General features: G+C 41.5%; 1 protein-coding gene across 1 annotated transcript; it reads right to left on the reverse strand.

Annotated features, from left to right (window-relative positions):
- Positions 1-11421: 11421 nt before the first annotated feature.
- Positions 11422-49713, reverse strand: LOC111151220 (cytokine receptor like factor 3). The gene is made up of 8 exons (XM_022509016.1): positions 49545-49713; positions 37194-37401; positions 34437-34524; positions 33771-33948; positions 30249-30471; positions 29372-29504; positions 14188-14300; positions 11422-12882 (listed from the first exon to the last, which is right to left on the reverse strand). The coding sequence occupies exons 1-8, from the start codon at positions 49659-49661 to the stop codon at positions 12626-12628; spliced, it is 1317 nt and encodes a 438-aa protein (XP_022364724.1). The 5' UTR covers positions 49662-49713; the 3' UTR covers positions 11422-12625.
- Positions 49714-50576: the final 863 nt, after the last annotated feature.

Raw genomic sequence — 50576 nt, forward strand, 5'->3', positions numbered from 1 at the left:
GGGATATATAAGCTTTCTAATGGTGTCTTCAGAAATTTATAAAATGTAAATACTGATTTGATTGGTCTTTTAAGATGTGTTTAACTGTGAGGCTATTTAACTAATAGTGTGGGTGTGATTTGTCATCCAGTATTAAGTTCTTAGTCATTGATTTTTGTGTTAAGAAAAATAGGAAAGAGGGAAACTGCAGCTTTCATTACAGACTCCTTGATTGGTAAGCTCTCTCAATGATGAGTTACGGTAAACTCTGATCATGCCTCTGGTTAGTGAATCTCGAGCATTTCTCTCGGGCTTTAATTTGCTAAAGCTGTGCACATATGTAAAAAAAAAAATAGATTATTTTAGGGGAGATGTAGGTGTAGAATTATTGCTTATGTCATTTCTTAAGCAGTTATGCTCTTAATGCTTAAAAGAAGGCTAGCATTGTTTGCACAAAAAGTTGGTGATTCCCTCCCCCAAATAGTAATGAAATTACTTCTGTTGAGTAAACTTTTTATGTCATCTTATAATAAAAGCTGAAAAAATCCCTTTGTTTCTATTTATAAAAAAAAAAAAATGCTTTTCTATATGTACCCTTGGTAAGAGATTTTGAAGAAATCATGTAAGATGATAAAGCATTTGAATGGTACAGTAGATGTAAAAAAAAATTCAGTTTAAAAGAACGTTTGTTTTTACATTAAATGTTTATTTGAAATCAAATGATTTTGTACATAAAGTTCAATAATATAAAAGCTGTATTCTGTTTTGGTTTTGGTTTTGATTATTATGCATTGTTAATGTGTGTACTAAAATTTTCATTTGGCTAGGATAGTAAGGATCCAGAAAAAGTACACCCAACAGTCAGAGTTAATAAGAAATTAAGGGGGAAAAAAACGAACCCGTGCAAAAATCCTACTTTCAGTTCTAGTAACATCTGTTGCAAATGGCATGTTATTTATCGAAAAACATTTTTATAAGTTCAGAGTAATGTCAGTGTTAGTTAACCTGATAGTTAACAGCTATCCATCTCTGGTTGTGAATTTTTTCTTTTTAATGAAAAATAATTTATCTTGGCCCTCAGAAAGCTCATAAACTGGGACACAAACGAGAATTATAAAGTAAAATGATACAAAGTTATCTACAACATTCAGTGAGGTTAGTAGTCATTGAAGTTAACTCTGGAAGAGTTAGGGGAAGCTGAAGTTAACTCTGGAAGAGTTAGGGGAAGCTTTACAGAGGAGCTGACAGTGAGTTCTTCTTGCTTTATTTACTAGTCACCTGTACACATGCTGCTGTGTTCTTGGAGCTGAGTGCCTCTCTGTGCTTCCAGTGCTCGTTCTAGAGGTTTCTTCTGAGCAGTTGCTTTCTCATTACATTGCAAGGTCCATCTCAATGACCTTTGTACTGTCAAATGGTTTTAGGTGCTCAGCTACTTGGTGACGTGAACAGAGGGTTTTACAAGCTGTGCTGAGTTTGGATTCCAGGCAATAGGAAGTATTTGGAGATTTACAGCACAGATAGGGCACAAACCAACCTGTGTTTTTCGTGAGCCATGGCTCTAAGAACTGGGGAGAGGAGAGGCTCTGCAGAGGAAGAATCCACCACTCGGCGGCTACTGTAGTAGTAGGCCAGGTGAACCCTCCGACTACTGGAACACTACCTGTCCTGAAGTAAATGCCTGAAGTCCTCGGTCAGTGCAATTGCAGGACAGAGGAGTGACAAAGCAGGAAGGTTTCAGAAAGGAAGCAGCAGTCCTCCTGCAGCACAGAAAATGAGTTACGACGGCAATTTCAGCGTAGTGATGGGATAAGGATACCGGTTTAAAGTATCTAATACATGGGAAATGAGGTGGAGAGGCTTCACGCAGGAAGAGTGTGTGAAAATGGGGTCATACCAAGACGGGCAAAGTTAAGAATTTGGGGGAGAGTGGTTGGGACTGTTCCATGTTTGCAGAATACAGAAACCAAAAAGTTACCAGAAAAGGGAATGAGCAAGAACACAGATGGATTCGACTTGCTGTCAATAGGAAGTGGTTTCACTACTGGCCTATTAACAAGCACTCAAGACCCTTCTGGTGGCAAAATGGTACAATGTGGAGAGAGCAATCTGGTAGTTTCTATTAAAATCACAATGTAGGACGCCTGGGTGGCTCAGTTAAGTGTCTGCCTTTGGCTCAGGTCTTGGGTCCTGGGACTGAGCCCCACATCAGGCTCCCTGCTCAACAGGGAGACTGCTCCTCGCTCTCCCTCTGTGATTTCTCTTGCTCTCACTCTCAAATAAAAATCTTGAAAAAAACACAAAAAAAACAGTGCCTTAAGCCTTTGCTCTAACAATTCCATCTTTAGGTAGTCCTACAAGTAAACTAGAACACATGTAAAATGATAAATTGTCACCACTGTTGAAAACAGACTAGACACAAGTTATCAGTAGGGGACTGGGTACGTCATATGATCCATGTAAATGGGATACTATGCAGCAATAAAAAAGGATAAAGAAGTATTTTGTTTGTGTGTGTGAACCAATGTGGAACAAATGCCAAGATAAAAGGTACAGAACAGTTCCTAGTGTGCTTCAAATTTTTAACTGAAAAATTAATATGTGCCCATATTTGCTTTGGTTATAGCATGTGTCTAAAGGATACATAGAAACACTGCTTTTAGGGAAGATAATCTGGAGAAAAGAACAGATGAGAGGCAGGCTTTTCATTGCCATTTTTGAGACATTGCAATTTACTACCTTTTTTTAAAATTTTATAGTTCTTAAATTTAAAAATTAAATCCAGAAAATTTTAGAAAAGGGAGTTCAAGAAAGATGATGTTCGTACTAGGAAAAAGGCAGAAGCGTAAGTGTCTAGCACAGAGCTTGGAACATGGTAAATTTCTAGTAAGTAAAACAGGAAGTTCATTGTGAATAAGTTCCTAAAAATTCAATTTGTATTTTGTTAAAGTAACATAAATAGTAGGTCACCCCTAGAAAAGTGGAAATATATGAGGTTCTGTTAATTATGCCAAGTACCATATTAAAGCAGAGATCTTAGCATTAACGGTTCCTGGGTTGTTGTAAGAATTTAAGTACATGCATGCGCTCTGGTGTTCTCAGTGTGTACTCTATGGGTTGAGCCTCTGCTTTTGGCTCGGGTCATGATCTCAGGGTCCTGGGATCGAGTCCTGCATCAGGCTCTCTGCTCCACAGGGAGCCTGCTTCCCCTCCCCCTGCCTGCCTCTCTGCCTACTTGTGATCTCTGTCAAATAAAATCTTAAAAAAAAATGTCACATGGGATCACTCTGTAAAGCTCGTTCTAGGGAGCAGGGTTGATACCTCCTAGACTAGTGTATTTTATCTATTTTCCCATTTTTGATTACCATCCTATCCACGTGGCAAAGCTTTGTTCAACCAAGGGCCACACACAGGTGCACCGTCACATTTGTGTCTAAGCTACTCTACTTTTTCAGCACCCAAAGAGCTTCTATCTGCCCTTCTAGCATGTGGCCACAAGCAGCCATTCTTTCACTCATCTATTAAATGCACGCCAACACTTGTCACCAGCACTGGAAATGACAGGTTGAAGAAGACTCAGAACCTGTTTTAAGAATTCTCCCAGGGTCTCATGGGTCAAAACCAGAGTCATTTATTTCTTCCTTCTGTCCCTGAATAAACATCTATTTCTTTAGTAGATTCATTGCTTATAAATGCAAAGAAAGGCTGAAGTTACAAAGGCATCAGAAGAAAAGTTCTTTATCTTCTAACTTAAACTATGAGTCACCGAGTAAACTATCCAACTATAGCAGGGATCCAATAAAGCTTAGCCCCTTTCTTCTTCACAATCCAACTAAGATTTTCTTTTGAGTGGACTCTGTCTGTAGTATCCCTATTTCGCTTATCTGGGGGGTTGGTTCTTCTGTGAGGCTTCGTAGTAGGACCAGGGTTACCATGTAATTAGGCTTATGGAGACTTATTTATTCATTATTACTTACTAAGCACTTACTATGGTCTTTGCCTCCGCTAGGCATGATTATACAAAGGTGAGTAAGACAGACATTGTTCCTGTCCTCGTGAATCTTAAGTTCCAGAGAGGGGCACATTCAACTATCTTTTGATAAACCACTTTCGAAAGTATCTAATATCAAAGCAGTGTCCTGGGGGATAAAGGCTAGTGTGGACACTACCCTCGGTGCGGGAGAGCTGAGAGTGGATAGGCTTGGATTTGAACACCAACTGTGCGGCTTTTGCAGCTTCAAAATGCAGAAGGTTACTTAAATGGAGTTGGTTTCCTCAACCGTCAAATGAGATAAAAACGCCTCCTTCAAAAAGATACCCGGCACAGTAACCTGCTCTTGATTAACACCATCATGCCCTCTCCTACAACCATATGGTTTTGCCAACTTCAATCCTCCGCTCTCACCTCCAAAGACAATCACACGCTCCGGTAAGTTTCTTCTTCCACAGCTATTTTCAGAAGACGCAAAGGTCAGCCGAGATTGCATGGACCTAGTCTAATTCTGTGTAATGTAATTAATGTAAGATTAGTAAGTAGAAGCTGCATAGAAAGGTCAATTTTGCCTTAATCAATATTAAATTTCATGGGATTAAAACCATTTATGAGAGATTAGTCTTATTTTACTCAATAGGGTTTTTCTCTTTTAAACAGAAAACGACTGCCTTCGTTTGAAAGTATTTACTGGGTGGCTCTGTCATTGGAGTGTCTGACTTGATTTGGCTCAGGTTATGATCATTGGAGATCGAGCCCCATGTTGAGCTCCGTGCTAAGCATAGAGTCTGCTTGTCCCTGTCCTTCTGCTACCCCCCGGCCACCGATCGCACACACCCGCTCTCTCTCAAAGATCTAAAACAAATTTTAACTTTTAAAAAAAAATTTTTTAAATTTGTCAGAGAGAGACAGAGAGGGGGAACACAAGCAGGGGGAGTGGGAGAGGGAGAAGCAGGCTTCCCGCCAAGCAGAGAGCCTGATGCGGGGCTCGATTCCAGGATCCTGGGATCATGACCTGAGCCGAAGGCAGACACTTAACACCTGAGCCACCCAGGCGCCCCCCCAAATTTTTTTTAACTTTTTTTTTTTTAAAGATTTTATTTATTTATTTGACAGAGATCACAAGTAGGCAGAGAGAGGAGGAAGCAGGCTTCCCGCTGAACAGAGAGCCTGGTGTGGGGCTCCATCCCAGGACCCCGGGACCATGACCTGAGCCGAAGGCAGAGGCTTTCACCCACTGAGCCACCCAGGCGCCCCCATTTTTTTTTTCATTTTTTTTTTTCAAACACACACACACACACACACACACACACACAGGGCTCTGGAACTGTGAGAATCAATTTGTCCCATTTAAGCCACCCAAACTTTGGAAATTTGTGATGGAAGCCCTAGGAAACTACAACTACAGCAGAGACTGTCCTTACCCTGCCCTGTGCTGGCATAGGCCAAATGGGGAACCCAGACTTTCACACTCTCGAGGCTATACCAAGACATCCCAACACCTCTGCGAATGGCGTCAGAGAAGACCCAGCAGGCAACGCCGTCACCCACCAGGCAGCGATGAGGCCACCCACTTCCCAGGGTGAGGGAGGAGCTGTCCTGGACCTCTGCCCCCACCAGCAGTAACAGGATCACTCTCCCTCGCTCTGATATGAAGGCTCAGAAGAAACCAGTGGAGACTCCGGACTTTTACCACTACCTAGAGGAACGAGGCCACCCCCACTGCAGCATCCGCGGAGACCACACAAGGAACCGGAATGCCCATGCCACCAGTAACAAGGGCTCTCCTCTTGCTGTCCATGGAGGCCAAGGGGAAGCTACCCTCCCATCTCCTACGTGGCAGTAATGAGGCAGTGCCCATCCCCTCAATCTTTTCCCGTTGGACTGGTGTCAGAAAGCTAGCTGAAAGGCAAGGTTTAATTAGGATCCCATGTCTCAGAACATAACACAAAATGCCCACGTTTCAAAAGAAAATCACTTGTCATCCGAAGAATCAGAAAGATCTCAAACTGAATAAAGAAAGACAACAGATGCTAACACCAGGCTGACGATTTAAAAGCACCGTCTTTGAGCTCTCCAGAAAAACAGAAGCAATCAACGATTATAGAAGCTGAGAAGTGCCAAGATCTGCTGTCTGCATGCTAGGAGCCCAGGAGAGCAGGTGATGGGGTCCAAAGGCCCAAGAGCCAGAGGTGTAGATTCCAGTCCAGATATGAAGGCCCCAGAGCCAGGAGCCCTGAGGATGTCCTAGCTCAATGGGCAAAGAGCAAATTCAACCTTCCTCCGCCTTTTTGTTCTATTTAAGCCATCAACAGATTGGATGAGGCCCAACACACTGGGGAGAGCCACCTGCTCTCCTCAGTCCATCAATTCAGATGCTAATCTTTTCCAGAAACACCCTCACAGAACCACCAGGATGTTTTTGTTTTTTTTTAAAGATTTTATTTATTTGACAGACAGAGATCACAAGCAGGCAGAGAGGCAGACAGAGAGAGAAGGGGAAGCAGGCTCCCTGCCGTCCAGAGAGCCCGATGCGGGGCTCGATCCCAGGACCCCGGGATCATGACCTGAGTTGAAGGCCGAGGCTTTAACCCACTGAGCCACCCAGGCGGCCCCCAGGATGTTTTAATTAGCTATCTGAACATCCCTTGGCCCAGTGGAACGGACACGTAAGACTCCCCATTGCCAAAGCCATGATTAAAATGTTTCAACGAGCACTTACGAACACACTTGAAACAGATGAAAAATGAACAGGTTCAGCAGAGTATAAAGAGTCTGGCACAGAAAGAGGGTACGGAGACGGTCCAAATGGATGTTTTTGAACGGAAAAATACAATAACCAAAATAAATAATGAAAAGCTCAGTGGATGGGCCCAACAGTAGAAGGGATGTGACAGAGACCGGACTCGAGGGACTGGAAGTAGAACAACAGGAATTACCTAATTTGAATGACAGAGAAAAAAAACAACTTCAAACCAACAAAACCTCAGGAATCAGTGGGAATACACAAAAGATGTAAAATTTGTGTCACTGGAGTCCTAGAAGGAAAAAGAGGACAGGGCTGAAAAAAGTACTTGAAATAATGGCTAAAAACTTTCCAAATGTGGCACATTACATAAACCTAACATTCCAAGAAGCTGAAGAACCTATACAGGATAACCCTAAAGAAAGCCATACAAGGACACATCATAATTAAACTTCCAATAACTAAAGACAAAAAAATGCGTATATATTGAAAGCAACTACAGAAAAATGACACTTTATCTACAAGGAAAAACAATGAAAATGACAGCAGATTTTTCATCAGAGGCCATGGGAGGTCACGTAATACTTTCCAAGTATTGAAAGAATTGTTGGGGGTACATGGCGGGTTCTGTCAAGTGTCTGACTCTTTTTTGTTTTTAAAAGATTTTATTTATTTGATAGAGTGAGAGAGAGAGATCACAAATAGGCAGAGAGGCAGGCAGAGACAGAGGGAACCAGGCTCCTCACTGAGCAGAGAGCCCCGATGTGGGGCTCAATCCCAGGACCCTGAGATCATGACCTGAGCCAAAGGCAGAGGCTTTAACCCACTGAGCCACCCAGACGCCCAAGTGTCTGATTCTTGGTATCAGCTCAGGTCTGGATCTCAGGGTCATGAGTTTAAGCCCCCCCCCACCCAGCACACACACAAACACACAAACACACAAAAGAATTTTCAACCTTGAATCCTATGTTCAGTGAAACAACCTCCAGGAATAAAGGGAAAATCAAAACATTCTCATACAGAAGAAATCAAAGAGAATTTTTCACCAGCAGACTTATCATAAAAGAATGGCTAAAGGAAGTTCTTGAGATAGAAATAGTAACAGAAGGAAACTTGGAAGAGCATGAAGGAAAAAGGAACACAGTAAGCAGAAATATAGATAAATACAATAGGCATTGCTTCTCTTGAGTTTTCTGAAAGTTTTTTTTAATGGTCAAGGCAACATGGTCTAGTAAGGTTCTAAATGTATATAGAGAAAATATTTAAGAAAAAGATTTGCTGTAAATGGAGAAAGACAAAGAGATGTAAGGATTATTTCACTTGAACTGATGAAATGATGGTACCAATTAACTGGTAAGTTTTATACCCCTGCTCTCCGAAAGTGGAGTGTTCCTACAACACTTTTCATAAGCTCAAACGGGGTAAAGTGAACAATATCCCCTGCTTTCCGAAAGTTCACATTACGCGGCTTCAGTTTACCGAAGACCTACATTAGTACCTGTTTTCGCTAACGCAAAGAAATCCAAACAGGACTTTCCTGATTATTAAAAAAGCCACGACCATACTAATGTAGATGTAGATATAGCTCCACATAGATCTGTATAAACACACATACACAATACACATATGTAATATATATAATACACATATATTAATGTATATATATATACGAATATACATGTGTGTTTATTATGTATATATGTACGTTATATATACATATTTTTAATACCTAAAACAATTACTGAAGAAGCTACACAGAGAGACACTCAAAAACACTACAGATAAATCAAAATGGAATTCCAAAATATGTTGAAGCAACCCATGAGAAGGCAGTAAAAAGAAAGGCATGGGCGCCTGGGTGACTCAGGGGTTAAGCCTCTGCCTTCAGCTCAGGTAATGATCTCAGGGTCTCCAGATAAAGCCTTGCATCAGCATTGGGCTTCCTGCTCAACAGGGAGCCTCCCCCCGCCTTGTGTTCCCTCTCTCAAATAAATAAATAAAATCTGAAAAAAAAAAAAAAACAAAAGAAAAAAAAAAAAACCCAGAGAGGACAGAAAACAAAAAAGAAAAATGGCCAACTTAAGCCCTAACATATCAATAATAAAATTAAAAGTAAATGGTCTAAATAGACCAAATAAAACTTGGAGATTCACAGAATAAATTAAAAACAAAACAAAAAAACCCCATGACTCAGCTATATGCTATCTACAAGAAACGAACTCCACATATATTAACATAGAAAAGTTGAAAGCACAGGATGGAAAATACGTATCATGCAAACATTAATTAGAGGAAAGGAGAGGTTAGATTATTATCAGATAAAATGGACCTTGGAGGAAAGAAAAATACCAGAGACAGAGAAGGACATTATGATAAAACAGTCAATTCTCCAAAAAGATACAGCAATCCTAAGTGTGTATTCATAAGACAAAGGCGCTACAAAAGATATAAGTCAAAAACTGAACGAACTAAAAGGAGAAACAGAGGAATGACTGAAGTTACAACTGGTGACTTTGACACTCCCCTCTCGAGAACCAATAGAGCAACTAGACAGAAAGCCAGCAAAGATATAGTAGAACTCTACAAGATCAAAACATTCTACACATTAATAGTAGAATATGCAAGTCTTTCCCCCCCCCCTTAAGATTTATTTATTTATTTATTTGACAGAGATCACAAGTACACAGAGAGTCAGGCAGAGAGAGAGGGGGAAGCAGGCTCCCCACTGAGCAGAGAGCCCGACGTGGGGCTCGATCCCAGGACCCTGAGATCATGACCTGAGCCGAAAGCAGAGGCTTAACCCACTGAGCCACCCAGGCGCCCAGTTTGTCAGTTGCAAAACAAACACGCCATTCGACTTCTCCGCAGCCCTCAGCCCCTCACCAAGACCTCACATACCACGCCTCTCGCCACGACACACGCAGCTCTCACCTCCACCAGAACGCTAAGTTCCTTCCCTTCTGCTCCAGGTGCCAGTGCTGGGCTTCACAAATTTCCGCTCACCTTTTGAGATGGACTTTGCTCCCTGAGATCTTCAGGCAGACAGTCAGCCTTTCCTTTCTCAGCGCCATTCCAGCACCTGCCACCTTGGATCCCGTTGGTGATTCTTATCTATCCCTGAGCCTTTCCCCTTAGTGTCCACTCTTCCTGGGAGCACAACGGTTACGAGCAGGGGCCGCAGAGTGCATCAGGTCTGGGCTAGGATCCCGACTAGACTAGTTACTGGTCCTGACCTTAGATAAATTAGTTCACATCTCTTGAACCTAAGTTTTATTGTCTGTAGGGTGAAACAACGGTAATAACAGGATAGTAAGGAGCACATGTGGATTAAATGATATAATAAATGTATTTTGAAAATTTAGCATTTGTGCCTGGCACAGAGTAGGAGCTCAATAAATGTCAATTCTTATAGTTGTTATAATTATCATCACCTAAACTCTCTCGTCCTTCCAAGCAACACAACGGATTTGCAATACAGGGTTCCTTCTCTGTTTAAAGAAAATGAGTTGGCTTTGAACAGAATTGTAAGTTCACAGTTCAAGGGCAGGGGCACCTGCTGCCTCAGTCAGTGGAGCACGAGACTCTTGATCTTGGGGCTTGTGGGTTCAAGCCCCATGTTGTGTGTAGACATCGCTTAAAAATAAAAATCTTCAAAAAAGAAAGCAATATTTAAATTATTTTCAGAGGTCAAAATATTACAATCCACACCCATCTAGAATTAAGTTAGGTTTTAGTCATTTCTGTGAAAAGGCAGATGCTATACATATAAACTTAAGACATGACTCTCCTGTGGAGGATAAGAAAAAAATGACATTCAGTAAATATTTGACAAATGAAGGGAACGAGATGAAGATGTTCTGGAGAAAATAATCCATCTGCATTCATTCAACCCAACATTTACTGTACACACGTTATGTGTCAGGCACTATGTTCGGTATCAGATACACAGAATATAAGTATAAGTAACTTGTCACAAGTTACAACGATACCCGTATTAAAATGACCGGAGAAAGGAGCGCCTGGGTGGCTCAGTTGGTTATGCATCTGACTTAAGGTCATGATCTCAGGGTTCTGGGATCAAGGCCCCCATCAGGTTCTGTACTCAGTGGGAAGTGTTCTTCTCCCTCTGCCCCCCCCCACAGTTTGTGTTTTCTCGCTGTCTCTCTCTCTCTCTCTAAGTCTTTATTGGACAGAGAGAAACCACATGAGTGAGCACCAAGAGGGGGAGGAGAAGGAGAGGGAGAAGCAGGCTTCCTGCCAATCAGGGAGCCCAACGTGGGGCTCGATCCCAGGACCCTGAGATCATGACCTGAGCCCAAAGGCAGATGCTTAACTGACTGAGCCACCCAGGCACCCCAATGAAAAAAAAATCTTTAAAAAACAAACAAGCAAACAAACAAACAAAAAACAGGGGCACCTGGATGGCTCAGTGGGTTAACCATCTGCCTTCTGCTCAGGTCATGATCCCAGGGTCCCGGGACTGAGCCCCACATGAGGCTCTCTGCTCAGCGGGGAGCCTGCTTCCCTTCTCTCTGCCTGCCTCTCTGCCTACTTGTGATCTCTGTCCGTCAAATAAATAAATAAAATCTTTAAAAAAAACAACAAACAAAAACAGAGACACCAGAAATCCTTTTCTCCCTTTACCTAAAAGATTTAAATTGAATTCATCAAATCTCACAGAAGAAAAAACACACACATTTAACTTTTAGTTTTTTATTTTGTTTCAGACAGCTGGGTGAGGCATCTACATTCTAGCACATCTTAACAATCACTAGACAAATGAAAGACGGCTGACTTATATATAAAAAGGCAAGGGGGAAAGGTCATGATTGTCTAACAGGGAATCTGAATCCCCAAATAAATTATCTTACAAAAATATCAAACTTGCTTTTCCACATTTGTACTGTTAAAAATGAAGGAAAAAAATTCACATTAAAAAAAATCTGTAGGCTGGTATAGCGAGTTAAGATAATCATTTTTACATACTAAGTAGGTCCTTCAAATAAATATCTTAAACAAATTTTAAGTCTTTCAAAAAAAATAGGTCAAGTATTTATCTTATATCTGTTTGGTCCACTAAAAGACCGTTTATAAAACTGACATTAAACTGGACTGTAGCTCATACCCTACGGGTAGTAACATACACATCGCTGAGGCTGGCTATGCACATGTGCACGTTACATATATGTGAACGGCTACTGCTGTAATTACATACCACTCTCATGAGTAGTTCTACCCTGTAAAAATCCTCTAGTCTAGCATGAATCGAACTGTACTGAGAGAAAAAAGAAAATACTCTGCCTATTGTAGACATTTGCTCTGTAATTTTTAACGCAAGAATTATCACACTTTTGGGACTATAAAGATTACTGAACGTGAGATAAAATTCAATACTGCTTACAAATACCTGAATATGGAGAACATATTCACCACTCATGCGGAGAGCACACAAGTGATCATAAGTTACAGAATTCCAGCTTCTGGCTGCTCTAGTCCTACTCTTTGATCCTAAAGTGTTACATGGTCTGGGATCCTTAAAAAAGAAATTTAATAAGATAATGTTACATTAAGTTTTTCTGTTTTAACAATCAACTTTTTAAGAAGTACACAGTGGAAGGGTGTCGGGCTTCCTGTATCTCCTCATACTTTAAAAGCCAATTTCATTTTTATCATGATGCTGATATTTCAATTAACACTATGCTACAAGACTGACTGCACTACAATTTTGTCCACAATAGTCAAATCTCTTACCGCTAAAATACTCCAAAATAAATCCAGTCAACAATTTCCATTTCCAATGGCTTAAATGAGAGATGAATCTAACAATTTTTTTTGGAACCAATTACAATTAAACTCCGCTGACGACAGCTACATTTAAAACCCTGCAAAACCAAAACCAATCACCCAAAAATCTAGAATACCAACACTTTCCAACCAGGATAGAAAAACGAGCAACCAAAATAAAGAGAACCACAAGACTGCTCAAGTAACCAATCAAAAACCACCTCTCTGTTATTTGAGCTAATAGTTACTCGAAGCTTGAAGTTTCCTCCTTCGTTATTATTGGTGGATCCTAGAGTTACAGCTTCAATGTCAAATGTGACAGTGGACCCAGAAGTAACTGCTGGCAACTGATTAGTCATTTCTTTTCCATTTACAAAAACTGCACCTAAAATGTTAAAGTAAAGAGTCATTTACATGTGAGCGATAATGAAGAATGGAAATGGATTCTAGATTACCGATAACACAGGTAATTTCCCAACTCAGATCAAGAAAACATTTTAGAATGCCAACTGGTCAAAGAGAATGCATTTCAACATGTTAATTAACCCCCATCCCCGTGGCAGGAGAGAAAGTTAAAGCTTTAATCATATTTTAGAATTCTGATCCAGGGTTCTACTCTTCTAGAACGGAGACCGAGTTTCCCACATGGATGGCATCAAAAGAAACTTGACTCCATTACAAAATTATATCCTGTGGAATAGCAATATTGTTGCACATGAAATAAACAAGAATCTTGTTCTACCTACTGCTTGACCCACACCACAACATATTAACACATCTGGAGAGGGGATTTCAAAAGTGTGATTACTGTAGGGGTGCCCGGGTGGCTTCATTAGTTAAGTGTCTGCTTTCAGCTCAGGTCATAACAGGGTTCTGGGATCGAGCCCCAAGTTGGGCTCCTGCTCAGCGGGGAGTCTGCTTCTCTCTCTCCCTCTTCCCTTTTCCTTCTCCTTCTTTCTTTCGCAAATGAATAAATAAAATCTTTTCAAAAACAAAATTAAAAAAATAAATAAATAAATGTGTGATGACTATAGAGTAAGGGGCCAAAGAACCCTAGCGAGATATAACAAATTAAGTAAACTCTCTCTTCAGTTCACCAATTGTTGTTGAATTCAGATGACCTATGCACACGGAATCCAGACATAGATTGCCTAGTGCAAATCCCAACTCAGTCACCTCTGAGCTATGGGAGTTTAAGCGAGTCACTCAACCTCTCTGTGGCTTGGTTTTCATCACCTATAAAATGGGTAGAATACTACTTCCCGGGGCGCCTGGGTGGCTCAGTGGGTTAAGCCTCTGCCTTCGGCTCAGGTCATGATCTCAGGGTCGTGGGATCGAGCCCCGCATCGGGCTCTCTGCTCAGCAGTGAGCCTGCTTCCTCTTCTCTCTGCCTGCCTCTCTGCCTACTTGTGATCTCTCTCTGTCAAATAAATAAATAAAATCTTAAAAAAAAAAAAAAGGAAAAAAAAGAATACTACTTCCCACCTTGACAAATTGTTAAAAGGAGTAAATGATTTATTCTTTGTAAAGGGAAGAGAGTAATGCCTGGCACATAGTAGCCATACAGGTATGTCATAAAGACTTAAACTTTCTCATCTCCTGCTACAGATGTGTGGTGGCTGGGACAGATTCACATCTTACTCCAGCAAGTCACATACTTTGAAGAGAATAGCAGTCGTGCGTCTCTTACCATTTGTACTGATGCACACGGCTTGGTCCCGCTGCAGAGAGTCGTATCCATTCTGTTTTTCTGCACACACTCCTATACTGTCTCTTCTGTCTGGCTGCCCCACGGTTTCAACTCTGGAAATGAGGTAGAGAGAGATCATTAATCATCTTCTTCTTTTTTTTTTTTTTAATATATCTAACAGTCACTAGGGTTAAAAAGAGCAATCTCATCAAACTTGCTCTTAATAATACCCAACGACAATTTAGCAGTTCCTAAATTCCAGGCATTGATCTAAAAATTTTTTATCTATATCAAACATCTCATTGAATTCCCCTAATAGCCCATGAGGTAGGTGCTCTTATTACCATACCCATTTTATCCATGAGAAAAAACAAGATTAAAAAGAGGCTAAGTAACCTGACCCTGTTCACCTGGCTGAGTGCTGGACCCAAGACAGGAATTCAGGCATTCTGACTGTAGATGCCATGGTAGCTATTCACAGCTATGACAGCTCATTCCCATTTTTATGTTCTGGCTCTAGACACACAGAAACTTGTCATACTTGCCATAGTAAGACATGTGACTGTTACTGTCTGACATCACACCTAAACCTTCAAAGTGAGAGTCTATGCAGTGGTTTGATTACTGTTTATCAACCATTAAAAGCCTCTAAAAATAGACATAACTTTTAAAAAGTAAATAAAATAGTTACTAACACATTTTGCTTGCCTAACATCATATGTGGAAGGTTCAAGCATTTCTTTTTGTGTTTTAGTCTCAAAATACATCCTTATGCACTCTAGAAATAGGAAACTTACATATAAAGTCAACCTGTATCTCTACTACCAGATGCATCTTTCCCTCCGTTCCAGAAAGCCAGATTTTGCTAGTATAGAAAAAGAAAAATTAGCAAGGAACAGAATGTAGCTGTACCAAGGGAAGATGTGATTATTTATACTTGTTATGTCCTGAAAATGTCTTTTGTTACAAAGTGGTAAACATGTAGGATCAAAATAAATATGTGGGCAGGTTTCTGAAGTCATTTCACTTAGTTCTAACCAGCAATCTTAAGAAGTACGGAGAAGAGGAGACTGATGTCAGCAAGATGGCAGACTCCTAAGTCCCAGTCCTCCTTCTACCACAGAAACACTGCTTTAACAATGATACACAGACCAAAAAACCTTTATGAGATTTCCAGAATCTAGTTAAGAGGCTGCAGTCCCTCAACGGACCACAAGCTGAAAACAGCTGCAGTGAAATGGCTAAGAAGAAAAATTTCACTTTCCCAAGTCAGTCCTTCTCCGAAGCTACACAGCTCAGTGCCTGGCAAGAACACCCGGGCTTCTGGACTTTTCCTTTGGGATAGAGAGAGAGAGGAGTGGAGCGTGCATCCAACATTCCAGCTCTTTGTAAAGTTGCCTGAAGGACTGATTTCTGTTGCGCCTCATTTAGAGCACGGACAGAACAAGCACAGTACGGTTGCCTGAATGCTGCTAAGACCAAAGAAATGAGAGGAGTGGCATCTAATAGCCAGTACATTTTGGATGTGACTCAGAGCAGGTGCATAACTTGAGGCTTCTCTCCCTGGGAGGAAGAGAGAACTGAATGTGCTTCTGAGCTAGCTTTTCACAGGGATGCTCAAAGGAATGCTATCTGTCTCATTGGATGTGGGCACTGATGGGGAGCTGGCAAACTCTGGATGCCTGGTGGCCACTGAGTACAAGAGAAAACAGGGCTGCTTGCTGCTGTACATCAGAGAACAACCAGTGCCACAAACAGGCACCAGAGGGAGCAAGAGATACGAGCTTCTGAAAGACCCAGGAAGCTCTCTGGTTGAGAAATTGTACACGCTAGCACAGGGAAGTCACATCCTCCCAAAAGAGGTGTCAGAGGCTCCCAGCATCTCTAGCTGAATTCATCTGCGAGGGTCTTTTCCAGCATAAAACCAGGTCAAAAACGGGGAGAGGTGGATGTTTTCTCCTATGTATAGATCCCAACACAAAACTGTAAGACATTTGGAGAAACAGGAACACATGGGACAAATAAAAAACTAAAGGTGCCCCCAGAATGTTCATTTAAAGAAATAACAGTTGAGGGGCGCCTGGGTGGTTCAGTGGGTTAAGCCTCTGCCTTTGGCTCAGGTCATGGTCTCAGGGTCCTGGGATCGAGCCCCGCATCGGACTCTCTGCTCAGCGGGGAGCCTGCTTCCCCACCTCTTTCTGCCTGCCTCTCTGCCTACTTGTGATCTCTCTCTCTGTCAAATAAATAATAAAATCTTTAAAGAAATAACAACTGAAAATATGGAGCAGGAAATGGACATTATTTATTTATTTATTTATTTATTTAATTTTTAAAGATATTTTATTTATTTGACAGAGAGCTAGAGAGAGAGCACAAGAAAGCAGAGCAGCAGGGAGAGGGGGAGAGAGAGAAGCAGGTTCTCCGCTGAGCAGGGAGCCTGATGCGGAGCTCGATCCCAGGACCCTGGAATCATGACCCGAGCCGAAGGCAGCTGCTTAACCAACTGAGCCACCCGGGCGCCCCGGAAATGGACATTTAGATTCAAGAAGCCTAACAGACACCAAATAGGATAAACCCAAGAAATCACAGTGAAACACATTATAATCAAACCGTCCAAACTAAAAGACAGAATTTTTAAAGTAGTAGGAGAAAAGTGACTCATCATGTACAAGGAAGCTCACATAAGACTAACAGTGGGGGGACCTGGTGGTTTAGTCAGTTAAGTGTCAGACTCTTGACTGATTTCGGCTCAGGTCATGATCTCAGGGTCATGAGATCAAGCTCCAGTCGGGCTCCACACTCAGTGGGGAGTCCGCTTGTCCCTCTCCCTTACCCTCTGCCCCTCCCCCTGCTCTCTCTCAAATAAATAAATAGCAGTAAAAAAGAAAAGGCCTTCGATGCATTGAGAAAAAAAAAAATCTTGGAAAGAAGATAAAAACTAATGTGACTAAATTACAAAGTAATTCCTAAAAGCATATGTCACTGAAACGGTATGTGATAAAGAAGACAAGCACAACATAAAAAGTTTATAAAAGTTGCTCTGAACATGGAATGAACCAGGGAAGTAAATAGCTAATATATCTGAGACACAGAATTATTTTCATAGTTCACTAAGAAGTAGAACAAAGGTTTAAAAATCACTGAATTTTTAAGTTGCAAGACAAGTAGTGAGGACATCATAGCCTCAGACACTGCTGTAACTTCTCTCACAGAAAATTAGTTTTGTAAGAAACTATATGAAAAAGAAAAATGCTATACAAAATAATTTATGGTAGCGACCTCCTCTACTGCATGTACAACTGAAATACAATTAATAAAAAATTAATTTACATGGGGCACCTGGGTGGCCCAGTGGTTAAGCCTCAGCCTTTGGCTCGGGTCGTGGTCTCGGGGTCCTGGGATTGGGCCCTGTATAGGCCTCTCTGCTCAGCAGAGAACCTGCTTTCCCCTCTCTCTCTCTGCCTGCCTCTCTGCCTACTTGTGATCTCTCTTTCTATCTGTCGGATAACAAATAAAATCTTTTATTTATTTATTTTTAAAGATTTTATTTATTTGACAGAGATCACAAGTAGGCAGAGAGGCAGGCAGAGAAAAAGAGGGGGAAGCAGGCTGAGCAGAGAGCCCGATGTGGGGCTCGATCCCAGGACCCCGGGATTATGACCTGAGCCGAAGGCAGAGGCTTTAACCTACTCAGCCACCCAGGTGCCCCACAAATAAAATCTTTTAAGAAAATATTTTTAAAAAAATTAATTTATGAACAAGTTACTAGAAATACATCCTCTGCATAGAGTAAAGGAGTAGAACATCCTGGGTAATAATTTTTCTTAAAGGTAAAATATTCTGAGAAAACTTAGCCCAAAACAGGAGCGATTTCGATGGCAACTAGAGGCTAATCCGCTATCCCTATTACTCTGTACTTTGGCTCACTTTGTTTGGATTTTTTTTTTTAATATTTTATTTATTTGACAGACGGAGATCACAAGTAGGCAGAGAGGCAGGCAGAGAGAGAGAGGAGGAAGCAGGCTGGGCAGAGAGCCCGATGTGGGGCTCGATCCCAGGACCCTGGGATCATGATCTGAGCCGAAGGCAGAGGCTTCAACCCACTGAGCCACCCAGGTGCCCCACTTTGTTTGGATTTAAGTGACACATTCTCGTTCTTACACAGTCTCAAAAGGTTTTCCTTCAATGCTTGCAGCAAAATCCAAAAATTCAGTTGCTTAGCTGATAAATATACGAAAAATATCCAACTTTATGATAAATGTAAGAAATAAAATGAAATTTTTATTTTAGCCTAGCAGCTACAGACTGATTAGAAACAACAATACTCAATACTGACAAGTATGACATCAATTACCTTGGTGCAGTGACATCAGTACCCTTGCACACTGCTGAGAAGATTGCAGAGTGCTTCCAGGAACACAGACAGTCTGTGTGTCACTAACAGGAAAACTAGCCCAAGGAATAGAGAATGAGCCTTCTATCAACAAGATCCCTGCCTGGCTTGTCGCACCAGGAATAAGAGAAAGAAGAGGTGCCTTATCAAGTCATTGGAAAGAAGGATTTCTGAAATATATCTGAAACAGAAATACACTGATCACTATACAAATCCTAAAATACCTTTTGTCCTATCTCAAAACAAACCTGGTAACATGAATAGTCCTCTATCTACTACAGAAATTGGAAATCTTCCAAAAAAGAAAATTCTAGGATGGCAAATTGGTGAGTTCTATCAAACATTTAAGAAAGAAATAATACTAGTTTTACACCAACAGTTCTGGAAACAAAAGAGGAAGAAACACTTCCCACCCCAATTAACTTTTTTCTTTTTTTAAGATTTTATTTATTTATTTGACAGAGATAGAGAGCACAAGTAGGCAGAGTGGCAGGCCTAGGGAGAGGGAGAAGCAGGCTCTCCGCTGAGCAGGGAGCCCGATGGGGGGCTCGATCCCAGGACTCTGGGATCATGACCCAAGCCCAAGGCAGCCGCTTAACTGAATGAATCACTCAGGCGCCTCTCCACCTCACTTTCTAAGGCTGGTTAAAACCAAAACCGAAAACATCATAAGAAAAAAAGAGAAATAGCTTTCTCATGAAGAGATATAAAAATCCCCCAAAAGTATTAAAAACCAAATCTGGCAGTATATATAAAGACAATATAAGACAAAGTGGAGGTTCTATGGGGAATGCAAAGCTGGTTTAATGTTCAAAAATTTATCAATTTACCATATTAACAAAAGAAAAGCAGCATAATTACATTAACAAATGTATAAAAATTATTAGACAAAATTAAACATTCACTTATGGATAAAACTCCCAGCAAAGCATAATTAAAAGGGAACTTTTTATTTTGTTTATTTGAGAGAGAGAGAGAGAGAGAGAGAGAGAGAGTGCATGAGTGGGGGAGGAGCAGAAGGAGAGGGAGAAGCAGACGCCCCATTGAGCAGGGAGCCCGATGTGGGGCTCAATCCAGAGACTCCGGGATCATGACTTGAGCCAAGGGCAGACACCAACCAACTGAGCCATCCAGGCACCCCAAGAAGGGAACTTTCTCAACCTCACAGAAGGTATCTACAAAAACCTACAGCGCGGACACCTGGCTGGCGGTCAGTAGAGAACGATGCTTGATCTCAGGGTTATAATTATGTTTGAGCTCAATACTGGGTACAGAGATTACTTAAAAATAAAATCCTTAAGAAAACAAAACAAACAAACAAACCCTACAGCTAGCATCATCCCTAATGTGAAAGACTGAATGCTTTCCTGATAAGATGTGGAATAAGCATGTAAGCTTTCAACACTGCTATTCAGAATCACACTTCTTATAATAATAATAATGTAATGAGACAGGAAAAAGAGAAATGACAAAACAATGATGAAAGACATTTTTTTTAAAACTAAATTAAGAAATTACTGTATTCACGGATTGAAACAATCAAAATATTAAAATGCCAATTATTCCCAAACTGATCTATAGATTCAAGTTAATCTTGATTATAATCCCAGTAAAAAAATTTTCTTAAAAATAGACAACCTGAATCTAAAGTTAAATAGAAAGAAAGAGGAACTAGAATACTAAAACAAAAAGAGAAGGAGGTTGGAAGAATCCTACTACTTGATATCAAGACTTACTATAAAGGTACAGTAATCAAGATTATAGTTCTGGGAAGGGGCGCCTGGGTGGCTCAGTGGGTTAAGCCTCTGCCTTTGGCTCAGGTCATGATACCGGAGTCCTGGGATCCAGCCCTGCATCAGGCTCTCTGCTCAGCAGGGAGCCTGCTTCCTCCTCTCTCTCTGCCTGCCTCTCTGCCTACTTGTGATCTCTGCCTGCCAAATAAATAAATAAAATCTTAACAAAAAAAAAAAAAAAAAAAAGATTACAGTTCTGGGAAAGGAGAAACACACAGCTCAATGAAATAGAGTCCAGAAACAGATCCCCACACATATGGCCAATTGATCTTTGACAAAGGTAAAAGGCAATTCAATGGAGAGAGGACAGTCTTTTCAACAAATAGTGCAGGAACTACTGGACTAGATTCTAAACAAAACTGAATTCAACCCATATTTCACATATTACACTAAAAGTAATTCAAAATGTCTCACAGATCTGAATATAAAACTTAAAAACATAAAGTGTCTACAAGAAAACAGGAAAAAAATCCTTTTTTTTTAAAAAAGATTTTATTTATTTATTTGACACAGAGAGAGCACAAGCAGGCAGAGAGGCAGGCAGAGGCAAAGGGAGAAGGCTCCCTGCTGAGCAAGGAATCCAATATGGGACTGGATCCCAGGACCCTGGGATCATGACCCAAGCCAAAGGCAGATGCTTAACCCATTGAGCCACCCAGGCACCCCACAGAGGAAAAACATCTTGTGACCTTGCATTACAGCAAAGACTGGATACAATACCAAAAGCACTGGATGAGTGCATAAATTGTATTTCATCAAAATTAACAACTTATAATCCACAAAAGACATTGCTAAGAAAACGAAAAGACAAGCCCCAGACTGGTTAAAAAAAAAAACAAAAAAACAAAAGACTTATAGTCATCAAATTTCAATAATTAAAAAAAATTGTTCTAAATAGGCAATAGATTTGAAAAGACATTTCACCAACGAAGATATACAAATGGACAATAAGTGAGCATTGGAAGAGATACTATCTTTGGCTACTGAAAAGAAAATTAAAACCACAACTAAGATACAACAACATGTATACAGAATAGCTGAAAGTAAAAATAAGAGGAGGTAGTCTGGCTGGCTCTGTTAGTGGAGCGTGTGACTCTTAATCTTGGGGTCGTGAGTTCAAGCCCCACACTGGGTTTAAAGATTACTTAAAAGAATGAAATAAGGGACGCCTGGGTGGCTCAGTTGGTTGGACGACTGCCTTCGGCTCAGGTCATGATCCCGGAGTCCCAGGATGGAGTCCCGCATTGGGCTCCCAGCTCCATGGGGAGTCTGCTTCTCCCTCTGACCTTCTCCTTGCTCATGCTCTCTCTCACTGTCTCTCTCTCAAATAAATAAATAAAATCTTTAAAAAAAAAAAAAAGAATGAAATAAAATATTTTTGAAAAAAGAACATAAACATGGGGCACCTGGGTAGCTCAGTGGGTTAAAGTCTCTGCCTTCAACTCAGGTCATGATCCCAGGATCCTGGGATGGAGCTCAGCATTGGGCTCTCTGCTCAGCAGGGAGCCTACTTCCCTTCCTCTCTCTGCCTACTTGTAATCTCTGTCAAATAAATAAATAAAATCTTAAAAAAAAAAAAAAGAACATAAACAACTGACAATACCAAATGTGCGTAGGGATGAAGAACAACAGAAAATCTCATAGGTGCTGGTGGGAATGGAAAATGGCATGGCCACTCTAGAACGCAGTTTGATAGTTCCTTAGATAAACCCAGTCTAACCCAACAATCACAATCCAAGATGATTCATTTAATCTAATTTTTTTAAAAAAGATTTTATTTAGTTATTTGACAGAGATCACAAGCAGGCAGAGAGGCAGGCAGAGAGAGAGAGAGAGTTACTTAGACCAAAAACTTGTCACACTTGACTCGGTCACACTTGACTCACCTACCACAACCAATCTACTAGTAAATCTGGCCAGTCCTCCTTTTAAAATATATCCAGATTCAGGGGCACCTGCGTGGCTCAGGTCATGATCTCGGGGTCCTGGGATCGAGCCCCACATCGGGCTCCCTGCTTGGCAGGGAGTCGGCTTCTCCCTCTGCCCCTCCCCTCTACTTGTTCTCTCTCCTTCTCTCTCTCTCAAATTGATAAATAAAAATCTTAAAAAAAAAAAAAAAAAAAAAATATATATATATATATATATAGATTTGACCAGATTCTGACCACTCATCATTACCTCCACTGCCCCATCGTGGTTCAAGCCACCATTAGCTCTCACCAGCATTATCACTATAGCTTCCTGACTAGTCTCCCGGACTGTATCCATACCACTTCCCAGACTATTTTTCACACAGCAGCCAACCGACTTGTAAATCCTAGGTCAGATGAGGTTTGCTCTATGTCCTCCAATGGCCTTCCACCTCACGAAGTCACAGCAGAGTCCTACAGGGCCAGACTGTCAAGATTCGAATCTTGGCACTATTATTAATAACCTGCACAACCTCAGGCAAGTTGCTTAATCTTTTTTTTTTTTTTTTAAGTAGACTCCATGCTCAGTGTGGAGCCCAATGTGAGGCTCAAACTCATGACCCTGATATCAAGACCTGAACTGAGATCAAGAGTTAGGCATTTGGGGGCGCCTGGGTGGCTCAGTGGGTTAAAGCCTCTGCCTTCGGCTCAGGTCATGATCCCAGGGTCCTGGGATCGAGCCCCGCATCGGGCTCTCTGCTCAGCGGAGAGCCTGCTTCCTCCTCTCTCTCTCTGTCTGCCTCTCTGCTTACTTGTGATATCTCTCTCTCTGTCAAATAAATAAAATAAAATCTTTAAAAAAAAAAAAAAAGTTAGGCATTTGGGGAACCTGGGGGGTGTTCAGTCAGTTAAGTGTCTGCCATCCCTCTCCTTCCCACTCGTGTTCTCTCTTGCTATCTCTCTCTCAAATAAATAAATAAAATCTTAAAAAAAAAAAAAAAAAAAAAAAAAAGAGTAGGGTGCTTAACTGATTCACCCAAGCCCCCCAAGTTGCTTAATCTTTTGACATCTCAGTTTCCATATATATAAAATATATCTAATTCATGAGAATGTAATGAGGATTTATAGACATCACCTCATTAAGCACTTAAGAACTAACACACAGGGGGGCCTGGGTGGCTCAGTCAGTTGGGCATTTGCTTTCGGCTCGGGTCATGATCCTGGGGTCCTGGGATGGAGCCCCACATTGCGCTCCTTGCTGAGCAGGAAGCCTGCTTCTCCTTCTGCCTGCCACTCCCTCTGCTTGTGGTCTTTCTCTGTCAAATGAATAAATAAAATCTTAAAAAGAAAAACAAAACAAAACAAAACAACTAACACATAGTAAGGTTCAACAAATCCTAGCTGGCTATTAACATTTTGTATAGTCTAGCTCAACTTGTGAATTCATGAAAAGTCAAATGGAAAGCATGCTCCTGTCCCCAAAATAATGGAACATAAACCTGATTTGGTGAGGCCTGTCTTATTAGGGGGAGGGATGGAGATCTCTGCAGTATCAAATATCCTCCCTGTAAATGGGCACAGGTGACCTCCAAAAGGGTATTTCTTTGAGTAATTAAAAACGAAATATAGGGACACCTGGGTGGCTCAATCTGTTAAGCATCTGCCTTCAGTTCAGGTCAGGATCCCAGAGTCCTGGGATCTAGTCCCACACTCCTTGCTCAATAGAGAGCCTGCTTCTCCCTCTCCCACTCCCCTCCTTGTGTTCTCTCTCATGTGTGCTGACAAATAAATAAAATCATTCAAAAAAAAAAAAAAAAAAGAAATCCATATGTTAAAAAGAATAGAAAGAGATATATACAGCCTGCTCAAAGGCTTTTCCTACCTCTCTGACCATACTGCTTGTCTCCATTAACCTGATCCAGACTTACTACTTGCTCTCTGTATTTTTTCCTGCTCCATATCTTTGGTTCTTGCTTTGTTTCCCCATCTAAACTGTCCTTTCCACCTCTAGCTGCACTAAGCCTTCACCAATCCCTCAAATAAAAGTAACTTTTCCTTCCTCTGCATTGCAGAGCAGTCTAAATCTTTTTTTTAAAATATTTTAAAGATTTTATTTATTCACTTATTTGTGAAAGAGAGACAGCATGTGTGTTGGCGGTGGAGAGGAAGAGGGATGAACAGACTCCACCCTGAGCTCAGAGCCTGATACAGAGCTCAATCTTATGACCTGAGCCGAAATCCACAGTCAACCCACTGAGCCACCCAGGCGCCCCTGGATCTTTCTTATACTAATTTATAAACGCACTACTCTATGTTGAATCGAAGATTCTGGGTTTTTTTCCCCCCCTTTTTTTCTTAAATGCCACATTCTCAGCCAAGTACTATAGATACCATCTGAATGGAGAAAAGGTTGAACGAAATCACTAGCCTCATTCAAAGACTGGAGTTGATTAGAAGATCTGTCCTTACATTTTAGAAAAGTAGTTTTAAGACAGAGAGAAAATGGGTAGGAAAAAGGCCTAAGAAACATTCCTTAGATTATTTGGAAGAACTGTTATATGTGAAGACTTCAAAGCAGATATACCTTCATGATATCATGAAACACTCCATCTAGAGACAAACTAAAAGCCAGAGTATATAATCTTAAAGGCCATCTACTTAGGAAACCAGCTGTCTTACCTCACTCAAGTCTATATAATCAAGAGTCGTGCGAGAAAACTCTTCTGTCTGGCATTCCCATATCGGTCATAAGAATCAAACTCTAAACTGAAAGGACTATGTATCATATTCCTAGAGGAAACCACTTTAGCAAAACATAAAACCTAACAAAGCTGTATTCTCCCCAGGACAATGCATTCTCTCTCAGTATAAGGAGAAACCAACAAGATTTCAAAGACTCTAAATTAACTTTTTTTTAAAGTTTATTTAAGTAATCTCTACACCCAATGAGGGGCTCGAACTCATGATCCCGAGATCAAGAATCACATGCGCCTTTGAGCCAGACAATCACCCCAAAACAAATTAACTTCCTAGTCCTAGTAGGGACTATGCCCTATTCCTAATCTTCTCAGGAAAGATTAATTTAGTAATTTTTTTTTTTAAGATTTTATTTATTTGACAGAGAGAGAGAGATCACAAGTAGGTGGAGAGGCAGGCAGAGAGAGAGAGAGAGAGGAGGAAGCAGGCTCCCCACTGAGCAGAGAGCCTGATACGGGGCTCGATCCCAGGACCCTGGGATCACGACCTGAGCTGAAGGCAGAGGCTTTAACCCACTGAGCCACCCAGGTGCCCCAGTAATTTTTTTTTTTAAATATGAGGAGCTAACAGTTAGAATTGAAGAAATACCTGGTGATGAAAGAAACCAGCCTTATACAGAAAAAGATTCTTTAAGCTTAAATTTATTCAGAAAAGGGCACGCTAACATTTAACCAAAGGTAAGCATTAAACCAAGTGGCCCCTTTCTAACAGTTTCCAACCACAGCATTTCTAAAGTAAAGCCTCCAAATTCTTGGACACTTCTCCCATCAAGAAGCAGGGTCTATGGGGTGCCTGGGTGGCTCAGTGGGTTAAGCCTCTGTCTTTGGCTCAGGTCATGATCTTGGGGTCCTGGGATCGAGCCCTGCGTGGGGCTCTCTGCTCAGTGGGAAGCCTACTTCCCCCTCTTTCTCTGCCTGCTTTGCCTACTTGTGACCTCTCTGTCAAATAAATAAATAAAATCTTAAAAAAAAAAAAAAAAAAAAAAAAAGAAGCGGGATCTATGTCCCTTCTCTGGGATCTAGACTCTGAATGAACGGTAGAATGTGGTAGAAGTGATATTATGTCAACTTCTAGGCCCAGGCCTTAAAAACTGGCAGCTTCTGCAGCTTCCATTTCCTATCTCTTGGGATGCTCAATCTTGGAACCCAGCCACCATGCTGTGAGGAAGCCCAAGCAGCCCACAAAGAGTTCTGCATGGGGAGAGACACCCAGAACCGGAATCCATCTGCCAGCCATGTGAGTGCGCCATCTTGAAAGCAGACCCACCATCTCGAATCAAACTACTGCAGCTACTAACACAGAAGCAGAGATGAGCTGTCCTCACCAACCTCTGCAAACTGCAGTTTCCTGAGCAAAATAAATGACTACTGTTTTAAGCTTCGAGTTTTGGGGTGGTTTGTTACACAGCGATCAATAACTGTAACTGTAATATTAAATTTTTATGTTCTTTTAAAGAAAAGGTTTATAACAAAAAATAGCTAGACTGTTACTGGCTCGTGATTCACCACCTCACGTGACCTGTGGGGAGGTTAAGAGCACAGATTTTCCAGGCTAGACTGGCAGGATTTGAATACTTAAAAGTCCCATGGTCCCTGTGCTTCTGTCTCTTTATCTGTAAAAGGAAGACAGTAACCTCCTAGGCTAGGAGGATTAACGAAGGCTGTTTGAAAGGACGCTGTTTTAAAGGAAGCAGGTGGTAGAGGAGAAAGTAAAAATACGGTTAAAAAACAAAACAAAACAGTAAGATAAGGAAATCTTGGAAGCAAGGAAAGGGAAAGTAGGACTGTTCAGACAGAAAATCAAGAAGAGGCCTGGCAGGAGGGGGTTGCTTAGCAGACCTGGCCACCAAACGAGACTGGGCTCTAGAGACTGGTAGAGCCCGCCAGTAACAGGTTTCTTGGCTTCTACAACTCTGCGCATTCCAGCAACTTCAGTAGGAACGGACTGAGCTGAGTGACAGGGCACTGCCTGCAGGAGTAGAATCTTCTTTCTATCTGTGAGGCCTTCACACACCCTCAAAAAGCTGAATAAAGTTTTACCTTCTGTACTCAAGTGGACCCATGTGCTCCTCCCCCATAGAGGCCACCCTGCACCCCCATCTTCTGGCTTCATTGCTGATGCCTGCAATTCCTTTCAACAGGGAAAGAAGACATTTCCATTCCACATTCCAAAGAAAAATAACAAAAATGCAAAGGTCTGGCTACGGTAATAGTGAGCCGAATGAAGTTGGAGTTAATCACCCTGCCAAGTGGGGCCTGGTTAGACATCTTTGGAAAAGGAGGAAGAACTAATGATTTCTTGAGGCCTACTAAATGCACTAAATCCACTTAACTATCTACAGATAGTAAGTGGATTTTCATCTATTTGGGTAATTTCCAATGTCTTAAATATTTACTGAATGACAGAAAAAAACAAACCGGAAGTATGCCATCTATTAGACCTTCCTGTGTTCACAGAGGAAGGATTTAAAATCAGGGGAGCATCAGGTCACCATCAGCGGGGGAAAGGGTCATAGAGGAGGGAAAAGGAAAAGAGGGAAGCATACGGACATAGAGAAACTATAGACTGCAACACTAACTAGAATCGCGTTTACTCACTCTGCTGTGAAAAAAGACAAAAAGAAAAGATACAGGCTAGCTTGGCCACTTACCAGCGATGTGACTTTAGGTGAGTGACTTAACTTCTGTGTGCCTTAGTATTCTCATCCCTAAAATGGGTAATTACACCTATTTCATTGGGTTATTGTAAGAATCAAATGAGCTGATATAAGGGCTTAAAACAGTACCTCACGTGCAGTAAATGCTATTTAATTATTAGCTGCAATTAGTATTACTATGATTACTATTCTTGCTGAGACACCTGACCTGAAGAGATCAACTCAGGAAGCCCTACCATTAGACAGCAGCACAATGTTCTCTGGAGATTCACTAATGGCAGTATTTCTAGAAACAAAGGACATAAGCCAAAAAAGGGCTTGTTAGCATACAAAACTCATGAATTCACCTTTGGGAAATAACTAAGTGGACTTCAGGTACTAGACTCTTTATTTCTTCCTCTCTTTGTCAGTATTTTTCTGGTTATTAAGTCATTCTTTATAATTTAAGGGATGAGAGATATAAAAAATGAGACAGAGTGGGGGCATGGGGGGAGGCATAGGGTGGTTGGGTTATGGACATTGGAGAGGGTATGTGCTATGGTGAGTGCTGTGAATTGTGTAAGCCTGATGATTCACAGACTTGTACCCCTGAAATAAAACATTATTATGTAAATAAAATTTTAAAAAATGAGACAAAGTATAAACTAGTGCATTCTGAAACTGATGACAGTTCAAACGAGTTGGCTGGTGCAGAACACGCCCACATTAGCTTACATGAAGCTTTCAGTTACTCTCCATGCTTCATATGACATGGGACTGAGAACAGGAACTTGGAGCCAGCATTCACCATAAAACCTCATGATCTCAAGGCCTACAAATTGGAGGAGAGTTTGCTACCCTAATTTTCCAAATCAAAACTGTGGGTGCCTGAGTGGCTCAGTAGGGTAAGCGTCTGCCTTCGGCTCAGGTCATGATCTCAGGATCCTGGGATTGAGTCCCACATTGGGCTCTCTGCTCAGCAGGGAGTCTGCTTTTCCCTCTCAACAACCACCCCCCCACCGAGTGCTCTCCCTCTCTCTCAAGTAAAAATCTTCAAAACAAATAAACAAACAAACTGGGCTTTGCTTTCTACGATGAGCTATTCAGAAATAGGACTATAGAGAATATATCTCAGAACATGAAAACAAGGGAATTATTTAATACAGGAAGAAATGGATAAAGAAATAGAAAATAGATTGGTGGTAGGAGAGCTTGCTTTTGGGTTTACAGAGAATTATACACATATCTATGTACGTACACATGTATTTTATGGATAACTATATACATTATGTAATTCTCAGTACATTTACACTGAAGAGTTGTCTCTCACAGAGACCTGCTCATATCGCTTCACAAAGGAAAAAAATTCTTGGCCTCTGATTTTTTAGGATTGACTTTTGAGAGGTGGTCTACTTACCTCTATCTCTCCAGAAGAGACATAAACATAGTATGTGCTACGTCTGAGGCGTAAGCAAGGCATCTTTTACACTTCATCTCAGTTCATCTTCGTAATAGCTCTACGAATACGTCTGAGAAAACCACAGCAAAGAGAAAAGAGGAACTCTCCCCAGAGTAACACTGCCTATAAATGATGAAATAAATTCCAGCCTACTTTGAATCCAAAGCTCGTATGTGTTCTATGCACATCACTTTACTGCCTGAGGCATGACAAACAGATACTGTAACATCTACTTGCCTGAATGTCAACGTCTGCCCACAGAAGTAAGTCGGAGCGCTGGAGTAGAGCACACCTGAGGACTCAGAATCATTCCGGAGGGCTATATTTCTTCGACTACTCAGGCTGTACCCCTCGAAGCCAGCTGTCCACTCTTTTTAGAAAGCAAAGAGATCAAAAATTATTAAAACCTTTTGAGGAGTATCTTCAACACAGACACATTACATAAAACTCAGAAGCAGAAGAGGCTACACTTAGGGGATATGGGCAAGTTCCATAAAGGAAGAGATTCAGTGACAGGGTATCCTGGTTAATCTTAAAAATCAATCAATCAATCAATCAATCAATCAATCACAAAAAATGTGTTCGTCTATTCCTGCACAGTTCTGGCAGGAACGGACAGAAGATCAAGTGAGCGCCACCTCCTGGCTGATGAAATCAGGGTGAAGCATAACTGTTTGAGTGTATTCCAAGCCTGATTAACAACTAGTTAACAAAGGAGTCTGAATATTTTAAAACAGTTATACAGGACAGACCAATTTCAAATCATAAGACCTCCATTCAGATAGTCACTGAAGGTCTAGAAAATCAGTATCTTTTTTTTTTTTTTTTGAAAATCAGTATCCTGTCGCAACACTTCAAATTTTTGGATTTTGGGAATGCTGATAATCCTCCTAGCACTATTTCTGGACTCTGGAGATAAGAATGGATGAAAAGGTCTCAAAATTCCCATCAAGTAATTTGAATAGGAGACGCTCCACGTTGTTCTCACCAATACAGGTTTTACGGTCAGAAAACCTGGCTGGCCGTGTGCAAACACTGTGCTGCCTTGAGCACAGACAGGCGCCAGCATTCTGAGACACAGCTGGGCTTCAGGAGAGAGAAGGCAGCAGCATACCATGAGGCACCAACGTGGAGTGACCCATCTGGGGGACGCTCCAAGGACTCCACTCCTGCCGGCCATCTCCTCGGGCGCAGACTCTGAACTGATAATCAACATTGGGGTCTATGTGCAACACTATGAACTCGGTTTCAGAGCCTACATATACGTCCTCAAAATGATTGGAAGTGCACTTGCGGAACTGCAGCCTGTAATCCTGGGCTGTGAAGTCGTCATCCACCTAAGGAGAAAGGCTTTGTGTTAGGTAAAGGTCAGGGAGCAGTTTCTCCCAGCATCATGGCTTAAGAATTCTGGGGCCATGCACAGAAGCCCAGTTGCTGAACATGGGCTATTCTCAGGGAGATCATAGCAAATAAGCCATCATTACTGCCCGTCTTTTCTTTATTGAACCATGTGCTCTACACTTGCCAGTTGGATTTGCAGAACTTGGCTTCCTTTGAAGAAACGGCATGTTTTCTCTTTTTTTTAAAGACTTATTTATTCATTCTAAAAGGCCTTAAACATCTTGATTGCCAAAACACTATGTTCGGTGGTTACAATTTTGTTTTTACCAATTTTCCCAAGCAGCAGTAACAACAACAGAGTTGTTAGAAAATGAAGAAAAAAACACAAAAAGAACATACACACACACAGAAGGAGGTGGTGGCTGCTTCTTAGATATTGATATTGGGGGCCATGCTTTCCACAGCCACCACCTGATAGCTATAAAAACCCCTAACTGTGGGGCGCCTGGGTGGCTCAGTGGGTTAAAGCCTCTGCCTTCGGCTCAGATCACGATTCCAGGGTCCTGGGATCAAGTCTCGCATTGGGCTCTCTGCTCGGCAGGGAGCCTGCTTCCTCCAATCTCTCTCTGCCTGCCTCTCTGCCTACTTGTGATCTCTGTCAAATAAATAAATAAAATCTTTATAAAAAAAAAGTTAAAAAAAAAACAACACCCTAACTGTAATGACAGTGTAATCTCTTTGAATTGTATGCATTATTATATCAAGGAGTTAGCTATCTTGCATGAATGCGCTCTTCTGTGTTTAGGTATCCCATGCCACTCTTGCTGTGAAATTGAAGTTCATATAGAAAAAAAACTTTTATTATATGAGACTTTACAGCACTTGTGAAAACAATTCAATTTGGTTTACGCACAGTGTAATATTTCTGCAAGTAGCTTCCAAAATTCCCCACAGACAAGGCTCTCATCCTCACAAGGTTTCGGCCTCAGCCTAACCCTCTGGGACTGTCCTATTGAACTGCTGCCAGGATTTTACATACTGTTACCTCCACCTTCTAGAACATATTCTCTACTAATATTACTGAAACCAGTTTCTACTTCATACAGATTTTTTTTTTACAATAGCAATTAAAATTTATCTTCCACAAGTCCTCTTAAGAAAGTGATAACAGTTATCCATTTTGTGTATTACTATTTTAACATTATTGCTTCCTGTACCTGAACCTCCTTTAATTGATTTTGTTCCTCACCATGGTGTCTTGCCTCCTAACCCCCCCCATAAAGGAATACACTGTTAAAAATAATAATTAAATAAATGTTAATGTATTTATTCATTCTAAAAGAGAGGAGAGAGCATAAGCAGGGAGGGGTGCATGGAGAAGGACAGAGAGAGAATCCCCAAGCAGAGTCCCCACCGAGTGCGGAGCCTGATGTGGGGCTCGATCCCAAGACCCTGAGATCATAACCTAAGCCAAAATCAAGAGCCGGCCACTCGACCGACTGAGCCACCCAGGTGCTCTGAAATGGCATATTTTCTATACAATAAGGTGAAAGATAAAATACTGGAAGTTCAAAGATCAGAATCCCACAACTACTAAAACCAAGATAATTCATACCCAGAATATATAAAGGACTCCTTTAAAACTTAACAGAAGAGAAACCACCCAGTAAGAGAATGAACAAAAGGCACAAAAAGCATTCTGAGGAATTAGAAATATATGCTACCAAAAAATACATAAAACTATTTAACCTAATTGGTAATATGGATATTACAATCTGAAACCCAAATGAGATACCATACCATCAAAAACATTAAAGTTGGACAATGCCAAGCACTGGTCAGGATGCTGAGTACCAGGAACTCACACACTGCTGGTAGAAGGAAACCCTGGTATAATCACATTGAAAAGAATTTGGCATTTCTGGTACAGTACAAATCCAATACTCTAGGACCTCAAAATTTTACCGGATATATACTTGAGGAAAAATTCTTAGCCATGTACACAAGGGAACATGAATACCTCTGTTTATAGCAAAAAAAACTAGAAACCCTAGATCCACTGACAGGGAAAAGAATAAAAATGCAGTAAGAGTATTTGTTTTGAACCAACAAAAACATCTATTTCTTTCTTCTATAACAAGGTTTCAGTAAAAAAAATCCATTGAAGGGGGGCCTGGGTGGCTCAGTCAGTTAACCATTCGACTCTTGGTTTCAAGTCAGGTCTGATCTCAGGGTTGTGAGATTCATCCCCACACTGGGCTCCACGCTTGGCAAGGACTCTGTTCGTCCTTTTCTCTGTGTATCTCTCTCTCAAATAAATCTTTAAAAAGAAATCCACTGAGGGACGCCTGGGTGGGTCAGTTGGTTAAATGTCTGCCTTCGGCTCAGGTTATGATCTCGGGGTCTTGGGACCGGGTCCTGCATCAGGCTCCCTGCTCAGCGGGGCAGTGCTTGTCCTTCTCCCTCTGCCCCTCCCCTTGCTCATATTCGCTGTCTCGGGCACACACTCTTTCTCAAATAAATAAAATCTTCTTTAAAAATCCATTTAAGAAAAAACAATCATTTCCAGACTCTCAGTACCCACTCTGAATGATGTATCTGTCAACAGCCAAGACACTCATGACTCATTCGGACATGATTTTTATCTACAATATGGTAACTCATATACATAATACGATTTAATACAGAAAATTCTCAGCAATGTTGAGAATATGAAGAAACCACATTTTAGGATTTTTTTTAAATTTTTATTTATTTGAGAGAGAGAGAACACAAGCAGGTGGAGGAGCAGAGGGAGAGGGCGAAGCAGGCTCCCCACCAAGCAGGAAGCCCCATGCAGGGCTCCATTCCAGGACCTTGGGATCACGACCTGTGCCAAAGGCAGATGCTCTACTGACTGAGCCACTCAGGTGCCCCCAGGATTTTATTTCAGAAGGATCAGTTCAGTGTGGAACAGAAAATATCAGATACCCAATATTAGCTATCATCTTTTGGCTTTTGTAATAAACAGAAATGGGAAGAGATCTTCAATTTACTAAGGGTTAACTTTGGGAAATCTGTGATGGAAAATACCGTTGTGATACAGAGATCGTTAAATGTACCTTCAAAAACAATTTACCTCAAATGGGAAGAGCTACCTGCTTTCGAGTTCCTATGAATTCAATTGTAAAGCAAAAGGGACTTTTATTTGTGAAGAGAAGAAAACGTTCAAAGGTAGTTAATAAAAAAATCTAAAAGGCCCTCAGATTTCAAATCCATAATGTTGAAGCCACCTCCACAATTCTTAATCACGCACCTTACACCATCGAACAATGATGCCTCCTGGTTTCTCTATTAGCTCTTCGATCTGGACTGGTGGGCGAGATGCTACTGTTCCATGCTTGAAAATGTGGTCTTTCACTATGTTCAGAATTGAGTCATCCAACTGAGCGGACAAACAAGGCACATCAACCAGTAAAGGCACTTCTGGTAAGCTGAGGAAACAAAGCTTATGTGTTTACGAGGCATTTAATGAAGGATTAAAAATATGAAGCACAGTTTAGATAGGTCACATACTATATAATGATGCTGAAGCCCTCAGGAAATAATGCTAATGACAGCAGGGGCTGTGGAAGACATTACATAAAGATTCTCTTCCCAAATAAATATAAGCAGGAAAAGAGAAAATTGGTAGGCTCACCACTCTCAAGTTTATACCAAAAAATCAGTTTCAGTACGTTTAGAATTTCTTAAAATTTGATAATTCTCTTACACATTAGAATTGAAGAAAATCTATAGTAATACTATGCCAAAAATTACAATGGCAGCTATTTCATACCACTAATACTGGTATTGGGCAGTCAACCTTGAAATATGTATTTTCTATCTCATTTACTCAGAATCTTTAATGGGGCGGTGGGGGGAGGGAATGCAGGCAGTTTAAACGCTTAAAACTAAGCCTGAATGGCACTAACTCCTTTACCTGTCCAACTGAATGTGTGAGGCCTTTTTGGTAAAGTTCCACAGTTTTTCATTCTGTTCTCCTACACCACCAAGAATGGCAATCTCCCCTACAATCAGGAATGAGAGAATAAATACACCAGAAAACGGTCACATTATAAAGTAATCACTACAGCTCATGTCTAGGTGGTCTCTGGTTTCTTGCAAATAATTCTTAAGTGATTCCACAGTCAAGTTCCCAAAAAGTGAAAGTAAAAACTATTTTAGAAGTGACTCTAAGGTGAAGCTCACAAAGAAAAGGGATAAATAAATAATGGTAACATTTTACCAGGAATGAAAGATTCTGCTCTGTGTGAAGAAATCTGATCTGCTGACCATTTTTACACAAAGGAGAGGGTCTAGGTCCTTTTTTCCATCTCTCCTACAGAATCTTGATTTACAGAACTCCAACACAAGCCAGGATAGATGTTATGCAGATAGAAAAATAGAGCATGGGTTCTTTTTTTTTTTTCTTTGAGAGAGAAAGAAGATGCGGGGAGGGAGAAGCAGACTCCCCACTGAGCAGGGAGCCTAATGCGGGGCTCGGTCCCAGGATCCTGGGATCATAACCTGAGCCGAAGGGAGATGCTCAACTGACTGAGCCACCCAGATGCCCCACGGGCACGAGGTCTCATAAAATCAAATGATACAGCTGTTTTCCTAAAAGAATATCACATATTAGAAGTTATTCCACAGAAAAATAAAGAAGAAAAGTTATCTAAAGGCATTAAAAAAAATGACCAACTGCTATGGCCTTCCACACCCCCCATTCCCTCTGAATGTGCCCTGGAATGCCTCAAGTTTTTTGGGACCACAGGACAGGACATTCTCCCTCAGCAAGAGGAAAACAGGACATAATGAACACTGCCTCAAAGTCCTCAAAATTCCATAAATAAGTTTTTATCCCCTGGGAGGGAGGAAAGAGGTTGAAATTCAAAATATTTCTGAAGTCTAAAACCATTTAAGCATCAGATGCTGTAACAAACAAGTTTGTGCCTCAAAGGATTTCTTTTCTAAAATAAGAACATTTCTCAGTCCTCGGGGTGAGGAGTAGATACTCCTGACCTGTGAACTGCTTCTGGGTTTGTTTCCCAATGCAAAGCCTCTCAGGAAAGACACTCTGTCCACGAAAAAGAATTTTCTCAAAGGCAGTGTTATGGTCAGTGGCAAATAAGCAGTTCTCACCGAAGAGGAGACAAAATGTCATCAGCACGTAAAGATAACAGCAGTGCCACATTCTAAATGGGACTGAAAGGGGATGAATTTCCAGTGAGAGTGACAGACACCACGAGCCATGCACCCTCTCCGTCCCATGGCATTCACAGCACTCAAGGCAGGATGGGTACTTTTCAGGCTCTGGCTCTGGCTCCTTTGTCCTCGATTGTCCTTTCAATGCTGGCATCGCCCACCACGCTCTCTCCTCATAGGACACACTAGCTTTGGAAGATCTACTAGCTCCCACGGAGTCAGACTTGATGTACACACTGTCAATTACCATCTTGCCACACTGCTCTCTCTCCTAAGCCACACGCCACATGCCCAGCTACCGTCTAGGCATCCTGAGCATCTCAGATGCAACACGCCCCAAACTGAATGCCTCACTACTCACTGAAGCCCACCTTTCTCCTTTGTTTCCTACATCAGTAAACAGCACAATTCAACCTGCTCATCCAAAATCCGGCTGGTTTTGGTCATCCTAAATCCTTCCCTTTACTCTCCAACCTAGCTCCAGGCAATCACCAACAATCGACATTCACTGATAGGTAAACTCGTAAATAATTTTCTCTCTAAAAAGTCTTAAAATCAGCTCCACTTTGTCTCCACCATGATGAAGCCCACTGCCTTCTTCATTTCCTGCTGGAGTAGTGCTACAGCTTCTCAATTGGCCTCTTTGACCTCCAGTCTTAGGACCTCTAATACGATCTCCAAACTACAGGCAGCATCATTTTTTTAAAAAATGCAAATCCGATTGTGTAACTCTGCCACCTAAAATATTTCAATAGACCCCTGATAGGCCATTCACTTCACTCGTGATGCCACTTCTGCTTCCAATTGTGCTATTGCCTCCGTTTCTTCCTTTGTCGCTTAATGAACTCCTCCCACAGAAAGCTATCCGCTCTCCCACAATTAAGCGCTTTCCCTTCCGTGCTCCTTTAGGTCTTAGATCTCTCTCAGCACGTATGCCTCTCACTGTGCTGTGAGCCCCAAAAGGCAGAACCGTTACCTTTTTATTTAATGTACTTGATAAAGATCTGTGTGAAGGGAGGAAAGTGGACATGAAGACAGGAAGATATAGCAAGGCAAGATCTGGGCGTGCTTTAACCACAGTAATTGGCTGCAGATAGGCATATAACCACTACGATTTCAGGAGTAAACACCAATTACAATTTTTAACCTTCTAAAACTAACAAAGGAATTAAATTCTGTGAACACTCTGAAAAATATATGAACAGACTCAAAAGGACCTTAAAGTCACAGTGTTAGCAGTGAATAAGACACTACCAAAACACCATTTGAGAAAAACCATTATCCCTTGTCTTATAACTGATTATAATTAACATTTTAACTACATTCACCCTGGGAGACCTCACTATGTATCTGGCATCCTATATTACAAACAATTCTGAGGTAGGAACATGCTAAGCACCGCACAGATGGCAACAAGCCTGCTGGCACCCTGAGAAATTAGCAAAGAGCCAAACTGAATGCTCCCCACTTGATAGGCTCCCTGGACTCCCACCTTCTTGGACTAAGTCCTCTGCAGTATTAACTCCGTGCTCTATGAGCTTCTGGCAGTCATCTAGAGGTTTAATGGTTTCCTGTTCAATCGTGTCCACCTCTTGCAAAAGGGTCACCAATCGCTCATCCAGGAGCTTCCCAAGGGTTCCCTTTAAATCATTAAAATGCTGTTTGAGGACATCTCTGGTCTGTGATGCACTCTCTTTGATCTGAAAAGAAAGAACACAAAAATTCAGAATTGGAATCTCTAGAAAAGGCTAATCCCCAGGTATCACCCCTAATCCCAAGGCACTACACAACGATCACCTTCCATTTGTTGACAAATCAAATGTGATTCATTTGTACAAACTTGGAGAAATGCACAGTACTGGCCTTCATGTAAGACAGAATAGGCTCAAACCGTGGTTCTATCATTCACAAACTACATCCGTCTGGTCATGTTAATTAAGCACACCACACCTCAATTTCCTTATTTGTTAAATGAATATAATGCTTACTTCATGGGGTTGCTGTTAACAGGATTAAATAATCTATGTATTATGCTTTGTAAAATTACTGGCACATTGTTGTTCCCAATTTAAAAAAATATTAGAAAGTATCATTATCACACAAAGTAGTTCTTGGCAATCGTATGTTTCAGTACAAAACAATATTTAAGTAGGAGGGAGTTAAAATTCATTTTGCTGAAAAGTAGTAAATAAATGGTAAATCAGAAAGCCATACTATAGGGGCATCTGCGGGGCTCAGTCAGTTGAGCATCTGATTCTTGGTTCAGCTCAGGTCATGATCTCAGGGTCGTGGGACAGAGCCCTGTGTCAGACTCACACTCAGCATGGAGTCTGTTTGAGAGTCTGTCTCTCCTTCTCCTTCTCCCTCCACTCCTCCACATCTCTAAAATAAATAAAACTAAATAATAAATAAAAGAAAGCCATAATTTAAAAAAAAAATCACCTAAGGGATAAAATGCTCTCATTATACTAAGAGAAAGCTAAGAATTTATTTAAAATTCAAAGGGGCTCATAGAAGGCAGAAAATCTTCATGAAAACACACCTCTGGGACAATAATTTAATCTTTTCTGAGTCATTTTCCTCTTTGCAAATCTCAATGAAAGGTTTACAGACCCTCTCTTTCCAGTAAACGAATACTCCATACCCTAAAGAAATTAATTCAATTTCAGAACTTACAAATTCCCTCAAATCTCAACCATGGCTGGCCGGCAACAGTAATTCTGAAACTCGGTTTGCAGAAGAATCATGTAGGCTGCCAGATACAATTTAGAGTGCAGGGCTCCATCCCAGACCTACTGATCCAGAACCTTTGAAGAGGGCTGGAGGGTATGGACGGAGTTCTTGTCCACAAGCACCCCTGTGATTCGGCAGCTCACACTTTGAGAAACATTGCCCTCTGGTCCACAGAGCTCAGATTAAGAGCTGCTGCTCTGGGAGATAGGACAGGGAAATCTTTACAGCTCACACATATTTTGAAAACAAACCAGTTGTCTACACAGATACAACACTTTTTTTTTTTTTTCCTAAGATACAGACAACACACAAGTCACTCACTTAACAGGAAAATTCTAAAAACCAAAATAGTTCTGAATCAAAGCAAACACACATTTTACTTTGGTGATATTACCATATTAATATCATAATGACATTATTACATTTATTACTCTAACCCTTTGGCTAACTTTATCTTTCCAAGAGCGTTTGAAGTCCAAGAAAATCCACAAAGTACAGGATTTCAACAGTTAATAGAGAAATTTTAGAAAGTTTTCCATTTATTCTCTAACACTAAATTTAAAAAGCAGAATACAGGGGCGCCTGGGTGGCTCAGGCAGCTAAGCATCCGCCTTCAGCTCAGGTCATGATCCCAGAGTCCTTGATCGAGCCGCATCAGGCTCCCCGCTCCCCGCTCCGTGGGGAGCCTGCTTCTTTCTTTACCCTTGCATGCCAGTCTGCCTACTTGTACTCTCGCTCTCTGTCAAGTTAAAAAAACAAAAACAAAACCACCACACCACCAACAAAAACTTTAAAAATAAAAATTAAAAAGCAGAATACAAAACTGTTTTCCAGAAACGTTCACAACCATGTAAAAACAAAGGTGTCAATGCTCAGGGAGTACAAAAACAAAATACAAGGGGGAAAAAAAAGATGAGTTTGATTGGCTGAAGTGGATAATGGAAATAATTTTTTCTCCTTTTGACAGTAATGTAACTTACAATAGTGTATGTGCAGTAAATGGTGGAATTCGTTAAATCACAAAGAAAAAGAGAGACCCTACTATAAGTTTGTTAAGTAGTCTCTGTACACTTACAAGGGAGCTTCCATGAAATAAACCAAAGCCAAAATTTAAAAAGAAAGGGAGTGGGCCGTACTCAAAATGTTCCAGTTCATTACTCATCTGTGGGATCCTGGGTCCTTAAGACTCACACCCTAACATACATAGCACCTGGGAAACAAATGTTGTTGAGTAAAAATGAAGTTAACTGTGTACATGTATACGGCCTTTTAAATTTTTTTTTAAAGATTTTATTTATTTATTTGATAGAGAGTGAGAGAGAGCAGGAAAGGGGAGAAGGTCAGAGGGAGAAGCAGACTCCCTGCAGAGTTGGGAGCCCGATGCAGCACTAGATCCCAGGACTCCGGGATCATGACCTGAGCTGAAGGCAGTCGCTCAACCAACTGAGCCACCCAGGCGCCCATATAGGACCTTTTTTAAAGAACCAGGGAGAGCACGTCTCATGATTTTGATACATCGCCTGGAATACTGTTAGAAATACAGACCGTTAGGCCCCACCCAGAACTACTGAATCAGAACGGACATTTTAAACAAGATCCCCAGGTGAATCATGACAGACCTTATAGATACCAAAATAAACGAAGACATGTTGAAGCACTGTAATACAGGTCACACCCCCACAACCAAGAGGAAATTCTGCAGTTGAGAAGCATACAATGAGGTCCTGTCTCACTCTTTAACGGATACGGCACACGCAGGAAGTGCATTGGTTAGGTAAAGTCAATTTCCTCTTTAGAAAGAATTCAAAAGCTTCAACAGTTTCAGTGCACAACTATGTTTTGTTTTTGTTTCAGAACCGCAGAGGAAAGAAGAGAGGAAGTACAGGAACATAAAGCAGTGAGAAGACTGGGCAGGGGAGACTCCATTTCCAAACGCACCTCCTATACTTATATTATAAACATAGTCCCTTTCGTTTATAGAACACCAACCACCCGTTTCATTTGCTTGGCTTGAAGGAACTAAACCATGTGGACTTCTCTGCTCAGTAATTCTTCTTATCCGATGTGGTACCATGGTCCATGTGTATCCTGCCTGCTCATTAACTTCACAAGGACTCTGAGAGGTGGGTCTCTACTGTCTATACTGAAGAGGGTGAAGCTTGAAGAAGTCAAATAACTTTCCCAAGGCTTCACAGTGCCAGAAAAAGTCTGACTCCAAGGACCATGGTCTTCCCACTTTTCCCATTTTCAGAAGTTCCCAGGCAAACCTATAAATGATGTACGGACTGCAAACACTTCCTGCTGTAACTTGTATTTTTTATCCTTGCATATCAAGAATCATAGGGTAGATAACCACACAGCCCCAAATGCTACCTAGCCTTTCTAGGGCAAAACAACTGCGATGTTAGTAACAAAGCAGATTTAAGTAGAACAAATGATACACAACTCAAGCTCTTAAAAAGGAAACTGTCATATACACTGTTTATGCTGATTAATAATATTCAAACCAATTTTTCACTAAAGCCTCTACTGTAATAGACCATTAAAACTCACTTCTTGGGGCACCTAGGTGGCACAGTTGGTTGGGCATCCAACTCTTATTTAAGCTGAGGTCATGATCTCAGGTTGTGGGATCAAGTCCTGCATCAGGATCCAAACTTTGTGCAGTTTGCTAGGGACTCTCTCTCTCCCCCTCCCTCTACCCCTCTTCCTGAGCGCGCACACACACTCTCTAATAAATAAATCTTTAAAAAAACACAAAAACTTACCTTTACTGCAGTTTAATCCCTAAGCAACTGTATTTTTAAAGTTTTAACAGGAGGATGAGTTCACACAATGCCAAAAAGTCATCAAGTTTACACATCGATACTAAGGTTTGCAAAAGCCTAGTAAATATATACTTCACAGCCCTCCAAGACAACAGTGACTGACACATTTTCCTCCAGTTTAGCTACTAAAAAGCTCATAAAACCTATGTAGAATTTGACTTAAAACATCTGTGGTCTTCAGTAGCAATATAAAATTGCTACATCAATATAATACAATAATAATAACAGCATATGTTAGAAAAAAGTACCAGAATCTCCCCTATCTCCTCTAAAACACGCATTTTTTTTTAAAGATTTTATTTATTTATTTGACAGAGAGAGCTCACAAGTAGGCAAAGAAGCAGGTGGTGGGAGGGGGGAAGCAGGCTCCCCACTGAGCAGAGAGCCCGACGCGGGGGCCCAATCCCAGGATCCTGGGATCATGACCTGAGCCGAAGGCAGGGGCTTTAACCCACTGAGCCACCCAGGTGCCCCTAAAACATGCATTTTTATAACTTTATAGAAGAAAATAATTTTTATTTTATTTTTTTTTTAAGATTTTATTTATTTATTTGACAGACAGAGATCACAAGTAGGCAAAGAGGCAGGCAGAGAGAGAGAGGAGGAAGCAGGCTCCCTGCGGAGCAGAGAGCCCGATGTGGGGCTCGATCCCCAGCACACTGGGATCATGACCCGAGCCGAAGGCAGAGGCTTCAACCCACTGAGCCACCCAGGCGCCCCAAGAAAATAATTTTTAACCTCCAAGTTTAAGAATCTATGTTGCCAACTAGTAATAAGAAACTAAAATGATTTTATTTTTAAGATTTCATTTTTTAAGTAATCCCTACACCCAAAGTGGGGCTCAAATTCACAATCCTGACATCAAGAGTCACACGTTCCACCCACTGAGCCAGCCAGGCACCCCAGAACTATTTAAAATTAGACACTGGCTTTAAACACTTAGCTAATAAGAACATAATGATCAAAAATAAAAGACAAAGTAAATATATTAAATAGTCAACTGAAATTGAAAAAGCTAACCAAAATGTTTCTTCTTGGTTCATGTGAAACGTAGTGCATCAGCTCTTCGTCTTCACACTGACACCAAGACCTTAGTCACTAAAAATAACGATGACGATGACGATGGTGCAGCAACAGTAACACGGCAACAGCTGTCATCTACTGGACACCTGCTGTGTGACAGTCCCTTACACACATGGTCTCACTTAAATGCTACCACAACCCTATGAAGAAAGCATCTATAAATAACTAACATAGTGGAGTCAGAGACATAAACATGCTCACATCAGAAAGCTAGAACAGTGATAGAGAATTTGAATTGTATGACCCACTTAGGGACTTGTAAGTGCTGCCACATGTCCTTCTTGCCTTTCTTACAGTTAGGCTTTCTTTTCTTAACGCCTATTTGAAAACATTCAGAAAGAAAATCTTTATTATAGGATTTGGCAGTCTGTTACGTGAGTGGCCCCCAGTGAACCACGAACCACATGTCCTGATACTGTATCGCAGTGCAGTCCTCCCCCCAGGAGCACAACGGGGCCGTGACGAGCACTTGCAGGCCTATGTGCATAGCCACAGAGTGGGACAGAGGCTGTGCCAGCTCCAGGTCTAGCAGCCTAGCAACTGCCACTCGTGCACTTTTGAGGGTCCTGACCCACCATGTAAGATGTCTGGCTACCCTTCTGGAGAGTGGAAGGGGGAGATGAGAGGGAAGGGTGGGAGGAAGGGAGGAAGGCTGGCATCCAGGCCCAGCCATGCCAGCATTCCAAGGGAGTCCTGCAGCCACTGAGGCTCCAAACAGGTAGGTGAATGTCCTTTCTTGAACATTCCAGCCTTAGCTGCAATTTGACTGCAATTACTTGGGTGTAGCCAGCAAAATCAGAACCGCCCAACCAAGCTCCAGTCACTCCCCAGAATAGTAAGCAAGATGGCTTTTTAAGGCGTTACGCTTTGATATAGTTTATTATGTAGCAACAAATAACCAAACCATACGAGAAAACAAAAGTTTAATTCTTGATTATCTGCATTAAGAATAGAGTGCATATGATCAAGACCACGAACAATCTAAAAAGAATGTTGGCAAAATTACACCCATGACATTCATAAAGGCACTTATTCAATATTTATTGAAGTCTAGTATGTGCCAGGAGCCGGGATTATAAAGATGAATAAAGCATGGCCCTGACCTCAAAAAAACTGTCATTCTGGTAAAGGAGCTAGTTGCCTGCACACATAACTACGATAAAAAGTACTAAGTTCCTTTTTTTTTTTTTTTTTAAGATTTTATTCATTCATTTGACAGAGAGAGATCACAAGTAGGCAGAGAGAGGCAGGCAGAGAGAGAAAGGGAGGCAGGCTCCCTTCCGAGCAGAGAGCCTGAAGCAGGGCTCAATCCTAGGACCCTGGGGTCATGACCTGAGCCTGAAGGCAGAGGCTTACATCCACTGAGCCACCCAGGTGCTCCCCCACCCCTTTTTTTTTTTTTTAAGATTTTATTTATTCATTTGACAGAGACTGACAGCAAAAGGGAACAAAAGCAGGGGGAGTGGGAGAGGGAGAAGCAGGATTCCTGCTGAGCAGAGAGCCTGATATGGGGATCGATCCCAGGACCCCGGGATCATGACCTGAGCTGAAGGCAGACGCTTAACCAACTGAGCCACTCAGGCACCCCCTCCATCAAAAATTTTTAAAGATTTTATTTAGTTTTGAGAGACAGAGGAGGAAGAGCAAGGCGGAGGGAGAGAATCTCTACCAGACTCTGTGCTAAGCCCAAAGCCTGACTCGGGGCTCAATCTCACAGTCCTGAGATCGTGACGTGAGCCAAAACCAAGAGTTGGAGGCTTAACTGACTGAGCCACCCAGGCGCCCCTTTCTCTATAAAAATCATACCTATACTACAGTTACATTGAAAAAAATATCTACACAGAGAAAACCTGGGCACCTCTGTGACAAACAGTTTATCATTAACATCACTGATTTTAACATTATTGATTCAGAATACAGGTTTTAATTCTCATCTATATCCTATGTTTCAAGTGAGTTTTGGACTCAATAAGCAGCTTTCAGAGTGCCATGTTTAAAGACATTTGTGAAAAGACTTATTTGAGAAAAGAGGACTGAAAAGCCAATATAAACATGTGGTCTTCTGAACACAAATATGTGTGTGCAGCTTTTCCCCCCACTCTTGGCTGTTGACTATTTAGTTTTGCTTCTAGAGCATTGCTTCTAGTATTTTGGCCACCTAAGTCAATACATCTCAGCTTACCACCAACAAATGCTTCCCAAGTTGCTAAATGCTCCATATAATACTAACCAAAAGAAAAAAGATGGATATGAAGTTGCATATAAGTAGTCCCTTAATTTTGCAAAATAATAGGTCTAGAAGGACACAGCAAAATGTTAACAGTGGTTGTCAGTTAGTAGTAGAATTATAGGTTATTTTAAAATTATTTCATCTGTTCTTGGTTTCCCCAGTTCTAGATTTAACCTTTCCTTAGGACAATTTGGTAAGTACTACTACAGTAACATCATTTTCAGACAGATTTTTGGGCTGTTTTGAAAATGGGTAACAAAAGGGGAAGTGGGAGATAAAAGAAGCAATAATAGCGTTCTTTTCTTTGCTGAGCTACCAAGGCTTCCTGCCCTGGTTTTCTGAAATAACATTTCTCCCCCCACTGACTTCTAGGTCTGTCCCAGTCTTTAACTAAAAGGCTATGAGTTTTCAAACCCCGTGGGAGTAACTACCTAGAGAAGACACGGTATTGTATATTAAGAGTATCAAGACTGCTCGTTCAATCTTCAAAAAATTATATGAAATCAACTATTAAAAAATTGAAAACAAAACACTATAAAGACAAATGGTCATATTACAGATATTAGGACATGATAGGACAAGCACTAGCTTATTGTCAATTACTCACTTGTGTATCACTGCATAATTATCTAACAAACCTATGATATTTCAAATGACATTTTGTTTTGTTTAAAGGAGGCTCTGTGGGCGCCTGGGTGGCTCAGTCGTTAAGCATCTGCCTTAGGTCATGATCCCAGAGTCCTGGGATCCAGCCCCGCACTGGGCTCCCTACTCAGCAGGAAGCCTGCTTCTTCCTCTCCCACTCCCCCTGCTCGTGTTCCCTCTCTTGCTGTCTCTCTCGTCAAATAAAAAAATAAAATCTTTAGGGAAAAAAAGCAAAAAAAAAAAGGAGGCTCTATGTCTAACGCAGGGCTTAAACTCATGACCCCAACATCAAGATCATATGCTCTACCAACTGAGCCAGCCAGGTTTTAATCTTGAGGATAAATAACACACAGTTTGATTAAACTATAGAAATCAGCGCAGAGCTGATAAATTGGTAATGGTATACTCTAAGGCAGTGTGCCTCGATTTTTAATGTGCATTTGTATCACACCTGACAATCTTGTTCAAGCAGACTGTGATTTAGTTAGGTCTGGTCTGATTCTTGCATTCTTCGCAAGCTCTCAGGTCATGGACCACACCTGTGGTAGCAAGGATCAAAAGGACACCACTGGCTGGAGCTAGGTAGGCTCCTCAGCATATCTTAATTAGGTAACAGGATCTGGCCCTTTACTCTGAAGAGAAGAGACTTGCTTGCTTTCATCAAGGCCCTGAGAGATACTGAATCACACTAAAAGGCACATGAAGGCTGACACGTTCATTTTCTAGCAAGAACTGTAACTGTATACAGACGAGAACAGTAGTATCTCTCACTATAGGCACCTGCATGCCTCAAACTAATCCCCCTTTGATAATGTACAAAGAAGGAGTTTCTGGACCTGCAAAGCTTAAGGATTAGGCCCCAGACAATGGCAATATCGTCCAGGTAGTATCACTCTGTGAGGCCCATCTGACTGGCCCCTGACATCACCATGTGACATCTTGATCAGCTATCACTTACAATGAGTGGGAAAGCCAACCCTGTACAAATAAACAAGGAACAAAAACACAACGGAAGTGAAATCTAAAAATGAAGACACAAGAATTTAGGTTTTTCCTTTTTGTCTTTAGGAGTAATAGTGCCAACACCCATGAACAAAGGGAAAAGTAAATCTGCGAGAACACTAGTCTATTTCCCTCACCATGGTATTTCTAAGAGCTAGAAGTATCTCTGACCCATCCAGTAAATATTTACTGGGTGAATGAACAAATGAATTTAGAGAGAGTGGGTGTTAATTTCTTCGTTATTTACATCTTAGTACCAAGGATTCCAGGGAACTATAGAGAACTATTCTTAATGATTTCAACATCATTTAGGCCAGGTTGGCTGTAAACATTATCTGGTTTCCTGAAGACAACAAGAACATCTCTCTGGCCTTCAACTTATTTAAACAGTAAGAGTTACAGACTACCAGTACATTCCTACACAGCACTTCCTTTTCTGTAAAGACAGAGGGTAGGGCCTAAACTTAACCACAAGAAGAGAAACTGCCACATGCTGGCAGTTCTTTTTGACAGAATAACAACGTATGTTTGCTCTTCTCCCTTCTCGATTTTCATAGACATGGCTTCTTAACATGAGACAAATTTCATCAGAGATTTTTAAAGCGTAAGAAACAAAGGCAAAGACAAAAAGGATCCCAAGGGCTTGAGAGAGTTAAACAGAGTTACCATATAACGCTCCGATTCCTAAGTATATACTGAAAGAACTGACAACATATCCACATAAAAAACTTGTAAATGAATGTTCACAGCAACATTATTCATAATAGCCAAAAAGTGAAAGTAATCCAAGTGTCTACCAGTTGATTCATGTATAAATAAAATGCGGTATATCCATGCAACAAATATTATTCAGCCATAAAACGGACTGAAGTACTGACACATTCAAGGATGAACCTTGAAAACATGCTAAGTCAGAGAAGCCAGTCACAAGGGGCCACAGGTTGTATGGTTCTATTCATACATAATGTTCAGAACAGGCAAATCCAAATAGAGAAAGGAGTTTAATGGTTGTCAGTATGGGATTTCTTTCTGGGGTGATGAAAATGTTCTGGAATTAGGTAGTAGTGACGGTCGCACAACTTTGTCAATATACTAAAAAATGCTGAATTGCATATCTTAAGGCATGAATTTTATGGTATGTAAATTATATATCAATTTCAAAAAAAAATCATACACCAAAAGGAAATAAAATCAGCAATAAAAAATATACACAAAGGGGAGCATCTCTCCTCTCTGCTCATCCTTCCCCCATGCAAAATCTTTCACTAAAAAGCCAAATTTTAGGTAGTTATTCTGAAAATGACTGAAACCCTAAAAATAGCCTAACCACCAAACAAAAGCAGCTGCTTATTTTGATAACATTCTTGTAACACAGACCTTCCTTAGAATCCAAGCTGACAGAGGACTTATTCTACAAACCCAAATATACACAGTCCACTAGAATTAGCTTTGAGGAGAGACACCTTGTACCTGGCATAAAACACAATTCAGTTCACAAAAGAGAACTACACTATTAGTCTAGTCAGAGGGCAATGTCATCAGGGACCTGTGATGGATGGTCTCTTAGTGTTTTCGGCCTCCAGCCTGAGACAGTGGGCCTCAAATGCAAAACAAAAACCCATTCTGAACTACACTAACTTATAGGAAAGTATGTCCTGTATTTACATTATTGGATATAAAATTTAAAAGAATACAGGCCTGGAAACTGAATTCTAAGCCATTTAGAATGTGATCATTCTAAATGTGTTCAGTGAATCCAAAATTACAGAAGAAATTAACAAGTACTACTCTCAGGTGCTAAGCTCATTCATTTAGTGACAACTTTATTGTTTCTTAGTTGCAGACACAGTTAAGTAAACATCCTGCTCATTTAGAAAATACCTTAACTGGCTGAAACATTAGTCATATAATAAGAGATACTTTAATCTCTTTTGAAACAATGTCCTAGATTTAGAACCTCTATTTCAAAACAGCAGAAGGAATAAGGCAGAGGTTTTCAAATGGAAGTCAAGATGAATACACTGGAAGGCTATGAAAAGCATTCACCAAACTGCATAACCATATCTACGTTTTGCTCCCAGTTTTGATACTTGACTACAAATAATGCCCAGCCTACAGGAGCTCTACAAGGTTTTCAAAATATAGAAAACCTAGAGCATGCCAAGAATTCTTAATGATGAGGATCTCCAAAGGTACTGTTTTCACAGCACTATTCTACCAGCTGTACATTTCCAGAATAAGTGCAGTATGGGAGTTACTAGAATGACAACATAGATTACTATCAAGTGTGGGTGCCTGGCTGGCTCAGTTGGAAGAGCATGCAACTCTTGATCTCCAGGTCATGAATTCCAGCCCTACTGGGTGTAGAGATTACATAAAAATAAAATCTTAAAAAAAAAAAAAAAAAAACCCACAGGATTAATATTAAGTGTGATACAGAAAAATCCCACTCACTCAAATGATTCTACTCAGATGGAACCCAACTCACTGGAAAAACATCTATGAAGATCCTGTGTTAATAGTTCTTTGAGGATTATCTGTGCTATTACACATTGGCAGTGGGTTGTATCTTTTTTCTGTATATGTTCCAGGGTGTTCCTATGTCTTTGATAACCATGTCCCCACAGAAGAGATAATGCTGTCACTTGAAAGCATATTTAGCTTTTCCTTTCAGCACTCCTTTCTTTAAATCTTTTTCCATTTCCTTACACTTTTGTACTCCAACCCTCAAGTACTTCAGTTTTCCTTCTTTTGCCCTTCCAACACGGCTCCACCTAAAAAATTCTAAACCATCTAGAATAGGGTTATGCTAAATTTTTTTTAATACACTCAAGGTTACATATTAAGTACTACTCTCAGACATTCATCCCATTCATTTAGTGTTAACTCTACTGCTTCTCAATTAGCTCTCTCTTTAGTCCTCCCCTTCTATATATCCCATTCAGGCTCTCTAAAATCAGTCTTCATCCCCAAGACAGGTTTGCCCAAAGAATGTCCACCTCCCCCAACTCTCCCCAGTCCTCTGTGCCCTCTGTGCCGACGCCTCGGTTTTTGCTCTGCTCCCTCGCTCCCCACAACCTCCGCCCCATCCCCACGACCGCCTCATACAGTTTAGGGAACGCCCATCACTCTCTCCCTCGATCCCCCAAACTTGTCCCTTCCCCTTAAGACCCCTCCACAGCCCCCCCAACTCGCACCCACCTCCCCAGTTCCGCCCTGCTCCCGCCCTTTGGAGCCCTCCTATTCCTCCACCCACCCACCCGACCCGCACCCCGCGCCCTCCCCGGGGCCCTCAGCACCCCTCCGGGCGAGGCCCTCCGACCTGCCTCCGCGCCTCCCGCAACCCCTGCAGCCTCTGGCCCAGCTCCCGCCGGTAGCTCTGCGCCGCCTCCACGTTCTCCCGGGCCTCCTGCAGCAGCAGCTCGGGCTCCAGCTCCATCGCCCCCTCGTCCGGCCGCACGGCCGGCGGCTGCGGGCGCGGTTCCCCCACAGTCCCCGGCGCCGACAAGCGGCCCGGCTTTACCACGCGCAGGCGGAAGCACCGCCCCGCCCCGCCCCACGGCCGCCTTGATTGACAGCCGCGCCGGCTCCTCGCACTACCAGCCTCCGGGTCCCAGCGCCTCCCACCCCCTGACCACGCGGCTGCAGCCGGGTTCCCGCTCAGCGCCCGATCACAGTGCTTCCTCCAGAGACGCGTGGGGTCAGCGAAAGATTAGTAAACTACACCTCGCGGAGTGCTTGTCCCATCTTTTCGCATTTGGGCCTCACAACCAGCCCCCCTTGCGTCTCCATTTCACGGAGGAGGAAACGGGCAGAGAGGGGAATCAACTTTGTCAAGCCGTCGGTATTTCCACCCAGACGGCTCTTAAATGGTCATTATCCCACCTCCCGGACAAAGGAACGTCCCCGCAGCTGCAGGCGTTTTAGAAGGTTACTGTGACCCAGGCACGGTGCTCAGAGGGTCAGATGAGAGCACACCACCCAGAAGCTCGCAGTCTAATGAGCCAGGAGCATGACCAGCGGTAGGTACAGCAATGCGGGCAGAAGTCCAAGATGGGTGTTAGCAAGCTCGTTCTGTAAGGGGCAAGTAGTAAAACGTGGGAGCGTGGTGAGCCATCCCATCTCGGCTGCAACTCGGGGGTAAATGGGCGTGACCGTGTGCAAATAAAACCGTACAGATACGGATTTGAACTTCACATAAGTTCCGCGTGTCACAAAATATTCTTTGCATCCTTTTAAAGCTATTTAAAAATAAAAATGTGGGTGCTTGGGTGGCTTAGTCAGTTAAGCAGGGGACTCTTGATTTCGCTCAGGTCCTGAGCTCAGGGTGGTGAGATCCACTCCTTGTCTGGCT

Source organism: Enhydra lutris, unplaced genomic scaffold (assembly GCF_002288905.1).
Source record: "Enhydra lutris kenyoni isolate GAN:26980312 unplaced genomic scaffold, ASM228890v2 scaffoldscaffold26, whole genome shotgun sequence".
NCBI lineage: Eukaryota > Metazoa > Chordata > Mammalia > Carnivora > Mustelidae > Enhydra > Enhydra lutris.

Excerpts from the sequence above, each read along its gene's own strand:
- LOC111151220 (XM_022509016.1), bottom strand. The coding sequence starts at position 49,661 with ATGGAGCTGGAGCCCGAGCTGCTGCTGCAGGAGGCCCGGGAGAACGTG. Across the intron at positions 30,472-33,770 it reads TCATTGTTCGATGGTGTAAG|GTGGATGACGACTTCACAGC; the intron begins GTGCGTGATTAA and ends CTTTCTCCTTAG. Across the intron at positions 12,883-14,187 it reads CGTGTGCATCAGTACAAATG|GTGCAGTTTTTGTAAATGGA; the intron begins GTAAGAGACGCA and ends TTAACATTTTAG.